The sequence below is a fragment of the Hyla sarda genome, chromosome 6 (genome assembly GCF_029499605.1).
Source record: "Hyla sarda isolate aHylSar1 chromosome 6, aHylSar1.hap1, whole genome shotgun sequence".
In the NCBI taxonomy this organism is placed as follows: Eukaryota; Metazoa; Chordata; class Amphibia; order Anura; family Hylidae; genus Hyla; species Hyla sarda.
This window is the reverse complement of record NC_079194.1, coordinates 99,580,773-99,643,528: the sequence shown is the minus strand read 5'-3', so window position 1 is coordinate 99,643,528 and position 62,756 is coordinate 99,580,773. Positions and strand designations below refer to the sequence as shown.

The window sequence follows — 62,756 nt, the reverse complement described above, 5'->3', positions numbered from 1 at the left end:
TAAAAAAAAAAAAAAAAAAAAAGTAAAATATATATATTTTTTTCTTCTTTTTTTATCGCGCTTGGGGGGCCTCAGATATATTTTTGCTTAAGGCCTCAAAAAGTCTAGAGCCGCCTCTGCTTGACCTGACTATATGCAGGACTAGACTAGTTTCAGTGACAGCAGACATAGCCTTGAGACTTACTGGAATGACTGTAGCTTTTGGGGTCTTCCAGATGCTGATCACTTGCACTGAGATCTCTGGTGGTTGCTGTCTCAGTAAAGACTGATGGTACAAGAGCGAGAATTTTAATGGCTGCCCCTTTATATAGTGGGAGGCTGGACTAAAGCCCATTGGCAAAGCTGCGCTTCACAGGTTAGGCTGTTGCTCTCTGGGAGAACATGTGATTACAAATCATATGACTGCATAACATAACATGTGACAGACTTACATAGGTCCTTGAGACCTCCCACAGGTCCTCTGTACTACCTATACATAAGGATGTTGTCTAGGCATTAAAGGGGTATTCCAGGAAAAAACTTTTTTATATATATCAACTGGCTCCAGAAAGTTAAACAGATTTGTAAATTGCTTCTATTAAAAAATCGTAATCCTTTCAGTACTTATGAGCTTCTGAAGTTAAGGTTGTTCTTTTCTGTCTAATTCCTCTCTGATGACACCTGTCTCGGGAAACGCCCAGTTTAGAAGAGGTTTGCTATGGGGATTTGCTTCTAAACTGGGTGTTTCCTGAGACAGGTGTCATCAGAGAGGATTTAGACAGAAAAGAACAACCTTAACTTCAGAAGCTCATAAGTACTGAAAGGATTAAGATTTTTTAATAGAAGTAATTTACAAATCTGTTTAACTTTCTGGAGCCAGTTGATATATAAAAAAAGTTTTTTTTCCTGGAATACCCCTTTAAAGTGATAAACACAACATTAAGGAACAACAGGGGGAGACCTTGCAGGGGAGCCCCCAGGTTACTGAGGGGCTCAACCTGACAAGGGCCTAAGGGCCTAAGGACCATGTCCTGTACTGGGACATAACAAATATACATGCAGGTGCAGATAGGATGCAGTCCAATTAGTTTGAACTCTATTGTGGAAGGTGTACACCCCAAGTTTGCTTATTGTGGTGCACTAGCTTGTGTTTTTTACTTCCAGATTTTAGGAAACTTTTGTGAAATGTTGAGCCACACAGTACTGACTCCGCTTGTAGGTTACTAAAGAACTAAAACTCTCCGCAACCATTTAGCACCTAGTAGACTGAGCAAATTAAAAGAGATACCTACTATCATCCCTTCCAAAACTTTTCTACATGGTTCTTTCCGATGTGGTATATCCAGATGCCTTTGCAGCAAATGGATATCTGCAGATGGCACTTCCAGAATATCCTCTTACTCCACTGGTGAAATAATAACTTTAAAAGACCTTTTTAATTGCTCCTCCTCTTATGTAATCTACCTCCTCTCTTTCAAATGTGGCATCCAATATATAGGTAGGACCATACAACCCTTGTGGATGAGGATGAATAAACACCAACACAATATTAATATCAATTTTATGCAGCACAGTGTCTCCAGACATATCGCATTAAATCACACTGGCGACACTGACTGCATCACGCTCTCTGTTATAGAATCAATTAACATTGACATACCAAACCACTTTCAGCATCTTATAAACAGGGAATCGTTCTGGATTTTCTGATTCAACACGCTCTGGTCGGAGGGCCTTAATGAATGCTTTGAGAACAGATACTTGAAGTTTCGCAATTACATGGCTTTTGTATTTTTACACTTTTTGTTTTATCATCTGCACACCAATAACCAATATTTATATACATTTACTTTTTATTATACAGGGTGGGCCATTTATATAGATACACCTTAATAAAATGGGAATGGTTGGTGATATTAACTTCCTGTTTGTGGCACATTAGTATATGTGAGGGGGGAAACTTCAAGATGGGTGGTGACCATGGAGGCCATTTTGAAGTCGGCCGTTTTAAATCCAACTTTTGTTTTTTTTCAATAGGAAGAGGGTCATGTGACACATCAAACTTATTGGGAATTTCACAAGAAAAACAATGATGTGCTTGGTTTTAAAGTAACTTTATTCTTTCATGAGTTATTTACAAGTTTCTGACCACTTATAAAATGTGTTCAATGTGCTGCCCATTGTGTTGGATTGTCAATGCAACCCTCTTCTCCCACTCTTCACACACTGATAGCAACACCGCAGGAGAAATGCTAACACAGGCTTCCAGTATTCGTAGTTTCAGGTGCTGCACATCTCGTATCTTCACAGCATAGACAATTGCCTTCAGATGACCCCAAAGAAGAAGTCTAAGGGGGTCAGATCGGGAGACCTTGGGGGCCATTCAACTGGCCCATGATGCTCGGACCTGACACCCATCTTGCTGGAAAAACTCAGGGAATGTGCCAGGTCTGAGCATTGCTAGATGAACAGTTTCCTGGAAAGTGGATTGGTCGTTGTGGGCCAGTTGAATGGCCCCCAAGGTTCTTCCTTCCTCCAGACTGTATGAAATAAGTGCTTTTACAGTTGCCAAATCTAGCATGTGAGGACTAGCCTAGTATAGTAATAATATGCTATTATGTTTTGTAACTATTGATTGTAAGACAGAGTGAAATGTTTGCAGTGCTAGGGTTGATCTACTCTGAATCTGGAAATGTACTGTAATCATATTGTATCTAAATAAACACATTTGATAATACTAAGTGCTTTACCAGTCATTTCTTACGTCTGCATCCAAAACACACCTTGTGAGGTATAATGTTTCTCTGGAGAGGAGTGCTATACTTGGTATGACAAATCATATAATTGCCATGTACCATTGAAAGTGTCAGTAATGTTATTTCCCATCACTGAGGTCCACTCTACGGCATTACCAGGATGAGTGTGCTAACGTTACTGCTGTCGGTCAGCCTTTTTCAAGGTTAGTATGTATAGGTTATACTCACAGTATTTAATTTATTAGCATGTATCTAGATACCCAGCCATGGTTCCCTGTAAGACACACTTTTCCACAGTTTTATTGAATGCATATGGAAGGACTCTACAGTGCAGCTTTTAAACTGGGGATGGCATTCTTGAATTTCCCTTTAAGTCATGTTGGGGGGATGGGGGGGGGGAGGAGTGTATAATTTTTTTTTTTCACTATCTTTCTGTAAAACTGTGTGCCCTGCACTTTGTTGGTCAGGGTGGGCACTAGGCTAATGAATTTCATGGATCCTGCCATCCCTTAGCATGGTTGTCACATAAGCACTTGCAGCAATGAAGAGAGTGGCTCAGGCCCCATAGGGCAATTACGGTTAAAGGGAACCGGTAACCATGAAAATGCTATCTTATCTATCTGAATCATGTTATAGAGCAGGAAGAGATAAGCAGATTAATAGATATCTTCGTGGAAAAAGATTCAATATAACTCATACCTTTTTGTTTGAAATCCCTGCTTTTTCTATTCTTAGGAGTCCAGTGACAGTGTTACTCAATGATAGGATCACCCACTGGACTCTTAAGCATGTAAAAATTTTAGATTCCATTCAATAAATGACAAATTGTACTATATTTCTTTCCACTAAGATATATATATCAATCTGCTTAGCTCTTCTACTTTTACAGGGACAGGTTCTTTTGAAAGTCCATGTTCCAACAACTGAGAGTACTGTGTCTTTAAGGGCCACACTACAATTTTATTTTATTGTAGAATACTAGAAACATGTCAACAGTAACTTGCAGAACACAACTTGGTTCCAAACACTAGAGAATAGAAGGACTGTCTCAAAGAGTTGTTCCTGTGCCCCACCATTCCACCCCCTCTAGAGGGCTCTACAGGAGGATAGATCTTAAGATGCCCATACACCTTAAAGGGGTACTCAGGTTGAAAACTTTTTTTTTTTTATCAACTGGTGCCAGAAAGTTAAACAGATTTGTAAATTACTCTTATTTAAAAATCTTAATCCTTCCAGTACTTATTAGCTGCTGTATGGAGGAGGAAATTCTTTACTTTTTGAATTTCTTCTCTGTCTGACCACAGCGCTCTCTGCTGACACCTCTGTCCATGTGGAGACTCCACAACTATAAACTCTGAATTCACTATTATGGTAAATAAACATAGGTTTTCAAACCCTAACAAACCCCCTTAATATTAAAGGACATCTGTAGTGCAATATAACTTATCCCCTATCCCCACGATCTCCTGTATGGGGCCTCGGCAGTATGCTGGAAAGGGGGCGTTCCGTCTCTGCATGACGTGGCGCACGACACCCCCCCACCATGTATCCTATAGAGATACATGGAGGGGGTGTGCCTGCCGCGGCTTTCTGCTGGGGATGACACTGCACTTCCTTCAGACTGCCGCGGTCCCATACAGGAGATTGCGGGGGGCCCCAGCGCTCGGACCCCCCTCTGATCTATAACTTATCCCCTATCCTTCGGATAGGGTAAAGTTATACTGCATTACAGATGTCCTTTAAGTATCCCATCTCACATCAATGTTTCTTTTTATGTCTAATTCTGCTAAATTGTAGGCACAAGTTGTTGTTTTTAGATTTAAGTATATTTATGAACCATATTCAATATAAGACACTTCTACTCATGCCAAGGAATATCACAAAATTATATTACAACTTTTTTGTCATGTTTTTTCTTCTTTCCAGCAATCTCTTGTGCTCCGATGTTATTTCTGCCGAACAATGTGACTATTCCTGAAAATGCTCCTCGAAGCACACTGGTGGCAAAGATAACTGCGACTGCTGCACAATTTGATTCAATAGTAGGAGCTCCATTTATAGTGAACTCTAATCCAGTTATACACCCATTCACCATTATCCCAAAAGCTGCCAATTACTGGGAGGTAGGTAAACTCTCTGCTTCATGTACTATATCTGTATTAAGGTAAAGGGGTTGTGTCAGGAAGGACATTTACCACTCTACCTGGACCCAATCATTTGCTGTGATTCACTTCTAGCACATTAAGGGTGGCTGGGCTCTACATGTTAATAATCCTTAAAAAATTTGATTTAGATTTTAATGAATCTGGTCTTATAATAGTTTAATTACGTTTTGAGTTTCTGGAGTTTCAGTTTATTCATCACCGCATTTTGTTCAGTGGCATCGGATCATTTTTCTATGTAGATTCAGCTTAACTGGAATTTATTTCCCATTTGGTTTCACTATTCTAACAATTATCATAATTCAGGAAGGATGATGAACAGGTTGCAGGTCCAGGGGATTTGGGGGCAATCTGTTTCTTTGTAAATGACATAATCATTTCATTATTTAGGCTTTGAGAAAACAGTAGATTTATATTTATAACACATTTTTTCAGTGCAGAATTATTCATGCCGTATTTTAGGAAATATTTCATGGTTGTGAGTGAAATTAGAATGAATTTCAAAAGAAATTAGAATGGATTTTTATAAATAAAAGAAAGAAGGAAAAAACAGAGGAAGGCAAAGGGAGATAAAGAAATTAAAGGGAAGAGGAAGTAAGTAAGTAAGGAAGGAGGATGGAAGGAAAGAAGTAAGTAAGTAAGGAGAATGGAAGGAAAGAAGGAAGTAAGTAAGTAAGGAAGGAGAATGGAAGGAAAGAAGGAAGTAAGTAAGTAAGGAAGGAGGATGGAAGGAAAGAAGTAAGTAAGTAAGGAAGGAGGATGGAAGGAAAGAAGTAAGTAAGGAAGGAGGATGGAAGGAAGGATAGGGAAAAGTGGAGGAGAGATAGATCGAACTTTTTGGATTCCACTGTCCTATCCTTTTTTTAGGGGTCATAAGTTGCTGCCAGAAGTGTCTGGAGGTGACCTTCTCCCCTATTCCCACTGAGAACACATAGGGACTCATTTACTAGTGGGAAATGTTTCACACTTGCAGGATTCCGCTCTATTTACTATGAGGATTCAGATTTACAAGTTGGGAAAATTTTCTGACCAGCTATTTCTAGAGGGAAATTTCCAGCCATTTATCCACAGGATTTTCTGTGAATTCAATAGTAAATAGGTCGGGTTGTGAAACCATGTCCCCTTTTGGGCCGGCCATGCCCACTTTGCGTCAGACCACTCCCCTTTTTCGGCTTTTCAAAATGCAATGTCGGGTTTGTCGGATTTTCCTGTCGCACACTGTCGCAGACAACTCTGCACCAAAATAACCATACAAAAACTGGTCGGCTTTAGCTTAGTAAATGAGGCCCATGGTATAATTCTCAGTAGTGCTAATGTGTATGCCCAATTTTAGATTAAAGGGGTACTCCGGTGGAAATCTTTTTTTTTTTTTTTTTATAATAAACTGGTGCCAGAAAGTTAAACAGATTTGTAAATTACTTCTATTTAAAAATCTTAATCATTCCAGTACTTATTAGCAGCTGTATGCTACATAGGATATTCTTTTCATTTTGAATTTCTTTTTTGTCTTGTCTACAGTGCTCTCTGCTGACACTCTGTCCATGTCAGGAACTGTCCAGAGCAGCATAGGTTTGCTATGGGGATTTTCTCCTGCTCTGGACAGTTCCTGACACGGGCATCAGGTGTCAATAGACAGCACTGTGGACAAGACAAAAAAGAAATTCAAAAAGAAAAGAATTTCCTCTGCAGCATACAGCTGCTAATAAGTACTGGCAGGGTAAAGATTTTTTAATAGAAGAAATTTACTAATCTGTTTAACTTACTGACATCAGTTCATTTAAAAATAAAATGTTTTCCACCAGAGTACCCCTTTAATGGTGTCTATGTAGCATCTTGAAATAGTCTATGTATCAATTGTAATCTCTTCTTTTATGTGTCCTAATTCTTTTGTCCAGTTAATAACAACAAATACACCTAAGCTGGACTTTGAAGCTGTCCCTCTATATACCCTGCAAATCCTTGTTGAAGACAGCAAAGGGACAACAGCCACTCAGTCCATTGTTATTGAGATCTCCAAAGTCAACAAACCCCCTGTGTTTATTGGAACTCTGGCTGAAAAAGGTAAATTATGCCTACTACCTGGGATAGCTATAGAAATGGAAATATGAATCATTTGCATGATAAGAACGGTAACTCATAGCCTTTGTGAACGTCCATTGTATCGTCATGTCGGTTTTTAGGATATTTTAGGATATTTGCTTGGTCCCCAGCAGCAGGACCCCAGCGTTCAGACATCTTATCCCCTATCCTTTGTATAGGGGATAAGATGTCTAGGGGCGGAGTACCCCTTTATGCAAGATGACATTTCTCATAGAAGTAAGAGACCCTCTGCGACCATGAGTTATTAGCATTGGCTTCTGCTCCCCAGCCAGATAAGAAAATCTGTACATTTCTCTGCATAGACTTAACAGTAACAATTTAAAGATATAAATAAATTAAGGTTTATGGCCCAGCCTAAGCAGACAATTACAGAAATATTGGATCTGTATTCAGCTATTAAGGTTATTGGCGTATTACTAGCCTTATCTGTAATGAAAACTGTTTTCTGGCTTGTTTTGCAACTAGTTGACAGTTTACCAATAAAAATCCTCTAACAATTGACTTCAGCTCTTATTGTGCAATGTCTAAACTTTCTAGACTATGACTCAGCAGTAGGCTCCATGCAGAAAATTAGCTGAGCGTAAAGAATACAATTAACCTACACTTTATACCTTTTTTACAATAAAGGATGAATATGCTTCTCCTGAGCAGCAGGCATTTGCATTTTTTTTTTAGGCAAGCATACCCATCCTACTATTTGTGTTGGCAGAGCAAGTTTTACTATGTGATAAGGAATAGGCCAATGGCTTTAATACACAGTCCCTCTCTAATGGTGAAGAATAGAGAAACCAGCTCTTCATCTCTTCTATTTAACCTTTAAAATGCCACAACCAATGCTGATCGTGGCATTTGAAGGAAAAAATGGAGGGGACCCTTTTGATCAAATGCTATACCTAGTATGGACAGGTAGACTAGGGTCAACCAGAGGAACCCAGGACTGTCTGCTCATATTCCCTTATTTGAATATACCCTAACACCTGACTGTGTACTGTTAGAGATATGAGAGTACATTATTGATAAAAATTTAAAATCTTAATTTAAAGTAGGATTACAAAAAAATTTATGTAAAAAAAACAAACAAAACAAAAACATCTTTACATAGAAATCAGCATTTTAGGGTTCAGCTGTTTTTTTTCTAGAAATTATGAATAAATGTACAACTGGATGTTAAAGGCATTTGCCATCAGAAAATAACCTTGCAGTGGTTAGTCTGGTCACTAGGCCTAAAACTTTGCTTAGACTTTCTGTTTTGTATGTGATGATAAGGAGGAGGATGCAGATCTGTACAGCATTACAGTGAAAGTAGAAACACTAGAGAAATAGAAACAGATTAGAATAAAAGAACATTCCTCTTGTCAATAACGTGAGTACCTACACAGTGTCAATATAGAGGGAAATATTCTACTGGAGTGTGGTTACATCTAGTTATTCATTTATTCATACATCTCTAGGAGTAGTAAAATCTGGGGGTTGTCTCCCTGTTGGTGTTGAATGGCATCCTGACCTCCATAGTATTTTTCTATCAGCGTTCACTGGCTCTTTTCATGCAGGTTTTTTCACTGGGTGGTTCGTGGATTTTTGTTTTATGGGCTTATTTAGCCCTTTGTTAGTTCAAGTCATATCCTTGCACTGTGGCACTTTGTTTATAGATATTTGTATGTGTACTTTACTTGTCAGCATTAGAGATAGTATATTGACTTTGTTCATGTATTAGGAGACATGTATAGTAGATATATATATACATTTTTATATTGGAGCCAGCTATATATCTGTTCTCAGCAATTTTAGGAACCATTTTAACAGTGAAGCAGGTGTTCATTGCTACCCTCCACTCTAACTTGCGTTAAGTTTTTAGGTGATTTTAATTCTCTGTTCTTTGTGTGAGATTATTAAAATTATTATTTTTCCATTTTTTGGGGGTGTACACAGTTATATAATTGCCAGCTTTCTCTTTACAGTATTTTGTTTTACTTTCCTTTGTTTAAATATGTCTTCTCCAGTATGTATTAACTATTCCTTACTGGCTTTTTAATTAATAATTGCAATTAAAAACCTATAATTAAAAATACAGCCTCAAATAGACAGGTTAGGAGCTCGGATAAGGCCAGTTTAATAAGCGTTAACTATTTATATACACTGGAGATCAAAACTAGAGAACAATTTATGAACACTTGATTTTTTTCAGAAATAATGCAATTTACATTGATCATCATTTGAAGGATTTTTGTAAGGGGGACACCATGCCACTAGAACAGTGTTTTACAATATGACCGAAGTAGATCATCATAAAACCTTTTTTTAAATAGAGAACAACAATGACTGTAGCACAAAGAAAGATTGTAAGTAAATTTTCTGAAGGCTGTAACAGTCACCAATCAGTAGGAAGTGTATAGGCCTTTGCTTTGAATGACCTCAGCTCATCTGCGCCCCCCCCAGGGCATCACTGCTCTCTCACACTGCTCTGGTGGGATTTTGGTCCAGTCTCTTCCACAGTTATGTGATTGTTGTGAGTTTCTTGGTCATAACTTTATCACCAAGGATTTTCCAGAGGTTTTCTAATGGGCTTAGATCAGGACTCTAGGCTGGCCATTTCATTGTTTCAATGTTTTCAGTTTCAAGGAACTGCTTTACCTGTTTGGCTTTGTGACAGGGGGCATTGTCCTGCATGAGAATTTCTGGCTGATTGAGTGATGAACGCTAGGAAGGAACCATGTGTTGTTGAAGAAGGTTCTGATAGACACTTTCATGCCATGTAGCTGTATGAGAGGTCCAACTCCTGCTGCAGAAAACATTCCCCAAACCATGACTCTTCCTTCTCCACCTTTCACTGACTTTTTTACACACTTTGGGTTCAGTCTTTCCCTAGTTTGTCGATGAACATGTTTCCCATCAAACCCAAATAAATGAAACTTGCTTTCATTACTAAAATTAACTCTGGCCCACTTCTCCTCTGCCCACACAACATGCTCCTCAGCAAAGGTGAGTCTAGCCTTTTGATTCTTTCTGCTAATAAGAGGTTTGTACACTACAGAGTGGGCTTTCAGTCCAAATGCTCTTAAACGTTGAGACACTGTGAGATGAGACAGATCCTTACCCTGTTCGGTGCTGAACTAGAAAGAAATTCCAGATGCAGTTTTGAAATGATTATCCATGGAGATTCTCCGCATTATCCTCTCCTCTCTTGCATTTGCCTTTTGATGGCGACCAGCCTTCTTGGGGGACTTGAATGAGTTTGTGATGTTGTAAAGATGCAATATTCTAGAATTCACAGACTTGGAATGACCAACTTTTCTTGCTATGGCTGATAGGGTCACCCTTTGTGGTGGCCCACTATTGGATGGTATATCCCCGTACCTTTCCTGCCCTGTCGGGCAGTGTCCCTCAGTGTCCCCAGGGCCCCCTGTGGTTGTTTCCTCATTTATGCATATGTTTTGTATTACAAGATGTGTTATACCTTTAATAAAATGTACCATGTGATTGTTACCCAGAAGGTATCAGTGACCAGCTGACCACAAGGGTGACCTATGGGCTCCCTGCTAGTCTCCCCCATATGAGCCCTGGGTGGATCTAGCCTCTCTCTCTTGTTGCTGAGGTTCAGTGCAGTCAATCTGTCTCAGTGTGTCCAGAGCATTGGAGGCCTCAAGCCCAGTCTGCAGCCACAAGTCAAGTGCAAGTAAGCTAAACCTTCAATAATTGTTAGTCATCAGTCAAGTCAAGTCGTCTGTCTAGTCAACGTGGCCTGCACTAAAATATCCAGTCCTACTACAAGTCCCAGCAAGCCTGCAAGGTCTCTGAGTCACTGGTTGCCTCTTTGGGCCCTGGCTGCACTGTATAGACTTTACTATCTGTCTACCCTCAGTAAAGCGGGACCCCCGTGATCTTGCCGCTGGGGACCCCCGTGATCTTGCATGCTGCACCCCGTTTATAATCAGTCCCCGGAGCGTGTTCGCTCCAGGTCTGATTACTGTCGATCACGGGGCCGGAGCGTTGTGACGTCAAGGCTCCGCCCCGTGTAATGTCATGCTCCGCCCCCCTCGATGCAAGCCTATGGGAGGGGGCGTGTTGTGATGTCACCCGGGGCGGAGCCTTGATGTCACAACGCGATCAGGCATCTTATCCCCTATCCTTTGGATAGGGGATAAGATGTCTAAGCGCTGGAGTACCCCTTTAAGGAAATAAGCACCAGTTACCAGATTGACACCAATAACTTGCAGGTATCTGAAAGTGTTCTCCAATTTTGATCAGTGTTCCTTTTCAATTATCTCATTTACATTTTTATTCTGTGCTTTAGAATAAGTACAATTTATGAAATATGCTTAAAATACTGCTATTTTACTCATATTAGGATTTATTCACATAGGACTACACTATGACCTTGACATTTAGGAAACTGTGTGTTGTTCTCTAATTTTGATCTCCAGTGTATACAGAGTAATATGCATTTTATGCATGGCAGCCTCTTTTTTTTTTTTTTTTACTACAATTTCCTTTCGATCCTTTCAGCACAGAACATTGGGGGAGATTTATCGAAACCTGTGGAGATGAAAAGTTGACCAGTTGCCCATAGCAACCAATCAGATCCCTTTTATTTTTCATTTTTAGAGGCCTTGTTAAAAATGAAAGAATCAATCTGATTGGTTCTCCACAGGTTTTGATAAATCTCCCACATTGTGTTGTTGTTCTTAGGTACATTATTGTTAATAGATGATTTCCTCAATTGTAATCCAGTAATTTCTCCCCAACAGATGTAGAGATTTATATTCCAGAAAATACTCCTGTTTCCACAGTCATTTACAAAGTGGCAGCAAAGGATCCAGATAAAGATGTTCTGCAGGTGACAGTCTTACAGCTTATAAATCTTGATTTTTTTAAATATATATTTGCACTATTTCTGAATTTTTTTCCCCCCTTGAATAAATAAAATAATTTCATGATATATACTTCTATTATCCGTCCTGAATAAATGTCATAACTGGCTGTCACTTTCCTTAATGATAGGGTTTGTCCCTACACCATCTGATGTCACCACATTATTAGGGTATATATACCCTATTAGGATTGGTAACATCCTGTTGTTAATTTATTCTCGCATTTCCAGGAAAACAAACATTTACAGAGCATTTTTATTGACAACATCCACTTTTAAACCACAAGAGGGGGCTCATTCTATGCACACAATATTTATGTAAGGGAATATACATGTATCTGATGCTTTGCAGAAGGGTGGAGGATCCCTTCTCTGTTGGGTGCCTCACGAATAAGCAAAAAGATTCAGCACAAATATTCAATCCAGCATTATCATATGGTCTCGTCTCTGGCTAAATTCTGTAGGACATGGCCACCTGTGTGTTTTCATACTGGATACTAATCTGTAGGAAGAGCCATTGTACAGGGCAGTCGTTGGCACAGTCCACTTTCCTATTCATTCTCTTTTGTTTTCCTAAGGACATTTAGATTTAGCATTTGTAGCATGTGTTGGTTTGTTACTAAGAGACCTGCAGCTATGTCATCAATCCACAGGTGCTTTGTGACTTAATTGTGCATTATTGCAAAGCCATTAGGTAAATATAATATCTCATTGTGAATTACTTGTGGTTCATACTTGTGAAATATCATAGGTAATAACATGTAATTATTTAAGTCATCCAAAGTAACCCTATACAAGCCATATAAAGAAGTGGGATCATACAATGAAAAGTTGTACACCTTATAGGTCAGACCAGCGGTACTGGCTGGTAGTGCGGGGACGCTGATCAGTTTGATGCTTACCGTTCAGGGATATGCCGCGTCATGTCCCCTTCTATTTTCAGCTTACAATATCTTCATCACAAATCAGTCCCATATGAGGACAGCATATGAGGACAGCATATGAGGATGGGATATGAGGTCGGGATATGAGGATGGGATATGAGGTTGGGATATGAGGACGGGACATGAGAATGGAATATGAGGACAGTTATGAGGTCGGGATATGAGGACGGGATATGAGGTCGAGATAGGAGGATGGGATATGAGGACGGGATATGAGGATCGAATATGAGGTTGAGATATGGGGACAGGCTATGGGGTCGGGATATGAGGACGGGACATGAGAATGGAATATGAGGACAGTTATGAGGTCGGGATAGGAGGTCGGGATATGAGGACGGGATATGAGGTCGAGATAGGAGGACGGGATATGAGGACGGGATATGAGGACGGGATATGAGGACAGGATATGAGGTCGAGATATGCGGACGGGATATGGGGTCGGGCTATGAGGACGGGATATGAGGTCAGGATATGAGGACGGGATATGATGACTGGATATGAGGTCGAGATAGGAGGTCGGGATATGAGGACGGGATATGGGGTGGAGATAAGGTGGAGATGAGGATGGGATAGGAGGTCAGGATAGGAGGTCAAGATATGAGGACAGGATATAAGGACAGGATATGAGGTCGGGAAATGAGGACGGGATATGAGGTTGAAATATGAGGATGGGATATGGGGACGGGATACGGGGATGGGATATGATAATATATGAGGATGGGATATGAAGTCAAAAGCTTCCTCCTTTTGTTGATTTTCCTCCCCAACAAGGATTAGGAAGGAAAAACCGGCCACTCCCTCAAAGCCACATCCCCTTATATTTTCAGCTTACAATATCTTCATTACAAATCAGTCCCACCTGAGGACAGGATATGAGGATGGGATAGGAGGTTGGGATATGAGGATGGGAAATAAGGACAGGATATGAGGACGGGATATGAGGATGGGACATAAGGACGAGATATGAGGACGGGATTTGAGGATGGGACATAGGGATGAGATATGAGGACGGGATATGATGACAGGATATGAGGTCGAGATATGAGGACGGGATATGAGGATGAGATATGATGACAGGATATGAGGTCGGGGTCATGAGGATGAGATATGAGGACGGGATATGAGGTCAGGATATGAGGACGGGTATGAGGTCAGGATATGAGGACAGGATATGAGGTCGGGGTCATGAGGATGAGATATGAGGACGGGATATGAGGTCAGGATATGAGGACGGGCTATGAGGTCAGGATATGAGGACAGGATATGAGGTCAGGATATGAGGTCGGAATATGAGGACGGGATATGAAGTCAAAAGTTTCCTCCTTTGTTGATTTTCCTCCCCAACAAGGATTAGAAAAGAAAAACCGGGCAACGTCGGGTACTCAGCTAGTGTATACATAAAAATACAATTTATAGAATTATCCAGGACTTTTTTTTATATGATGGCCTATCTTCAGTAAATCGGATCTGTAGGGTACTGCCGTCACCTGCCACTGATCAGCTTTGTGCTAAAGTTGCAATGCCTGCATGCCTGCATATACAGAACACAGAGCTCACCAGCAGCAGGTGTCAGCAGCATCCCACCGATATAATATCCTGAAGAAAGGGCATTAATAAAAAAAGTAAGGAGTAACTTGAATATCCTGACCCTAAGTGCAAAATTGGTAATGCCCCCCCCCCCTTTCCCCATAAAATATGATGTATTTCAAAGGTTGATGTCCTCATATGAGACAGAGAGACATTTTGGACACTCTCAGAACCCAAGTGTAACCGCTACCACTGCACCCTCTATAGTTATTATCTCTGTGTAGGAGCCACAGAAGTTTACTAACCCTGCAGAACCTTAATGGGAACATGTGATCAGTTTTATGTTTTTACGATTACTCTGAAACTCTCTAGTGTTTCAGAGTGTCCTGGCATCAGTCTGCCTGCACACGTTTTATGATGCCTGTGGTTTGGGCTGCATAAAATTGATGACAGGTACCCTTTAATTTTGAGGATCCTATTAATATGTTATTATTTCTAATAGTGTGACAACCCCTTTTTAATATGAATGTATAGACCTCTTTTAGTATCACCCTTCTGATGGTATTTACACATTTTTATTCTGTTGTCAGTACTCAGTCACCATCAGTCCCGGAAACTCAGGATTTAAGATTGATAACACAGGGACCATCATTACCACTGAAATGTTTGATTATGAAAGTAACACAAAAAGGTAACTGTAAAAGAAATGTTTTTTGGAGGAATACTTGGGACATTCTGGTCATTTTTTTTTTTTAACCATAGAAGCTCTTTCACTAGGGCTGTGAATGCTGCAGTGCTAAGTGAGTGCTGCAGTGTACATGGCATAGCGTTAGTGACAGAGAGTCTCCCCAAGTGTATTGTATATTCTCACGTTCTAATTGCCAGCTAAAATGCTGGGGAGAGGCCCCCTGGTCCTAGCACTATATGCACTATAGTGCTTAAAGGGGTACTTCGCTGTTTGCCATTCGGAACAAAATGTTCCGAACACTTAGAGCCAGCTCTGGGGCTCGTGGCGTCATGGCCCCTTCGTGACATCATGCCCCACACCCTCAATGCAAGTCTATGGGAGGGGGCGCGGTGACCATAACGCTGCCTCTCATAGACTTGCATTGAGGGGTGGGGCCGTGATGTCACGAGCCCCGGAGCCAGCTCTAAGCATTTGGAACAAAATGTTCCAAACGCTGAGCAGCGGAGTACCCCTTTAAGTAGAGGGAGCAAGCAGGGACCCGGGCATGAAAAGCCCTGCAGTTCCTGACACAGATGTTGGTGGAGAGCCCTGTGTCAGCTCTTATTGTCAACACACAATGTCTAAAAGTATATTACAAAGTAATGATTTATATATTGTTTTCTTCAATAATGTTATGTTCCAAAATTATATACCGTATTTATCGGGGTATACCACGCACCGGCCTATAACACGCACCCTCATTTTACCAAGGATATTTGGGTAAAAAAAGTTTTTTACCCAAATATCCATGGTAAAATGAGGGTGCGTGTGTGCGCGTGTATACCCCGATATACCCCCAGGAAAGGCAGGGGGAGAGAGGCCGTCGCTGCCCGCTTCTCTCCCCCTGCCTTTCCTGGGGTCTAGAGCCCTGCTGCCGGCCCCTCTCTCCCCCTGGCTATCGGCGCCGCTGCCCGTTATGTCCCCCTGACTATCGGTGCCGGCGCCCCATGGCCGGCGCCGATAGCCAGGGGGAGAGAAGCGGCGCCGACAGCCAGGGGGAGAGAAGGGGCAGCGGCGCCCATTGCCGGCGCCGCTACCCCGTTGCCTCCCCCCATCCCCGGTGGCATAATTACCTGGGTCGGGTCTGCGCTGCTGCAGGCCTCCGGCGCGCGTCCCCTGCGTCGTTGCTATGCGCTGCACGGCGCGGCGCATGACGTCAGTGCACCGCGCCGCGCATAGCAACGACGCAGGGGATGCACGCCGGAGGCCTGCAGCAGCGCGGACCCGACCCAGGTAATTATGCCACCGGGGATGGGGGGAGGCAACGGGGCAGCAGCGCCGGCAATGGGTGCCGCTGCCCCTTCTCTCCCCCCAGCACCGATAGTCAGGGGGACAGAACGGGCAGCGGCGCCGATAGCCAGGGGGAGAGAAGGGCCGGCAGCAGGGCTCTAGACCCCAGGGAAGGCAGGGGGAGAGAAGCGGGCAGCGACGGCCTCTCTCCCCCTGCCTTTCCTGGGGGTGTATCGGCGTATAACACGCACATAGACTTTAGGCTAAAAATTTTAGCCTAAAAAGTGCGTGTTATACGCCAATAAATACGGTACCTTTCTTAAACTAATGTTTTTTCCAATTGTTTAGCCCTAAAGAATCAAATCTTTGGTGGTGGATACTACCTTTTTTTTATTTAAAAATCTTACAGTAGCTAAGGCAAAGCATAAAGGGGTCTCAGTAAAATAATGTATTTTACTATGACATATTAGGGAATATGAACTTAGAGGAGGGTGAGACCCATTCTATTGGCCAGACAGGAAGGTTACTAACAAAGAGCACCTTTTGCACAGGGGGACTTGGCTCAGCCACCTTTTACATGGTTGTAAATAATTTATATCACCAACATGTAATGCCACACTTCCTCTGCAGTAGGCGCTGCAGAGGAAGTGTATGGCCAGCAGCACCTTAATCAGCAATAACAGCTGATTGTGGAGTGATTCAGGAGCTGGATCTGTAGCAATAAGATCAAGCTGACTTAATTATACATGTCACGGCGGGCAGGGATAAGGGCAGCCCTGATCTTACCTAAACCTCTATTGCTGTCTTTTGGGGTGCCCACATCCTTAATAAGATGGCCCAACTATGGTTTCCATCATTATGCTTCTAATGTGCAGGGCATAGCGAATTGGTCACTAAGGCCAGAGTCGATTGACCCTGCGCCTGCAGCTCCCAAGGGGCCAGAGCGCAGCATGTGATGCCCGACCAGGTACGATCATTACAATGCAAAGGGATTGCGTGATCAAGTTTTTATTTGGAGCCACATTTCATTTCATTTTATGGCAGTATGGAACAGCTGTATTGTCAATGATCTAACATCATTATCAGATAGCAGATTGTTACAGCACTTGTACACTGCTCAAAAAAATAAAGGGAACACCAAGATAACATATCCTAGATCTGAATGAATCAACTAATCGTACGAAATACTTTCGTCTTTATACTTCATAGTTGAATGTGCTGACAACGAAACAACACAAAAATTATCAATGAAAAATAAATGTATCAACCCATGGATGTCTGGATATGGAGTCACACTCAAAATCAAAGTGAAAAACCACACTACAGACTGATCCAACTTTGATGTAATGTCCTTAAAACAAGTCAAAATGAGGCTCAGTAGTGTGTGGCCTCCACGTACCCGTATGACCTCCCTACAACACCTGGGCATGCTCCTGATGAGATGGTCTCCTGAGGGATGTCCTCCCAGACCTGGACTAAAGCATCCGCCAACTCCTGTACAGTCTGTTGTGCAATGGTGGATGGAGCGAGACATGATGTCCCAGATGTGCTCAATCAGATTCAGGTCTGGAGAATGGGCGGCCAGTCCATAGCATCAATGCCTTCCTCTTGCAGGAACTGCTGACACACTCCAGCCACATGAGGTCTAGCATTGTCTTGTATTAGGAGGAATCCAGGGCCCAACCGCACCAGCATATGGTCTCACAAGGGTTCTGAGGATCTCATTTCGGTACCTAATGTCAGTCAGGCTACTTCTGGCAAGCACATGGAGGGCTGTGCGGCCCCCAAAGAAATGCCACATCATTACTGACCAACCGCCAAACCAGTTATGCCTGGAGGATGTTGCAGGCAGCAGAATGTTCTCCATGGTGTCTCCAGACTCTGTCACGTCTGTCACATGTACTCAGTGTGAACCTGCTTTCATCTGCAAAAAGCACAGGGCGCCAGTGGCGAATTTGCCAATCTTGGTGTTCTCCTGGAAATGCCAAACGTCCTGCATGGTGTTGGGCTTTAAGTACAACCCCCACCTGTGGACGTCGGGCCCTCATACCACCATCATGGAGTCTATTTCTGACCGTTTGAGTGGACACATGCACATTTGGGGCCTGATGGAGGTCATTTTGCAGGGCTCTGGCAGTGCTCCTCCTGCTCCTCCTTGCACAAAGGTGGAGTTAGCGGTCCTGCTGCTGGGTTGTTACCCTCCTATGGCCTCCTCCACATCTCCTGATGTACTGGCCTGTCTCTTGGTAGTGCCTCCATGCTCTGGACACTACTCTGACAGACACAGGAAACCTTCTTGTCACATTGATGTACCATCCTGGAAAAGCTGCACTACCTGAGCTACTTGTGTGGGTTGTAGACTCTGTCTCATGCTACCACTAGAGTGAAAGCACCGCCAGCATTCAAAAGTGACCAAAACATCAGCCAGGAATCATAGGAACTGAGAAGTGGTCTGTGGTCACAACCTGCATAACCATTCCTTTATTGGGGGTGTCTTGCTAATTGTCTATAATTTCTACCTGTTGTCTGTTCCATTTGCACAACAGCATGTGTAATTGATTGTCAATCAGTGTAGCTTCCTGAGTGGACAGTGTGATTTCACAGAAGTGTGGTTGACTTGAAGTTACATTGTGTTGTTTAAGTGTTCCCTTTATTTTTTTTGAGCAGTGTATGTTCCATGTACAAATCTCACACTGCAGTAATTGTTTCTTTGTAGTGGAGAAGTTCCTATAGTACCATTATTCCCCATTCACATTTGTTGGATTTAATGGGGTAATCCAACATATGGTGACTTTAGTAATTAAGCGTCAAAAGTAATGGACATGCTAACCAAGGATCTGTGATTGTGTTGGTGGTAAATAGCCGTGTGCTGTGTCCCCTGTTATATTGCTGGCTTTTTTTTTTTTGAGAACTGGCTACTTCCGGTTTATGTGGCCCCCCCAGGCTACAATCCCCAGGATCCTTTGTTTCAAGGTGGGAGGTGACTTATTTCCCTCCCACACATCGGTCGCCCCACCTATTACAGCACAGCCATGCTCCCTGTAATTACGTCTTGCCTGACATCACCTGACACACAATTTGTGGATCTGTGTGTTGATGAATGCACAAGTGGGGCGGTAATGTCATCAGGGGGCTGGCTTCCAACACAAAAGACTGCAGCCAATCCCCCTTTTAGAGCTTGACTTTTGATGTATTGCCTTGGGCCGCAAAGCAAGTTGGGAAAGGACTGAGACAACACTCTTTGTAGGCTGAAAATATGAACTTCCATGGAAAAGAAAGACAAAGAAATTTGATACCAGCCACCAAACACAGGTAAGCGAAGTGAAATAGTAACTAGACTAACATTTCTGCCCCTGTCTCACATATCGGATGACAGTCTTCATCCCATGAATGCAAAAGGAGTTGGTGGCAGCAATCTAAAGGTTAACTTCGGATTTCTGCTGTAGAAATATATGTTAAGTTTAAATGTGAAAAAGTGGAATTATTATTTTTTTTTTATGGAGTATGCTCGTTTACATTACTGTAATAGCTCAGGTAATATACTGTAAGAACAGCCTTGAAGTCTTACAATGTAATACATTAATGCTCTATATCTCTTTAGTTTATGCTGTACATGTTTAATGCTATGCATTATTATTTTATTTCAATGCAGCTATACTTTAACAGTCGACATAACCGATGGTTCTCTTGCAAAGTCTGCAAAAATAATAGTCCACATCACAAATGTGAATGACAATGACCCTACACTGACGTGTGTGTAAGTATTTTTCCACTAGTGTTTAAATGTGTGTTATTTCATAACTTAAAAATGATATCTTATCCTCTTTATGTCTTTATTATAATTTAAAATAGATTAAAATACAGTGATGTAATTAGCTTTGCATGGGATCCCTATGCATATGCTTAAATAGTAATCATATACTGCATAAATTAATAGGTTAACAGTAAAACTGGAAACACTAGAAACCGCATATCAATATTTAAAACAGGAAAAAATGTGTCTGATAGTCTGTAGGCACTTGCAATGTACTGGTGAGTTCTGCCATCCTCCGACTGCAACAGTGTGACCCACTGCGGAGGAGTGATGGAAAACTGTTTTTTGCAACTCCTCTGCAGCGGCTCGCACTGTTGCAGATGGAGGTTCACTGGGGGTTTGAAATATTGTATTCCAGAGGACTGATGCAGCACAGACAAAGTCTTAAGGTGTTAGTTTTATATAATTTGCAAAGGGGAGAGCACGTGTAGGATGGTAAACAGAGGTGAGGGAGGAGATGTAGGGAGGTGAAGCACTGTGGAGAGCTTTGTGGATGAGAGTTATGATTTTGTACTCTATTCTGCACTGAAGGGGCAACCAAAGTAGTTACTAACACAGGGGGAAACATCGATGTAATGGCTGGGAAGGAAGATGAGCCTGGCTGCAAAATTTAGGATGGATTGGAGAAGGTAGAGTTTAGAGAAAGGAAGGCCTATTAGTGTGGTGTCCCGGTACCGTATTGCATACCGTACCTTGTATGGTGGTCCCCAAAGTCAGAGTAACTACGTTCAGGTAGTGTCCCCCAGGTGGGACAGCCCCTAGTCGCCTCTCTTCTACTCTAATGCTATAGTGTTTCTATATGTACATATTTAATAATAATATATATTTAATGTAATGTATAGTATACTTACCTTATTAGCGTAGCAGGACCTTCGGTCATGTGACCATGTTAATTTCCTCTATGGTATGTTGGAGGACCTTAGGAGGTCCTTGGGTCACATGTTTACCCATAATTCTATGTAAAGGTGATTGATAGAAGTATTGGACCAATTAGCTCTAGTCCAGCCCCTGCCCATATAAGGGAGCTGTAGCCAATTATCGCTTTCTTGGGTTGCTGCTCTCATTGATGCCGGACTAGCAGGACGGATCTGCCCAACTTTCAAAGACAAGCTAGGCCAGAAAACCTACCGGCCTCAGCCTAAACTAAACAGTGAGTTCTAAACTAATCCCCGCTAGCATGACTACTGGACCGCAACTAAATCCCCTAAATCCAGTGGAACAGCGCATATCAGTCTAAGGACTCTAAAACGCTTAAGGTCCCAGCCTTTGTCAATCTCTGAGAGACTTTGCATGTGTAGAGACTGTTCCGATTATGAAGCTTGCATAAAATCTTCAGTAAAGTTCCAACTGTTTTCAGCAAAACTCTCTCCGGTTGTGGACATTCAATTATTCTATACCTCCCTATCGTTCTTGGGAAGGGTGGCGGTAGGACAAGCATTGTGGAGGAGCCCTCACCCTGGCGTCACAAATAGAAAGGGTTAACCAGACACCCTTTAGTCACATCACGGCTACACCCCATATACCCTACTCCCCAGGCTATCACATTAGTAAAGAGTTACAATTGTGAAGGTGAGAATAAATCTGACCAACAACAAGAGTTTCCGTTTAGTCAACAGTAAGAAAAAGGCAAAGGGAGTGAAAGACAAATCTGCCTCTAACATAACGCCAAGAAAGCAGGCGTGTTGCCTTGTTGTTAAAGAAGTACCACATACACTGTGATGGAAATGTCAGGTTTTGATAGATTAGTCTATGAAGGAAACATCAGAAGTTTGATTTGAGAAAAATGTCATTTTAGATATAGGGAGGGCATGATGTTTGAGACAGGAGAGAGACAGGATAGGAGAAAACCCAGGACTGATCTCTTCGAAACCCAAAACAGAAGAAAGGAAGAAATATAGCTGACAATTTATACACTGAAGAATTGATCAGAAAGGTAGGAACGCTCATAGACTTACATAGAAAAAGTGACTTCCACTTCACACACAAACCTTAGAGAGAAATTGCCTTTAGATTTGGCCTCAGAAGATCATTAGTGAGCTTCTATAGCTACTCACCTGAGATCTGTGAAAAATCACCAAATTCTACATATTATTCTTTACAGCTTTTACAATATCACAACAGCTGGTATTACCACACAGACAAAAAGCTCTGGGAACACGGTAACCATTGAACTGAATGAGGAGCTTCCAGCTGGAAGGACAGTGAACACCTGTACAGGCTCTGATGCCGACCAGATGAATGATCTCTCTTTTTTCCTGGACCCTGGAAATCCTTATTTTTCTATTAGCAAAGGTGAATCCAGCTATTATAAAAAATAACAAAATAAAAATACTAAAGAAATACATAAAAAAAAAAATCGTACGTTGGTTCACACAGTGTTTTTACCATATATCCCAGCTATATGTCGGCATCCCATCAACAAGGGATACCAACATATACTGTGGTGCATAGCAACAAGTGCATTCACTTTAATGGCTCAGATGTAGTCAATATCCTAGGGTACACAATTTGCCATACTCAGTAGCATGGTAGACCACACTATTGAGTACAGTTAAATGATTGCATACCAGTGGAAAGTGGCCCAAGCCTAGTCACTATTTACTATGTTCAGGCAACTAAAGTAAATTGACCAGTTGCAGCATGCCACAGTATACATTGGCTTCCTTTTTTGACAGAATGCTCCCATTCTGCTTAATTGTCTTATTTAAAAGGTAGATATTATACGATGCATTTAAATGGGCACTGATATTTGGAAAAATGTTTGACGTGTCCTAGCGACATGTCAACAGTTTTGATCAGCGGGGGTCTGAGCGTTCAGATCTCAACTGATCAGGAGTTAAAGCTGGGAGAAGTCAGCACATTGTCTCCCGACTACGCCATGTGATTGAGACACACTCTCAATGTAAGTCTATTGAGTTACCTTGATCATGATTACAAAAAAATTTGCCTTTGATTAACTCATAAACTTATAATATCTAAAAAAACATAACATTTAATATGTCTCAACAATACAATGGACATGTACAGACCACAAATAATATCTAATGTGTATAAACAGTTTACAAAAACTCAAAACCCAGGCAGCGTAGACAGATTCTGGAACACAGGACAGAGGGTACCATGTATATATGCAGATATTACTGTATATACTCGAGTATATGCCATCCCGAATATAAGCCCAGGCACCGAATTTCACCCCAAAAACCCAGGAAAAGTTATTGACTCGACTATAAGCCTAGGGTGGGAAATACATCATCCCCCCCATGTCATCATCCCCCCTGTCATCATCCAGACCCTCGTCATTAACACCCCCATCATCATTACCCCGTCATCATCCCCCCGTCATTATCACCCTCATCATGATCACTCTGTCATCATCACCCAGTAATATCACCCTGTCATCATCCCCCTCGTCATCATCCCCCCCTTCATCATCACCGCCTGTCCAGTGGTCTTCAACCTGCGGACCTCCAGGTGTTGCAAAACTACAACTCCCAACTTGCTGGGAGTTGTTGTTTTGAAACATCTGGAGGTCCGCAGGTTGAAGACCACTGCGGCCTTCGTCATCATCCAGACCCACTTTTGTTTTCTACTCACCTCCCCTCGGTGGGAAGGAAGGGTGAGCTCGTCCGGGCCGTCCATATTCGACCACCTATGCTGCAGGGACCGTCCGGTGGGGAGGGTTAGTCATTCCGGGCTGACCTTCTTCACCGGGAGGCCCTCTTCTCCGCTCTGGGCCGGCCCCTGACTAGTGACGTTGCCTTGACGATGACGTGCAGAGACGTCCGTGTGCATGAATGTCCCTGTGCGGTGGCGTCAATGCAGCGTCACTAGTTCGGGGCCGGCCTGGAGAGGAGAAGAGGGCCTCCCGGTGAAGATGGACAACCCGGAACGACTAACCCTCCCCACCAGACGGTCCCTGCAGCATAGGTGGTCGAATATAGACAGCCCGGACCAGCTCACCCTTCCTTCCCACTGAGGGGAGGTGAGTAGAAAACAAAAGGGGGTCTGGATGATGACGAAGGCCGCAGTGGTCTTCAACCTGCGTACATCCAGATGTTCCAAAACTACAACTCCCAGCATGCCCGAACATCCGATGGCTGTCCGGGCATACTGGGAGTTGTAGTTTTGCAACATCTGGAGGTCCGCAGGTTGAAGACCACTGAGAAGGGATTGACAGGCGGAGATGGACGGCTGGGACCATCCCCTTACAGCTAAAGCCAGAAACATTTTTTTTTTGCTCACTCGAGTATAAGCCGAGGGGGGCGTTTTCAGCACGAAAAATTGTGCTGAAAAACTCAGCTTATACTCGAGTATATACGGTAGATATAATCAATATAGATCCAGATGAAACAATAAGGCCATTGGGAGGAGATCATATAGTGGCCCTCAAGATGATAGAAGAGGGGCCCATCTCCTTAACAGGGTGGCCTCAACCACTGTATCATTCCCTGACCTCCCATAAGTGAGAGAGAAATGCCTTGATCATGAGACACATAGTAGGGAGAAGACTTCTCTCTGCTCGTTCTCCTGATAAGCGAGGTCTGAACATTTAGTCCCCCGCCGATCAAAGCCTTTAATATTTCGCTAGGAAATGTCAAATATGTTGTAAGTGACAGGTACACTTTAATGTCCCCAGTAGCTGGTAACACAGGGTAATATATAACATACAGAATTTTTTTTTTACTTTACAGAGACAGGAACAGTGGTCATCATTTCCAGGATGGACAGTGAGGCAGCTGGGTTTGTTAGTGTGCAGTCCTACACTGTGAAAGTATGTGACAGAGACCAAAAATGTGCCTCAATCTTAGCGACTGCAAATATTCTTCCTATTAATGACAACCCCCCATTCTGTGATTCCTATATGTACAGGTGAGTGTTCATCTGGTAAATCACGTATTACTATACATCTTATGTACAGTGCATTCAAAAAGTTTGCAAACCTTTCACTTTTGCCACATTTGGCCCTGTGCTTATTTTATTTTATTTTTTTAAACAAGGTTTTTCATTTCATTCTTTGCTATATTATTGAAAAGGAAAAACTTAAAAATTGACATAAGTATTCAGACCCTTTAGTCAGTACTTAATTGAAGCCCCTTTGGCAGCTATTATAGCCTCCAGTCTTCTTGGGTATGAGGTCACAAGGTTTGCACACCTGAATTTGGGTGTTTTCTGCCATTCTTCTATGTACTATCCTCTTAAGCCCTGTTAGGTTTGATAGGGATATTAGTGGAAGCAATTTATTTAAGTCTCTCCAAAGTTGTTCAATTGGGTTTAAGTCAAGGCTTTCTGTGGACCACTCAAGGATAGGGTCATTATATGGTTGGAGGGTGAACTTTCAGCCCAGTCTGAGGTCCAGAACACTCTGGGTCAGTTTTTCCATTAAGAATATCTCTGCACTTTTCTCTGTTCAGTTTTCCTCAACCCTGACCAGTTTCCCTATCCCAGTCACTAAAAAACACCTACACAGCCTGATTTTGCCACCACCAGGCTTTACTGTGGGGATAGCACTTGGCAGGTGATGAGCAGTGTCTGGTTTCCTACAGACATGGCACTTAGAATTGATGCCAGAAAGTTCAGTCTTGGTTTCATCTGACTTGGTTTCATAAATGCTGCAGTAAATGCTGGTTTCATGTAATGCTGCAGTAAGGGTTGACTTTTTGGAAGTTTCTCCCATCTGCACACAGGATCTTTGAAGCTCAGACAGTGAATATTGCGTTCTTGGTCATCTCTCCAATCAAAGCCCTATTCCCCCAATTACCTACATCGGTGGGGTGGCCAGCTCTGGGAAGAGTCCTGGTTGTTTCAAACTTTTCCATTCAAGTGAAATGGTCTAAAAACTTTCCTAATGCATTGCATATTTCCTTTTAGGTTTGTAGAACCGGAGCCTATACTTAAAGACACTATAGTTGCAACTCTGAACTGTCATGACCCAGATGTTCCACCAAAGCCTCTGGAATATAAACCCCATACTGGTCCAATTGGTGCAGATAAATTATTTCAGCAGACGGCAACCAACTCACCTATTATACAAGTGAGTGTGTGTTCTGGTAAATTTCCGGTTTTATTACCTACTAGCTGAGTACCTGGAGTTACCCTGTCTTCCTACCTAAACCTTTATCAGTCCCCACTCACTCTCAGTTTTCGGATACATATCAATGCTAACCTGATGGCATAATTGTGTACAGTTTATTATGTGATTCTCTTCAATTACTTAAATCATTAGCATGTTTGCATAGAAATCCATTGCTGAAATCTTCTTGCTGATTCTTTCACCTGTTAAATTGATACCCATCTTCACCTCGGTGGAATATCACTGGGTACTGTAGAGCATACTGAATTCCACCTAGCTTTCCAAGTCTTCTGAAGCCCCACCAATGATAGCTGCTCGTCCTCCTTGCACTCCTTACTTCAGGAGCGCTATCATGGCCTCTTCCTGCCCCCACACTGATGTCTTCTCTCCTCCATCACTCTTCTCTTAGCCTGCAATAAATCTTCTCTTCCCATCTGACAGCGGGGAACCCCCACGATCTCCAGGATGGGATACGGCAGCATTAATTTGCATGGGAGGGCCGAAAAGACCCGAGAAATGAATAAAGCATGTGCTGTCTACTGGTAGATGACACGTGCTCCCTACTGAGAAAGCTGTAGTCCTACCCCAGAGATTGCGGGGAGTTCTCCTTTAACAGGGAATCCCAGCAAGGGGATGCCTTGTGAACAAATTGGAGCCTGAACACACAGACCCCAAACTGAACTTTTGATATATCTCCATGACATATGATTCTTTTTTTTAACCTCACTGCACACTATCACTTATGATACATACAACCTTATAAGAGATATAGTATTATACCAATATAACAGACTGTGATTCAACACATTATTGCCCAGGATATACTACACAGTCACATGGAGCCAGTCACACTGTTACATGTAGTGAACCATACTGGCTAACAGGTGATGGTCACTCCCATACCATTAGATCAACATCACAAGGCCAGGCCTTTCTTTCATTTTGGTGTATAGACAATGAGAACTTGCAATGTACTTTGAACCTAATGCCTCGTGTTTATCATTTCTGCAGGCTTCAAGCCCCAGAACTGGATCACACTTTTATTGTGTTGTGCATTATTATAAGTGTATATAAGTCATTGAGTTACTTTTTTCCCTTTTTGTTTCAATTACTATATTTGATTACTAGGTAAACAATAATCTGGTATATGATATAGATCCGGTCACCACCTATGAGATGATGTTATCAGTTTCAGACTCGCCAGACACATCACACACTGGTAAATATTATAGAAATACATCCTGGAAATGCTCAGAGAATTTCTTTTCTGCTGTTATTCATTAGAAACTTTTATTGTGCATGGTCTTTGTGAAAACCTAGCCTAAAGGCAGAATTTCCTCACTGAATTTCCTTTACTTCTCTATGAAAAAAACTATAGCACAATAGATTATTTTCTGCTTGAAGAATTCACATGCCAATAATCCTTGTCAGGATCCTCCATTGACATCAATGAGGCTTTGGTTGTACATGGAAATTCTGCTTCAGTCTGTTACAACTTACTTGTGTGCCATGGTTTTTGCAAGGAGAAATTCAGTGAGGAAATTCTGTCGTATTATAGGGCCCTATGAGACCATTCACACATGCTGTGGATACAGTGTGTGTAAATACACCCGATGTACATTTCTGTGGCAGAAGTCAAATTACTGACATAGTACATCATACTAAACATGTTGGACACATTTTTCTACCTCTATACCACCCAGTGGATAGCTTACTTGATGCATATGGATGCAACCCAAGCCACTGCAAAAACTTTTCATGAGAAATCTCCCATAATTCCTCTAAGAGTGTACCTGTCACCAACAAAAACTTTTGATATAATGTAGTCAACACCATTATATGTATATCTGCAATATATATTTTGGTGAAAATTTTTTGTCCCTGCAGGTATTGCTTGTGTGTGTTAATGAGGAGACCAAATACAGGAAGTGAGGGCAGGAGAAGCAGGGATAAGATGTCTGATCGCGCGGGGGGGGGGCGTGCCCGCCGCTGGGACACCCCGTGATCTCCCTGCAGCACCTGCATTTTATGCGGGAGCTGCGTCTCCAGTTTCGGAAACCTCCGGGACTGGGGACGTGACGTCTCGCCATGCCCCCTCCATTCATGTCTATGGAAGGGGGTGTGATGGCCGTCATGCCCCCTCCCACAGTCATGAATGGAGGGGGCGTGGTGTTATGTCACGTCCCCAGTCCCGGAAACCCGGAGTTTTCCGAAACTGGAGACGCAGCTGCGGGTGCTGCAGGGAGATCGCGGGGGTATTAGTGGCGATCTCCCTGTTTTTGCCCAGAATACCCCTTTAATTCGGTGTTCCCCCACTGCTTGATTTTATTCCTGTCTGAGTGCTGTATGTTTTTATGGTTAATTCTTGTTGTTATTATTATATGTGCGATTAAATTTATTTGATACATCTTTTGGAATATTTTGTGTGATATTTTTTGTAGATTTAAGGCTGGGATCTTTGTAGGCTTATTTTGCTGAGGTATCTTTGCCTTTTTTTTCTTCTTTTTCATACATATGGGATTTGTGGCCTTAATCATGTACGTTTTTCCTGGCGTGTCAATCATCCTGCTGTGGGGCATATCATAGAGCCTCAGTGTACAGAGCCCTGCTTGTCCTCGGTGCACAGTGTCCTGCTTGTCCTCGGTGCACAGTGTCCTGCTTGTCCACCCTTACTTCCTGTATTTGGACTCCTCATAGAGACACACAAACAATTGCTGTAGGGACAAAACTATAACCAATGTGTATTACAAATATACATATAATGGTATTATCTACATTATCTAAAAACTTTTTGTTGATGACAGGCACACTTTAAGCTACTTTCCTAGTCAAAACAGGACTAAAACACATAAATATGGTGCAAGAGATGTGTGATGTTTTTGGCACAAATAGGGTGCTGTGATAGTGCATGTCTAGAGTTACAGCTCAGTACTGAACCAGATCATTAGCCACAGCTGATGCCACTACTGATGGCAAAGTGCATTAGTTCTGTATGGTCCGATGTTCAGTTTTTCTGCAGGCCAGATGGGGGAATGCTGCCTGATGCAGTGTCCCAACTGAGGTGCTGGCTAAATCTGAACTGTCTGATTTAAATGAATGGGATCAGTTTTATCATCAGTTTCCCCCCAACACTTTTCTTTAGTGGTGGGGGAAACTGAGCCGAATTGCCGGGTAAATGTGATGGTACCATAAGCTTATCAAATCTTCAGGTCATGATACAATATATATCAAGCCAAGATTCCCGTAAACATGACGTCTTTTATGCAATGTTTTAATACTTTTATCATCACTGGGTATGAACATGCATACAGTAGAATTCCTGCTTTTTGATCAATATTGGTTACTCCGTGGGGATAACACTTGTGGTGATTCTGTACGTATGTTTTCTGTGATACCAACATCTTCAAGGATGAAATCAATATCTGCAACTCTGAGTCATGCCTGATGCTTAGCTAGGGAATATTTTGCATTGCTTTGATACTCACCTGTGATCCTGCTGACCAAAGTAATATCATCCCTCTCATATCTTCAACACCTACTCTCTTTTCTTTCTTTCTTTCTTTCTTTCTTTCTTCTTACTATGAATCTATTTTCCAAGTGTTTCCCAACCAGTGTTCATTCAGTTGTTGCACAATTACAACTCTCAGCATGCTCAGACAGCCAAAAAGCATGTTGGAAGTTGTAGTTATTCAACAGCTGCTGGCCCGCTGGTTGGAAAACACTGATCAATCTTATTGTTTTAGGAAGACAATTCCTGTCTACTTGCCCTATTAGAGTATAGAGATGTCATAGATGTCTGAAGATCCAATCCCCTCTATGTGCCAAAATAAAGAGCTGCTAAATAACACAATTTCCTTTCTTTCTTTTTTTTTAATATTTTTTATTTCTCTTTTATTATTTTTATCACAAAAATTAACAGATGCAGGTGATACAAACATAATCAACATAATCATACAGAGGAAGAAACAAAACACAACTTTTTGACAGACTTGGAACATTACATGGATGGCCAATGATTTAAATGCCTACCATCTATTGCTACAGCGTGTTTTACAATGGGCAGTTGCAGTAGATCATGTTTTTGACTGTGGGTTACACTACAGGCCTAGGCTGAGTTTTTGTTTATGTTTCAATGTTACCTCAATGCTCCCATTAAAGGGGTACTCCTGTGGAAAATCATTTTTTTTTTTAAATCCACTCTGTCCATTTTAAGAACTGTCCAGAGTAGGAGAAAATCCCCATAGCAAACCTATGCTACTTTGGACAGTTCCTAAAATGGACAGAGATGTCAGCAGAGAGCACTGTGCTCGTGATGTCAGCAGAGAGCACTGTGTTCCAAAAAGAAAAGAATTTCCTCTCTAGTATACAGACCCTAAAAAGTACTGGAAAGATTAAGATTTTTGAGAAAGCGTTCTGTGTAACGTGAAACTGTTGGTGTGTTCCTCTCTGCTGTGACCTGCTGAATAGCAATAAAGAAGCGGTTTTATTTGCACAAAGACCTGGAGTGCCGCCTGCTATGTTCTTCCTACCAATAATTTACAAATCTGTTTAACTTTCTGGCACTAGTTGAATTAAAAAAAAAAGTTTTCCACAGGAGTACCCCTTTAAAGGGGTTCTCCGGCGCTAAGACATCTTATCCCCTATCCAAAGGATAGGGGATAAGATGCCTGACTGCGGGGGTCCCGCCGCTGGGACCCCCGTGATCTTCCACGCTGCACCCCGTTAGCATCAGCCCCCAGAGCATGCTCGCTCCAGGTCTGATTACTAGCGATCACAGGGACGGAGCATAGTGACGTCACGGCTCCGCCCCCGTGTGACATCACGGCTCCGTCCCCTCAATGCAAGCCTATGGAGGGGGCTGATGCTAACGGAATGCTTCGTGGAAGATCACGGGGGTCCCCAGCGGCGGGGACCCCCCGCCGGAGTACCCCTTTAAGTTTGCTGCATACTGTGCATTTAGAAAGTCTTCAGACCCTTTTGCTTTTTTCACATTTTATTATGCTGTAGGCCTTGTGCCAAAGTGAAAACACATTCAAGTTGTCCCTCCCATCATTCTGAACTCAAAATGACATAAAGTGAAAACTGAATGTTAGAAATCTTTGCTAAATTATTGAAAAAGATTAAATTAAAATATCCCATTGACATAACTATTCAGACCCGTACTTAGTCGAAGCCCCTATGGCAGTGATTACAGCCTCCAGTGTTCTTGGGGATGATGCCACAAAGTTTGCTCACCTTTTTTTGGAAAATCCAGGCAGTTACCGTGTCTCTTTTACTGAAAAGTGGCTACTTTTTGGCCACTCTGCCATAAAGCCCAGATTGGTGGAATGCTGACGTGATGGTTGACCTTCTCCCATTTGCACACAGGATGTTTGGAGTTCAGGTAGAGTGACCATTGGGTTCTAATGGCCACTGTGCTCTTAAAAACTTTTAGTGCAGTAGACATTTTTTGTATTCTTCTCCACATTGTTGCATATAGGCACTTCTGTACCCTTAGAATTTCACTCAGTTTTCCATAGGCCATAAATAACAAAACATTACCTAATTCTTTCCTTTAGTGACTACAACTATTATTGTGTCTGTGACTCCTGTGAACAATTACGATCCACAATTTGATTCAACATCGTATAACTTCACTGTGCGCGAAACATCTGAAGGTAAACAGTAAATCCTTATTCACTTCGATTATACGTTGAGTGTGATTTCAGCTACATTACTGCGGTAACATTAGATACATGTAGATGTGTTGTGTGTTAAGTCTCATTAAAATCATTGCTATACATATATATTAATTAAGACTCAGGATTTTAGCTGAAACATTTTATTACAGCCCAAAATACTTGGGCAAATGACAAAAATAATGTGTTAATAAACTAAGTCAATGATATTTTGCTATCTACAGGTCGCACCATAGTGGGCCAAGTAAGTGCTACAGACAGAGATCTCCCAAGCTGCATAAAATATAAGATACGACAAGGCAATACTGATATTGTTAGCAGATTCTGGATAAATCCGACATCAGGAATCTTAGAACTTGTGACTCAACTGGATTTTGAATTTAAAGAGTTTTACACATTGGGTATTGAGGCCACGGACTGTGACACTGTCAACCCTCGAACTGCTCTTGCAACTGTAAGTAAAGTGGTTATTACATTAATATAATTCTACTATGAGAATTTTCAGGGATATATCCACTTGCCCAAAAACCTTGCGGGGTGAACAAGGAGAAGGCAGTGGAAATCAAAATAGGTGGAGAGAGCAAGGGCTGTTGTTCTCTGTGAATCCTGGGAGACTTTATAAGAAAATATTAAGATATATTGTTGCTGCAGAATAGCCATTGTTACTTTCTTTTTCCAGCTATAAGAGAAGGAAAAAAAAACAACATGCATTGATAGAACAAGAAGAGGTCTTAAAGTATGTTTACATCTGTTCCAGGTGTAAGTTATCATCTGGCAGAATGTTATGGCAAAGTATATGCATACCTGTGCCAGAGCCATTCATTTCAATGGACAAAGTATAGTCATAAAGTGACTGCAATGGGTTTATTCCTAAACATTTACAATTTATTGTGGGACTCGAAAGCGCAGGTGCTTACACAAAAAACAGTATATACTTAGAAACTGACCAAACATGATAACTTTTAGACTATGGTCCATTGAAATCAATGGATTGGGCACAGGTATTTGTCACCATACTGTTTTGCCGGTTTGCCAACGGAGTGTAAAATTAGATGTGAACATGACCTTAGCATTGCATTAATTCCAGCCTTAGATGTAAAGTTTTTGTGAAATTACAAATTATGCAACATTTTCCCAGCTCAGTAGAAGGTTGAAAACATGATCTAAGGCTATGTGTGGTCAAAATGCACTAGCCAACCAGAGTTTGCTGAAAAACTCATATGGTGATTGGCTGATGCATTTCCCCAAATGCAGTGTGTTTTCACCTGTATTAGACTTAGGCATTAGTGACTCTTCTTTTGAGGGCCTTGATGTCATTTCAATAGGTACCATATAGTTTAGTGACTTTTAGGCTGGGTTAAAACATAGGATTTTGGTCAGTATCTGGTCCTCATTCTGGGGCTTATTTTGATTTAGCAGTTTTAGCTACACAGAAAAAGATGCAGAAAGCAGGATAGGAACATACTTCAGCAGTGACTAGGTCAGTGTTTCCCAACCAGGGTGCCCCCAGCTGTTGCAAATCTACAACTCTTAGCATGCCCGGACAGCCAACGGATGTCTGGGCATGCTGGGAGTTATTGTTTTTCAACAGCTGGAGGCACCCTGGTTGGGAAACACTGGACTAGGTCATTGGTACCTTGCACAGAGGAGATTGTGCACTGATGGGCGGCTAATAATGCATATTGCAGACATAATCGAGTTTTATTCCAAGGAGTTGTCTGGTTCAGAAAACCCATTTTACAAAACAGTATTTTGAAACGCTAAGTTAATAGAGGGATCCCTCATTCAGGACCATTATCTATTAGCCAAAGAGCACATCTTGCTCCAGAGGACCTGACACATCTGTACTTTACACAGACGACCAATTGTTTTAAATGGGAACAGTGTCATTCTCAATCTATGGTAATAGGGCACTGTAGGAAACTTTAACATTTCCTGTCAGGTTCCTCAGCAGACTATAGCTGAATTTTTGTGGGTCACAGCATTAGGACATACCGTGATTACTTTATTTATAGCCGATCCTTCTCATGAGGAGGAATATGGAATGTGGGCAGCTTTAAAAGGAATAAAACATTACTAAACATTTTCATAGAAGTGGGTGAGTATAAGGAGACTGAATGTCCTACAAATTAGGCAGGACAGATTCAAGGCCAGAGATTTTATTATACAGAGGTTCAGAATTTCTCAGTAACCCTTTGTTCCATTACCATCAGCATTTGTTAGCACAAGTTATTCTCACTGCTTATATGGCATTTTGCTGTGGTTGCTATGGTGATGGCTCCGAGGTAGTAATTGCAGTTTGAAATTCGATTTATAGATCTACTGTCTCGGCAGTAAGTTATTTTTCATTTGTTAGTTCAGCACCGAGTGCTGCCTCATGAATCAATAAGCTGAATCAGGTAGAGATGGACCCTGCATAGCCATGTGTAGGAGCAATATTCAATGTGATTACCTGGGATATCCTTTGGAGGAACAAACCACACATAAGGGGAGATTTATCAAAACCTGTCCAGAGGAAAAGTTGCTGAGTTGCCCATAGCAACCAATCAGATCACTTTTTTTTGTTTTTCAGAGGCCTTTTCAAAAATGAAAGAAGGAAGTTGATTGGTTGCTATGGGCAACTCAGCAACGTTTCCTCTGGACAGGTTTTGATAAATCTCCTCCTAATGTGCTTATGTTTTCACACCAACAACACTCATTGTTTATCTACAGGATAGGTGAGAAGTTTCTGATCGCAAGTGATCCATGTTTATAACCCCCCCCCTCCCCACGATCACAAAAATTGGGTCCTGTGTCCCCCTTTTGAATAGAGTGGCAGTTGGTCATAAGCATTGCTAGGTTATTAAGTTATCTCCATTAGGCCCATAGAGTTGAAAAGAGCAGTAGTGTGCATGCCCAACCTCCACTCCATTCAAATGAGGAGTACATGAAACCCCATTCTCGTCATTGGTGGGGGTCCTAGATGTGGGCCCCCAGTGGTCAGACACTTGCCAACTCTCCTGTAGAGTGGTGATGTAGAAGCGATGATGCTGTAAGCACAGCTGAAATGTTGATGTCTTCAGGCTCTCTCCAGTGTAAGGGTTAATATATTTAACCGACCAGTAACCAGTAAAATAATAAAGGTTTATTGGAACAAACAGACAACGCGTTTCAAGGGGTGGGACCCCTCTTCCTCAGGTTCAATAATTGGTTTACAACAACAGTGACTGTTTTTATACTGTCATAGACCTCGAAAATCACCAGTCAATATAGAGCCGGAGTGGTAGCATAATGAAAATATAACAAACAGAGAAAAAAAAGATACATAAAAGTCCATCATACATAAAAGTCCATATAACAAACAGAAAAAAAAATGAGAAAAAAAAAGAGTGGCGATGAGTAGAGATGGGCGAATTGAAGCTGACGAAGTCGAATTCATTCCGAATTTCATGAAAAATTTGATTCTCGACTAATCCGAATTTCCTCGCATTTCGTGGTAACGAATAGCTTCATTCACTACATTTTGTGCAGGCCAGGGGGCTGAAATGGTGGCTACATGTGTGAGGACATGGGGCAAGGAAGTCTGGGAAGGCAGGTAGGCGGGATCACCCTGAATCACATGGCGGTATGCAGACTATCAGCAGCCAGCCAGCCCTATGATATGACAGCCCTATGTATTCGGCAGTTATTGCCGAAGATGGGCATTTCCTTCCCAGATGTTTTGCTGAGAGAGCAGAGACTGCGTGTGCACACTAATCACCGTTACTGACAATACAGATCTTTACAGTGCCAAATCCATTCCCCTCAAGCCTGCGTTCGTTCTGGCTAGAAAGAGAGCAGACACTGTGTGGTCACTAATCAGAATTACTGACAATACAGATCAGCTCAGGGGAAATCCGTTTACTTCAAGCCCACATCCCTGCAGGCAGGGAGAGTTTAGAAGTCGTTTCATAGTCTGCTAATTGAGATCATCACAGGAAGCCTGCTGCTACATCCAGACTCTGTCATTGTGCCGCTCTGCAGCAGTGATTCTAATAGTGATGCCTGTAATCTGCATGGCATACTGAATAACAGTATTATTTCACTACCCCAGCACACTCCCTATGTGTGTTACGGCAAGGCAAAGTGTTCTACATCCCTATTGAGGCTCTCTGTAGCCCAGAAATAGCCATTTTTAATAGCAATTCACCACAAATACCATATTTATCGGCGTATAACACGCACTTTTAAAACTTAAATTTAAGGCAAAAACCCTGCCTGCGTGTTATATGCTGATAAATCTTCTGGTCACTGATTTAAAGCGGCCGCAGCAGCGGCTGCTTGTTAAGTAGTAGCAGCACGGCCGCGGCCACTTTAAATCAGTGATCAGCGGCGGCTCCTCCCTCCTGTGCTTTTAATTTTTCTTACCTCCCCCTCCCTCATCATTCCCCCCCCCCCTGCTTTTCATAGTTTTTTTTTATTTTCCTTACCTGGCTGCGCTTCGGCAGGCGGCGGGTCTTGCGGGCTGCGGTCAGTGAAGCAGATGAGTGACGTCCTCTCCTGGCTTCTCTGCGAGGCATCAGAGACGTCACATTTCATTTCCTGTAGTCACCGCACTCTGAACTCTGACTAGCGGCGGTTACAGGAAATGTAAAGCGACGTCCCTGATGCCGTGCAGAGGAGCCTGGAGAGGACGTCACTCATTTGCTTCACTGACCACAGCCCACAAGACAGCCGAAGTGCAGCCAGGTAATGAAATTAAAAAAAACTATGAAAAGCAGGGGAAAGGGTGAATGATGAGGGAGGGGGGGGGGGAATAGCATAGGTGGAACATGATGGGGGGATGATGAGACAGGGTGGGGGGATGATGAGACAGGGGGAAATGATGAGGGGGGGAATGATGGGGGACATGATGAGACAGGGTCGGGGGATGATGAGACAGGGGGAAATTATGGTGGGGGAGGCACTAAAGGCTTAAAGGGGTACTCCGCCCCTGGCATCTTATCCCCTATCCAAAGGATAGGGGATAAGATGTTAGATCGCCGCGGTCACGCTGCTGGGGACCCCGGGGATCGCCACTGCGGCACCCTGCCATCATTACTGCACAGAGCGAGTTCGCTCTGTGCGTAATCACGGGCGATACAGGGGCCGGAGCAGCGTGATGTCATGGCTCCGCCCCTCATGACATCACGGCCCGTTCCCTTAATGCAAGTCTATGGCAGGGGGCGTGACGACCGCCACGCCCCCTGCCATAGACTTGTATTGACGGGGACGGGCCGTGACGTCACGAGGGGCGGAGCCGTGACGTAACGATGCTCCCACCCCTGTATTGCCCGTCATTACGTGCGATCTCGCTCTGCGCAGTAATGATAACGGGGTGCTGCAGCAGCGATCCCCGGGGTCCCCAGCAGCGGGACCCCGGCGATCTGACATCTTATCCCCTATCCTTTGGATAGGGGATAAGATGTTTAGGGGCGGAGTACCCCTTTAATGTCTGTATGGCTAGTGGAGGTCTATAAAATACACAGCAAAACAGCGTATATGGATCAGTATATCAAAAAAGCTTTATTGAACATGAATACAGACAGACATTTAAAATCCCATAAAAATTACAAACATGATATATATGACCCTTGTAATGGGCATATCCAACCAGGGACAACCAAGGGGAAAGAGAAAAAAAGGAGGTCAAGATAGTGTACAGCAGCAAATTCTGGCCATATATTGAACCAATGTTTTGTAAACATTAGACACTAAGGTGCAATAAGCAGTAGCCACCTTTTAATAGGTTGCCCTCTATTGTAATAAAGTGCCAATAGGGACAAAGGCCGCTGCCTAACAATAAAAATAAGAATGTGTAATAATAACTTGCCTAGTGGAGACAGTAGTTGGACCTCCTGCACCCGACGTTTCGTCACCAGACTTCTTCCGGGGTGAAGTCTGGTGACGAAACGTCGGGTGCAGGAGGTCCAACTACTGTCTCCACTAGGCAAGTTATTATTACACATTCTTATTTTTAGTGTTAGGCAGCGGCCTTTGGCGATTGCTGTTTTGTGTTAGTGGTGGTCTATGACAGGGGGATATAATGAGACATGGGGGTGGCGATGAGAGGGGTAAATGTGGCACAGGGACTGCTAAAAGGGAAGGAATGATGTGGCACTGGAGGGGACAGGACCAAACTGAGGTGCAGAAGAAAACGATGTTGGGGGCATGATGTGGCATTTAGTCCAAGTCATTTATTTTACATTCTATTTTTTTTACTTAAATTCCCCTGTTAAAATGGGGTTGCGTGTTATACGCCAGTGCGTGTTATACGCTGATTAATACGGTATATTTGGATCAAACCAAATTTTGGGGGAATATTCTGCGAATCGGCCAAATCAAATTTTTAAAAAATGTGTCCCTCTTTAGTGATGAGTAGTGTTGGTGGAAAAACCTCTTTTAAATCTTGAAAAGCTTTGTATGTGATAACAGATATGACTGCCTTTACATATCCTTTTCATAGAAATCATGGCTTATAAAAAGACCACTAGGGGTCCCCATACCATCCAGAACATAATCCTGTCTGGCTGCAGCATCATCTTTGTCCCAGCGGAAGCACAGGCTTGGACCAAGTCCAGTAAGTGAGGGTAGGACTAGCATTCCTCTGTGCTCACTCCTGTCCTGTCTATCAGACTCTTGTCTGAAAACTAAGAGGAAAGAGTTACAGAGCAGCCTGTAGGAATTGGATGAAGAGACCCAGCACAGCACAACAGACTCAGGGAGGAAGTAAATGCATGGTGAATGAGGGAGGGCTTAGTACTTGCCTTGGACTAAGGAGCAGAACAGAGGGATTTGTGAGCCAAATATAGAAGCTAGACACATAAAAAAGACATGTAAAGCATCTGCATGACCTAGTGAGTAACAGACATATACACTTTGAAATTCTGCCCCACTGCTTTGGTTTGATGAGGAAACGAATGAGGAACTGACAAGGATTTGAAGTGGATTTTTGATGAGGATTTTTCTCTTCATTTCCTCAGGAGATATTACTTGGCCATTGACTCAGTGTGAATATAATGTTATGTTTGTATTGTTTCTGCAAGGTCACTGTTAATATAATAGAAGAGAATGATGAGGCCCCTGTGTGTAGACCATCTAGGTACACCGCTGTCATCTATGATAACATCACCACAGGGATAAACATCAACAACTTCAGGCTCAACTGCAAAGATCGCGACTCCGAAAATACAGACATGCGATTTGAAATAGCTTCAGGTAAAAATGCAATATGTCCTTCTATGTAAAGTTATAATTTACAATTTACAGACTATAAGTTCTGTTGCTGATGGGGTCACTGATTAGTAAAGGGGTGGTTAGAGCTTATAAAAACAGAGGGACAGTAGTTATGAAAACCCCAAATATATGTAAGGGGTTTATAGACAAGACGCATATCATTAGTGATCATGGCCATAACAATAATCTATGTCTATACCAGTGTTTCCCAACGAGTGTGCTGTGCTTCCAGCTGTTGCAAAACTACAACTCTCAGCATGCCAAGTTTTCAGAGCATGCTGGTAATTGTGGCTTTCATTACTGTACATAAAAAGGAATTAAGGACAGTTTCTGTAAATGACTTTGTTTGTTACTGAGAAGCTTGGACACAATTGGTATTAAATATCTAAGAACCGAGGAATGTGCTCTCGAATCTCCCAAAGTGAAAGAAAAAGTGCATACGTGTTACACTAAAAAAAAGTGCACAAAAGATGCGGTCTATTGCAAGCCCTTCTCCAACAGTAAAGAGGCCCCTCAACAAACCTTACTCTTTGCCTCCGGACCAAAAGATAACTGTGAGGTTCCAGGTTCGATGTCCCTTTTTACGGCGTTAGCCAAGGTATCTGCCCGCAGAGCCGTTAACGGTTGGTACCTTGCCCACGCAGGAGTACCCAGGGTCTTTGCAGGGTGGTGCGGAACCTAATGGCCACACAAACCTCTCCAAGACTGCTAGGAGGGACTCCCAGAAGGGCTACCGCATCATAACAATCCTGTGGACACACAACACGCAAAAAGTGACACAAAAATAAATAAATAAGTGAATATACTGTATATCTATAAAAATGTCTCCGATCCTAGCCTGAAGGCCGGGAATAGAGAGGTGAGGGCCACAAGGTGAAGAGATCATGGTGCCAGTGCTTAAACTCAGTGAGCCTGTACACCCAGTGAGTTTTGGCACCTCGTGGTCAACACTCCCCGAGGCACTAAAGTATCTCGGCTCTAGACTCTTCCAACCTTAATGGGAGACCCGGAGGGAACAGGTCACATCGGGGCAGCCATTCAGCTGATTTCTCAGAAACAGCCCTGAAACACCGTGGTATACCTGCCCCCTCCATGTAGCACCAAAAGTCCGAGAAGCGAACATTTTGTATTAATATCCTAATATTTATTATTCTGTTTTCTTTCCAGGAAACATTAATAATCACTTTGCCTTTAATCCTACGCATGGATCTCATAATCCTAAACTTATTGTGAAAACAACATTTGATTTTGAAAACGGCGCTGACAGGCAGCAGAGATACAACCTCGTGGTCCACATAATTGATGATAATGTGAAGGATGGCCGTGTTCAGCAGCCAAGGACGGGGACAACAATGATAATGATAAATGTTGTCCGAACAAATACACCAGCTCCACCCACTACTGACTTTTATGTAAGTATCATGGGAGAACTTTTACTTATTTGCGCTAGAGCTTAACACAAACATTAGATAAAAGACAATGTAATATATATAATATTATAATATAGGGCAATTCTACTGAAAGAAAACGCTTAAAGGGACATTGACAGATTCAAAAACATTTCATATGTTGTACATCTTGGCAAAACGTTAACCTTTCTAATATACTTAATAAGAAAATTTTATTTCCTTTTTTATAGAAACCATGGCTTATAAAATCATGGCTTTGTCCAAGCTGAAGCACTGGCATGGACAAAGTCCAGTAAGTGAGGGTGTGCTAGCACTCCTCTGTGCTCTCTCCTGTCTGATAGTATTCCTCTGTGCTCTGTCCTGTCTGATAGGACTCCTCTGTGCTCTTTCTCCTGTCTGATAGCACTCCTCTGTACTCTCTCCTGTCTGACAGCACTCCTCTGTGCTCTCTCCTGTCTGATAGCACTCCTCTGTGCTCTCTCTTGTCTGATAGGACTCCTCTGTGCTCTCTCCTGTCTGACAGCACTCCTCTGTGCTCTCTCCTGTCTGATAGCACTCCTCTGTGCTCTCTCCTGTCTGATAGGACTCCTATGTGCTCTCTCCTGTCTGATAGCACTCATCTGTGCTCTCTCCTGTCTGATAGTACTCCTCTGTGCTCTCTCCTGTCTGATAGGACTCCTATGTGCTCTGTCCTGTCTGATAGCACTCCTTTGTGCTCTCTCCTGTCTGATAGCACTCCTTTGTGCTCAATCCTGTCTTAAAGCACTCCTCTGTGCTCCCTCCAGTCTGATAGGACTCCTCTGTGCTCTCTCCTGTCTGATAGCACTCCTCTGTGCTCTCTCCTGTCTGATAGGGCAGAAGAGAGAGAGAAGATGAGTCCTATCAGACAAGAGTGAGTACATAAGAGAGCTAGCCCACCCTCACTTACTGGACTTAGTCCATGCCTGTGCTTCAGCTTGGACAATGCCATGGTTTTATAAGCCATGATTTCTATAAAAAGGAAATAAAATTTTCTTATGAAGTATATTAGTGTTAAATATAACCGGATCACTAAAATATAACCCGGTCTGTCCATGGAGAGAGTGAGCTCTTTGTTTGTATAAAAACACATACATTTATTGTAATCTTCTTGACATCATGGCAGACAGTACAAACAATAAATCTTCATGTAAAGGTTGTCCTTAGTATTAATAACTAAGGTAGGAGGGTTATGTAGGCATGTCCATAAATCTTGTCTCACCAGCTTGGATTTCTTCCTAAGTACTTCATCCAGCGTGGGGGATCTATCTTGAAATGTCCTTTTAAGATGGCCGTCTCTGTTAGCTTCCTCTAGCTGTCATCCTCCTTGTGCTGGAGGGCTGTACTGGACTTCCTGGAGACCCTTGTCCATTCCTCCATCTATCCTGGCTTTCTCTGGAGCAACTTATGCTCAAATGATGGGCGTGTCCATCATGATGGAAGGTGTGTCCATTATAAATGTGGGCGTGTTTATCCTAATTGATCATGTGTCTACTATCCATAAACATACAAATATGGTTTATTAAAAGTATATATCTCCTCCTAGTGGGTTGGCTGAATATATACTTAACTTGTGGGTGTATACATTAAGTCATGGATACACTATTTTCTGATTGGATAATACTAGCTTACAAATATGGTACTTAAGTCTAGTGTTAAGCGCGAATATTCGAAATGCGAATTTTTACAGCAAAAATCAGCATTTAGAATATACAGTATATTCGTAATGATGAATATTCTTTTTTTTAATGCAAATTTATGCAAATATTTATGCAAATATTGGCACTTCCAGACACTGATCCCTCCCCTTCTTTTAGGTGAAAGATATAATTGCGCATGCGCACTATGCAAATTTCATTACGAATTTTGTCATGGAAAAAAAAAAAGAGAGCGAACATAGAGAATATGCGAATTTCACGAACATAGGACGACTATTCGTCCTTATATTCGCGAAATATTGTGAATTCGAATATGGCCCCTGCCGCTCATCACCTAATTCTTGACGAAGCTACGTGACCATTCTAAAATAGCATTATACTGAGATAGGATATAGTGTGTCATGTGATGTTCTATACATTTAGACATGATGTCTTATGACAAATGGTGAGCACGTGCCATGTACTTAATAACCTTGGTTATGATATGAAAAGATTTGTATCTGACAGTGCCCATTTAAAAGAAATTTTGCATTACAATTGTCATGTAGGACAGGGAGAAGTGCAGCCTGAGTTCACCCACAGCCCTTTTACCTGCCTACTTTACGATCAGCCCTAAGCAATGGACCCCTATCTGGGTGATATGCCCTCCTCTGCAGGGCGTAGTGAGATCAAACACCAAAACACCCAAGTATATAGGTCAGGAAGAATGTCAGGACATGCAAAGTTACCAAGGAACAGACTAGGGAGCTAAGACAAGAGAAAAGCAACCAGACAAATAAACTGAAAGAGCTAATTTTTATACCTGTGCCTCTTCCGGGATCTATCACTTCTGTGTTTGCAGCAGGCATCGTTGGTTACTCTGAGAACGCTCTGCAGCTCTGACATTCCAAGACCTATCAGTGGGCTTGGAGTGTGGTCCAATAGCATTCGGTCCTGGTGTCTACGCCTCACTAGGCTGGCTATTTATACTCCACTCACTTAAGTGTTCCATGACTGGAATATTGGATCCTTCTGTTTTATTGGCTTTATGATTGTATCTCCTGGTTTACCTGCATTTATTCTTGGCTTGTTCTCTGACTACTCTTTTTACTTACTGTTTCTGTACTGCGCCGCTATTTCTGTTACCGATCTGGCAAGTTGACATTCTTATACATTTTGTTTTTGCTTCTTGTGTTTGTCCTGCTTGCAGTTTGTCATTTACCCATTGTGTCCTGACCTGATCCCTGACTTTTGTACTGTGTTTGTATTTTATTGTTTTGTCCCCTGCCCAGTTGGGGGGTCTGTTGCTTAAGGCAGATCGTCAAGTAGGCAGGAATAGAGGCTGTGGGTAATTTCAGAGCTGCATACATCCCCACACAATGTGATACAAGGTCAGGCAGGCCAAGTCAAAGCTAGGAAGTCACACAGTACCAAATCACTAAACAAAGGGTCAGTCAAGAAACAAGCCGGAAAGTCAGAATTACTACAAACACTAGTATAAGGAGCTATTGCAAAGACAAACGTCTAACACAGGCAAGGTAATGAAGAAAGTCAGTGAATTAAATAGCCGAATCCAGGAGGGTGGGGACACGGAGGCAGGATACCATTGGCTCATTGTTGATCCCTCATGATTGGCTTGGCATCTGCAACCGCAGCTGAACACAGGGAGGGTTGGAGCTGATGCCAGAGCCAAAAGTTAGACACGCCCATTAAAAATAGCATTTTGCCATGCTTCTACATGGAATAGGAATGCTTTTTCTTGTATACAAACCTCAGTAGAACCACAGAAGTGTGACAATGGGATTGATCTGACAAATTTGGAAAGTGGGAAAAATTTGGAAAGAGCAGCTTTAAAATACTGTGAAGACAAATAAAAAGGAACATTTATGTGCAATTTGAATTATGTGGTAAGATATGGGGCATTGTCTTCTATTTTTTTTTTTTTTTTACAGAAAAGAAAAGGACTAACAATAGTATACAAGGATGTTAATACATATGATCCCTCTGCCTGGTATGTGCCCTTTCTTTTTACCCTTATGGCACTGTTCCTTTCCGTTCTTCTTGCATGGGTATGCCACCTGATATGGAAATATGGCAAAGTGAAGGCCCTGTGCCAAAAGGCAAGAAACAAGGTTTCCAAAAAGAGGTAAGAACCGGCATATGTGCATCTTGTTTGCCGGTAATTGGAGTAATATATATTAAAAGATTTCCATGTTTATCCCTTACAGAGTCAAGACTTACAAGGCAGGTAAGTGTCTATCCCTCTACAATTCAGATACATTGTATCTGTCAGTGGTTTTAAGTCTGTTTTAACCTTTTTTCTCTTTCTCTTACAATGACTAGGAACGCAAAAAGAGAAGGTGGAAGTTATTACAGTGAGTAGTGTTGGATGCCGTTGTGGACTTTATTTTATTCATCTTGTGATGCAATATCAGTTTGCTTCTATTGAGGCACATGCGTTCTTAAGCAGCGCTTGAACTTTTCCAAGTTTCTTAGAGGCCTGTAAATGCTGGGGGACATATTTAAAACTTTTCCACCACTTTTTATTTTGCGCAGAACAATCACAATACATTTTCTTAAGGTTTACATTAAAAAAATCAACATTCTTCACAATCAAAACACGATGCACTATAGTTCTGCAAAAGTGGGCCTGTTGTGGAATTTAGTCTGCATTTTCAAAGGCTCATGCTCATGTGTAAAGGAAAATAATTCTTCCACAAGTGTATACTTCCTTTGTAATGGTGGTAAAAATTGTGATTTAAATTTTTTTTTATTTTTACAATTTTATACAGTATATTACATTTTTATATTTATAAGTATTTATGAACTATATTTATTTATTTTTAAATAGGGTCTGCACTTACCATCTGGTTTGGCTTACTTTGAACTGGAGGCATGTTTGACTTTGTGCCTTTGTGCTACTGTCTCAGTACTGTGTACATTTTTGCTAAGTTTTTACAGCAAAAAAACAAAATCACTGTAAAAATTACGCATCATGCAGCGATTTGCATGACCACTGTAAATTTGCACAATTTTTACTGCGGTTTTATAAAATCACGGCAAAAACACAGCACAACAGTACTGCATATAAAATGCAACATGTGAACAGAAAATAGGCAAATATTTCACTTACCTCCTCAACAAGTACATCTTTTTTTGCAAGAGAAAAACGTTTTTGCAGACACATTTAGTTTATTTTTTGGCTTTTTATTTTTTTATTTTTTTTTGCAGACATGTCCTCATTTACATCATATTGGATTCAGATGTTTTAGATAAATGTATTCTTTGGTGGACTCCTGGACATGTTTTTTTAATTTAATTTTTTTATAGTCTTTTTTTGCAGTTTTTGTAGAAGTTAACACAGTATTATTTTTTTCATTGGTAACAGCTTGAAATTTATTTTACATAATTCCATGATTCCTTGTTTGTAATTGTGAGATCACTTTTTTCCCACACATCAGTCACCCAACCCACTGAAACACACCTGTGATCCTTTCCATGCAACAGACCAGTGTTGTTTAACCAGGGTGTCTCCAGCTGTTGCAAAACTACAATTCTTGCAGAATGCTCTCCCTCCCACTCGGCGGTCGCTCCACTCATTGAAGCAAAGATAGGCTCCATGTGAACACTTGACTAGTGATGTAATGTCTTGGGCCGCACTGCAACCTGGGAAAACCTGAGACGACAGTAATTTTGTATGCTGTTAAAAATAGACTTTGGGGCAAAAATCGCAGAATTGCGAGACCACTATGAATCACAGGTACAGATACTATATTGTGACCTACATTAACTTTACAGCCCTTGTAACATAGTCAAATAAAAAATAAAATTAAAAAATCCCAGAATACTTTCTATAAGCCATGTTTGAACCATAAACTTGTATGAAGTCACTGAATAATAATATTTATAATAATAATATTTATAATAATAATAATAATATCTCACAATCACAATACCTGTAATTTGCATTTTCTTGCCTGACATTTTCGGGATTTTAAATCGCCACATAAAAGGTAAATTGAGATGCGAAATGAAAAAAATATGTGAAACTTGACATATTTCAAAGCAACACAAGTGAGCTATAAAAATGTGGTGAGAAAAAAAGACATAATTAATATTACTAAGCCATAAATTAAACAGGTTTTTGAATTTGTCCCCCACTATAGTAGATCTCATTTGTTTTTTTTTATGACTGGGGGGTTGGCCTAAAGGATCATCACATTTGTTTTGCAGACACGGCCAGACACATTTTATCCCATATTGGCCATTGCAGATCTTCAAACTGACAATTCATGATCAGTGACACTTGGCAAATAATTAAAGATGTTTAGGCAAATGTTCTGAGAATAATCTGAGAACTGTTAGTCGACCAGAGGTCTTTTCTCCGATTTTTGTACAAAAATTTCAAACATGGCCAACTTCTTTAAAAACAAGATCAGTCCGACATAATTTGACTAAAATTATCATTTGCTGTACCATTATACCTAACAAATGATAATTCTGGTTAAAATAATCCATTTTCAATTACTTCAATCTAATATGGATGGGTGCTTTTAGCACAGAAATTCATCTGCTTTTGATGAGTGACATCTTTTAAGAAGCTTTTGGCCTATACAATGCACCACATGTATAGAACAGTAAATTATATTGATCTGCTTGTGACATCTTTTCATTTTGTTACTTGCAGGAAACAACAACCTTTGAAACTGTCTTTGATGGAGAGGCGGTGGATCCTGGTGAATTTTTAGTTTCTTTTTATACATTGAATGATTAGAAAAACATGGCTGCTTTCTTCCAAAAACAACACCACATCTGCCCACAGGTTGTTTATAAAATTGTAGGACAACAACATACACGCCAGTGAAGTTGAGCTGCAATACCAGATATAACCTGTGGACAGTTCTGGCAGTGTTTCTGCAAGGAAGCAGCAATGTTAATCTGATCCTTTACAACTCCTTCCATATGACAGATTGACCATTTTTACTGTGTTGATCTACCAGAAAGATATGTTAGTAGATAACTGTCTGTAGGAAGATACAGGATGGCACCACTAGATATGCACTCTATACAGATACCCAGATGGGAATAGCATGTAAAAAAACGGCAGGTACGCAACACAAACAATGAATCTTCGGAGGCGCTAGGACGTAATATAAGGTTAGACCTTAGCACAAACTGTATATTGTAAAACAGTGATGGCAAACCTATGGCACACGTGCCACAGCTGGCACGCCGAGCCCCCTCTGTGGGCACGCGGCCATAGTTCGCCAGGCGGGGCAAACCGGGATATCCCTGTGTTCCGAAAGATCTTTTTGGGACACAAGGATGTCGGTTACCTTTCTGTGGCCCCGTGTTAACTTTAAAAACGAAGGGGCCGCCGGGAGGTAGCGCTTGCAGGGATGCCACTGACGTCCCGTGCGTGTGCCCATAGGAATGGAGGAGCGGAGTATCGAGGTGGAGGATGCGCAGGCATGGTGAGTTACCTGCATGTCATCTTCAGTGCTCCGACCACCGCTCCTCCGGTCCTGGGACCTACTGCTACAGTAGATTGTGAACCCTGACCAGGAGAGCGGTGGACGGATCACTGTGAGGCAGTACACAGATATACAGCCTCCATACTGCCAACTGGAACATACTGCCAACCTAATGTGGGGGAACATACTGCCAACCTAATGTGGGAGAACTGCAACCTAATGTGGGTGAACTGCAATCTATTGTGGGGGAACTGCAACCTATTGTGGGGGAACTGCAACCTAATGTGGGGGAACTAACCTAATGTGGTGAACTACAACCTAATGTGGAGGAACATACTGCCAACCTAATGTGGGGGAACTATACTGCCTCCCTAAAGTGGGGGAACTACAACCTAATGTGGGGAACTATACTGCCTACCTAAAGTGGGGAAACTACAAGCTAATGTGGGGGAACTATACTGCCTACCTTATGTGGGGGAACTGCAACCTAATATCGGGGAACTTCAACCTAATGTGGGGGAACTGCAACCTAATGTGGGGGAACATTCTGCCAACCTAATGTGGGGGAACTGCAACCTAATATGTGGGAACTGCAACCTAATGTGGGGGAACTATACTGCCTACCTAATGTGGGGGAACTACAACCTAATGTGGGGGAACTATACTGCCTACCTAATGTGGGGGAACTACAACCTAATTTGGGGGAACTATACTGCCTACCTATTGTGGGGGAACTGCAACCTAATGTGGGGGAACTGCAACCTAATGTGAGGGAACTGCAACCTAATGTGGGGGAACTACAACCTAATGTGGGGGAACTGTACTGCCAACCTAATGTGGGGAAATTATCCTGCCTACCCAATGTGGGGGAACATACTGCCTACCTAATGTAGGTGTGGGGGAACTACAACCTAATGCAGGGGAACATACTGCCTACCTAAGTTGTTTTTTTCTAAACTTAAACATCAGTATTCTGATTTAATTGCTGTGCGTGCATTACGGTTTGGGCACTCGGGCTCAAAAACGTTCGCCATCACTGTTGCAGAACAACAGAATATCCTGCACTCACCGCTCAGTCTGCTGTCCTGGTCTCCAGCTGGTCCAAATGGGAGCTTTGAGTCCCATATTGAGCGGTGAGTGCAAGATATCCTATTGTTCTACAGTATACAGTTTATGTTAGTAGATAACACCATTGGTGATCTATGAGCCATTTTCAGTCATGTCATTGGAAGCACATTTATTTTTGCTGTCAGAAGGTCAATCTTTGAGGTGGGATTTTCAATGCTTGTATTGCTTCATGGACCACCAAACTGACCTGACGCTGGGTCTGTAGATACAAAATTTAAAGTGTTATGATTTTTAGGTGGAAAAAACGGAAGTGCAAAAACGAAAATTGGCTTGTTCCTAAATAAAAATAAAAACACTATACATAGACCAATATTTTCACATACAGTGATCATATAGTGCAGCGGTACCCAACTGGCGGACCGCTGTCTAGATCAGGACAGCTGTCCTGACATTCATATGTTTCAGTGTCTTTGAGACACCTATACAAATAAATAGCTGCTCGCCTGCCCGGCCAGCGCTTTTCCTATGATGCAGCCGGCGCGATTAACATCTGCTCTGGCCAGGCCTGATTAGAAGAGGCCAGAGCAGCGGAGCAGCGCGGGGCCTGGCACAGAGAAGCAGGGTTGGGAAAAGTAAGTATGCTTGGCGGGTGTCACGATGCCGGCTGGCAGGTAGTGGATCCTCTGTGTCAGAGAGGGATTGGCGAGGACCGCGCTAGTGGACCGGTTCTAAGTCACTACTGGTTTTCACCAGAGCCCGCCGCAAAGCGGGATGGTCTTGCTGCGGCGGTAGTGACCAGGTCGTATCCACTAGCAACGGCTCACCTCTCTGACTGCTGATGACAGGCGCGGTACAAGGGAGTAGGCAGAAGCAAGGTCGGACGTAGCAGAAGGTCGGGGGCAGGCGGCAAGGATCGTAGTCAGGGGCAACGGCAGGAGGTCAGGAACACGGACTAGGAACAGACAAGGGAACGCTTTCACTAGGCACAAGTGCAACAAGATCCGGCAAGGGAGTGCAGGGGAAGTGAGGTGATATAGGGAAGTGCACAGGTGGGAGCCAATTAAGCTAATTGGGAAGATTGGGCCAGGCACCATCATTGGTGCACTGGCCCTTTAAATCGCAGAGACCCGGCGCGCGCGCGCCCTAGGGAGCGGGGCCGCGCGCGCCGGGACAGGACCGAGGGAGAGCGAATCAGGTACGGGGGCCGGGGTGCGCATCGCGAGCGGGCGCTATCCGCATCGCGAATCGCATCCCGGCTGAAGGCGGGACCGCAGCGCACCCGGTCAGTGGATCTGACCGGGGCGCTGCAACAACGAAGATGAGGCGAGCGCTCCGGGGAGGAACGGGGACCCGGAGCGCTCGGCGTAACAGTACCCCCCCCCTTGGGTCTCCCCCTCTTCTTGGGGCCAAAGAACCTGAGGAAAAAAAACTCAATTTTTCCGTGATGAGGTCCGATGCAAATTAGGAGGGGTTCTGTGTGGAAACGTACGAGACAGTCCAATCTTTTATTGTAAAAACAATAGATGTAGAGGGGTCTGGCGAGACTGGTCACAGGAACGTAGAACCTGTTGATGAGAGAGGCCAAAAAAAATTTTCCTGCAGATCCGGAATCCAAGAAGAGCATAGTAGAGAAGGAGAAGGTAGAGGCAGATATCCGCACAGGCACAGTAAGGCGTGGAGAAGCAGAGTTGACATCAAGAACTGTGTCACCTTTGTGCGGAGTCAGCGTACGTCTTTCCAGGCGGGGAGGACGGATAGGACAATCCTTCAGGAAGTGTTCGGTACCGGCATAGTACAGGCAAAGATTCTCCATGCGGCGTCGTGTCCTCTCTTGAGGTGTCAAGCAAGACCGGTCAACTTGCATAGCCTCAGCGGCGGGAAGCACAGGAACAGATTGCAGAGGACCAGAGGAGAGAGGAGCCGGAGAGAAAAAACGCTTCGTGCGAACAAAGTCCATATCCAGGCGGAGCTCCAGACGCCATCCGGAAGAACGCATGTCAATGCGAGTGGCTAGATGAATGAGTTCATGTAGGTCAGCAGGAGTCTCTCGTGCGGCCAGAACATCTTTAATGTTGCTGGATAGGCCTTTTTTAAAGGTCGCGCAGAGAACCTCACTATTCCAGGACAACTCGTAAGCAAGAGCACGGAACTGAATGGCGTACTCGCCAACGGAAGAAACACCCTGGGCCAGGTTCAGCAGGGCAATCTCGGCTGAAGAAGCTCGGGCAGGTTCCTCAAAGACACTTCGAATTTCCGAGAAGAAGGAGTGTACAGAGGCAGTGACGGGGTCATTGCGGTCCCAGAGCGGTGCGGCCCATGACAGGGCTTTTCCAGACAGAAGGCAGAACACGAAAGCCACCTTAGACCTTTCAGTAGGAAACTGGTCCGACATCATCTCCAAGTGCTGGGAACATTGCGAAAGAAAGCCACGGCAATACTTAGAGTCCCCATTAAATTTGTCCGGCAAGGACAGGCGGAGGCTAGGAGTGGCCACTCGCTGCGGAGGAGGTGCAGGAGCTGGCGGAGGAGAAGATTGCTGGAGAAGTTGCGACTGAAGTTGGTGCGAAATGGTGGACATTTCCGACAGCTGACGGGTTAGAAGGGCGATCTGTCGGGCTTGCTGGGCGGCCACCGTGGTGAGGTCAGCGACAACTGGCAGAGGAACTTCAGCGGGATCCATGGCCGGATCTACTGTCACGATGCCGGCTGGCAGGTAGTGGATCCTCTGTGTCAGAGAGGGATTGGCGAGGACCGCGCTAGTGGACCGGTTCTAAGTCACTACTGGTTTTCACCAGAGCCCGCCGCAAAGCGGGATGGTCTTGCTGCGGCGGTAGTGACCAGGTCGTATCCACTAGCAACGGCTCACCTCTCTGACTGCTGATGACAGGCGCGGTACAAGGGAGTAGGCAGAAGCAAGGTCGGACGTAGCAGAAGGTCGGGGGCAGGCGGCAAGGATCGTAGTCAGGGGCAACGGCAGGAGGTCAGGAACACGGACTAGGAACAGACAAGGGAACGCTTTCACTAGGCACAAGTGCAACAAGATCCGGCAAGGGAGTGCAGGGGAAGTGAGGTGATATAGGGAAGTGCACAGGTGGGAGCCAATTAAGCTAATTGGGAAGATTGGGCCAGGCACCATCATTGGTGCACTGGCCCTTTAAATCGCAGAGACCCGGCGCGCGCGCGCCCTAGGGAGCGGGGCCGCGCGCGCCGGGACAGGACCGAGGGAGAGCGAATCAGGTACGGGGGCCGGGGTGCGCATCGCGAGCGGGCGCTATCCGCATCGCGAATCGCATCCCGGCTGAAGGCGGGACCGCAGCGCACCCGGTCAGTGGATCTGACCGGGGCGCTGCAACAACGAAGATGAGGCGAGCGCTCCGGGGAGGAACGGGGACCCGGAGCGCTCGGCGTAACAGCGGGGCTGGGCCATCCTGAGTGGGGGTGGGGGAGATGAATACTGCAGGGGTCATGGGGTGGGGGAAATTAATTCTGCAGGGGTCTTGGGGGGGATGAATTCTGCAGGGGTCTTGGGGTGGGGGTTAAGATGAATGCTGCAGGGTTCTGGTCTTGGAGGGGGGAGATGAATGCTGCAGGGGTCTGGTCTTGGGGAGGGGGAGATGAATGCTGCAGGGGTCTGGTCTTAGGGGGGAGATGAATGATGCAAGGGTCTGGTCCTAGAGGGGAAATTAATGATACCGGGGTCTTGTGGGGGAGAAGATGAATGATGCAGGGGTCTTGTCTTGGGGGAGTGTTAAGATGAATGATTCAGGGGTCTTGTCTTGGGGGGAGTGTAAAGATGAATGACGCAGGGGTCTTGGGGGGGGAGATGAATGATGCGGGTGGGAGTGTTAAGGCAGAAGGGGACAGAGGGGTCTGGGGGACAGAAAAGTGTAAAGATAAATGATGCAGGGGTCTTGGGGGGCAGAGGGGTCTGCAGGAGGACTAAGGGGGCCCATCAACATTGAGGACATTCCTCCGGTGGAAATCTGCTTGCAGCAGAGTTCAAATGTTTTCAATGATTTTCTGCTGCACTGTGCATACTACAGAATCGCCACAGTGGAATTCCCCCAGCAGAATGGATGTAAACCCCAAGAACGAACATGTTCGTTCTTTAGGTGGACATCCATTTAGCAGGTGGAATTCAGTCGGACTGCTTTGTCATCTATAGAGATGGCACACATCCATGCAGTCCTACCGCTAATGCCTTCGGTGGCGTCTGCAGCAAACGGACATTCCGCTGACTAAATGTCCACAGTGTGAATAAGCCCTTAGGGGTCTGCAGGAGGAGGGGAAAATGGGTCTGGGGGGAGTACAGGGGTGGGATTCTGACAGCCAGAGGAAACAGTGTCTGGCAGTATTATTTTTAGGGGTCATGAATCTGGTAGGGTTATAATGATTATTGTCTTTATACAGAGGATGAGGATCTACTAACAAAGTAACCAATGATGTCCGGGCATCAGACTCTGCAGAGAAGATGGAGATGAAACAAGACAAGGACCAGATGAAAAAGAGCTGGAGTCACTTGTCATTTCTGCAGGGATGATGGGTGACACTGTACCCCAATCGGCCATGGGTGTGACATCTGATGGAGAAGCCTTGCTGGGAAGTACTTCCTCTGCTATGCTGCTCTGAACACACAGCCTAGAGTAGTTCAGTGTGAGATCGCACACAAGCCCCTCAGCTATATGCACTGAACTCTACAGTGTGTCTGGACTGCCCAGCAACTGCAAAATATCCAGCATAATGTTTAGCACACTATTTAGCACTATGCAATGAACGTATTATGACTCAAAAGCACTGTTTCCTAATCAGAGTGTTTCCTTTGGCTGTCCAGGCATGCTGGGAGCTGTAGGTTTGCAACAGCCAGAGGCACCCAGGTTGGGAATGCCTGCTCTACAGTCTAGCTTAGCACAAAGGGAAAGGGAGCTGAAATATTTAGCTCCATACACTCTATACACTGTGTTGAGTTGAGGTCCCACCTGTGTTTCCTGCCTTTTGTTTCTACCAGGCTGCTGCAGGAGACAATCTGCTAGCAGGACTGCAGGCAGGACCAGAAGGAGGACCCCTGGTGGCCAAACTTTTAGGGGTCAATTTAACACAAAATTACTAACACATAAAATTTTATTAAGAAGTATATTAGAGAAGTATTTCAAATAGGCTAATCTATAATATATTCATTTTTATTGATGGTGTAGAGTTATATAAAATAAGAGAAAATTACATTTTAATGTTGCCTTAGGGCCACCTTGCTTCTACATAAGTAATTCCACTATTAACTAAGTTTTATATGTTCAGTTACAGGGAACACATATGAATATAACAGCAAATCAGGAGCTAGAAGGTGGAAGTTCATTCAAGCCAATGAGGAGAACATAAAACTCACTGATATTTCCACAGTATCTGAAACCCTGGCTCCTAATCCCCCACTAGCTCCAGCTATTAAGAATGCTTAAGGGAATCTGTGCTTACTTTACAGATCTGTTCTCTGTAATAATTCATAAATACTTGTCCCACTTTGTTACGGTCATCAGAACTATTCCCTTCTTTATAATTTTTCATATAAAGTAATTGTGAAATTAAATAGACAGAAAATAATAAGATGGACATATATCAAAAATTGTTGTAGCTGATACTTAAAGAATATTTATATATATATATGTAGTCTACCCATTTACTATCAGTGTAAGTCTTATTTTCAGAGGCATTATAGAGGGGGTAGGGGGGAGAACTTGCAGAGAACCAAGTGTGGCAACAAGATTCTCTGCCTTAGCCAGGGTATCTCCAAGACTAGGGTAACATCCTGAATAATTACCCTACTGCTATAATAACTCACTGCTATGTCTGAATTGTAATAGTCTAAAATAAAGATTTATGAGCATTCTCCTGGTGATGGACAGTTTTTGCACAAAGTTGGAAACAAGCAATTGACACTTTTAACTGAGCATATCTGTTTTTTTTTTTTTTTAGCACATTGCTGGTGCTAATGGTTAAAACAAAAATGTTAAACCATGTAAAGGGATATTGTTTATCTACTTATTGATTTGCCCCCTATCTACACTGTTACTTTACTTAACAAATATTAACTTGATCCTTTGTAGAAATCCGGCCCAACGTCATTTTGGTCTTGGCCATTTATAACATTCCTTTGTGGAGAAATATGATTTTGACCTCTTTTAGTAGCATACCTGATCATTTGAACAAATTTTGTATTATGCACATCCATCACAATGTCTTAGATTATCTAGACTGCAGTCCATTTATACTGGTCATATAGGTTTAGTACTAGGAATAAATCAAAGTTGAACTATGTACTTGTACTTGTATAAAAGTATTTAGTCAGCCACCAATTGTGCAAGTTCTCCCACTTAATAAGATGAGAGAGACCTGTCATTTTCATCATAGGTATACCTCAACTATGAGAGACATAATGAGAAAAAAATCCATAAAATCACATTGTCTGATTTTTAAAGAATTTATTTGCAAATTGTGGTGGAAAATAAGTATTTGGTCGCCTACAAACAAGCAAGATATCTGGCTCTCACAGACCTGTCTGTAACTTCTTCTTTAAGAGTCTCCTCTGTCCTCCCCTCGTTACCTGTATTAATGGCACCTGTTTGAACTTGTTATCAGTATAAAAGACACCTGTCCACATCCACAACCTCAAACAGTCACACTACAAACTCCACTATGGCCAAGACCAAAGAGCTGTCGAAGGACAGCAGAAACAAAATTGTAGACCTGCACCAGGCTGGGAAGACTGAATCTGCAATGGGCAAGCAGCTTGGTGTGAAGAAATCAACTGTCGGAGCAATTCTTAGAAAATGGAAGACATAAAAGATCACTGATAATCTCCCTTGATCTTGGGCTCACCCCGTGGTGTCAAAATGACAACAAGAACATTGAGGAAAAATCCCAGAACGACATGGGGGGACCTAGTGAATGACCTGCAGAGAGCTGGGACCAAAGTAACAAAGGCTACACTCAGTAACACACTACGCTGCTAGGGACTCAAATCATGCAGTGCCAGACGTATCCCCCTGCTTAAGCCAGTACATGTCCGGGCCCGTCTGAAGTTTGCTAGAGAGCATTTAAACTCAACTCGTTGTGTTTGGAGGAAAAAGAATGCTGAGTTGCATCCAAAGATCACCATACCTACTGTGAAGCATGGGGGGTTAAAACATCAAGCTTTAGGGCGGTTTTTCAGCAAAGAGACCAGGATAATTGATCCATGTAAAGGAAAGAATGAATGGGGCCATGTATCATGAGGTTTTGAGTGAAAATCTCCTTCCATCAGCAAGGGTATTGAAGATGAAACATGGCTGGGTCTTTCAGCATGACAATGATCCCAAATACACCCCCAGGCAATGAAGGAGTGGCTTCGTAAGAAGCATTTCAGGGTCCTGGAGTGGCCTAGCCAGTCTCCAGATCTCAACACCATAGAAAAGCTTTGGAGGGAGTTGAAAGTCCGTGTTGCCCAGTGACAGCACCAAAACATCACTGTTCTAGAGGAGATTTGCATGGCGGAATGGGCCAAAATATTAGCAACAGTGTGTGAAAACCTTTTGAAGACTTACAGAAAATTTTTGACATCTGTCATTGCCAACAAATGGTATATAACAAAGTATTGAGATGGAATTTTGTTATTGACCAAATACGTATTTTCCACAATAATTTGCAAATACACTCTTTAAAAATCAGATTTTATGGATTTTTTTTTTCATTATGTCTCTCATAGTTGAGGTATACCTATGATGAAAATTACAGGCCTCTCTCATCTTTTTAAGTGGGAGAACTTTCACAATTGGTGGCTGACTAAATACTTTTTTTTCCCCTACTGTATGTCCTGGGTATGGATGGTAGTGCCCTAGTATAAATAATAATGCTGATGTATAGTGTTGCTCGCGAATATTCGCAAAGCGAATTTTATTTGCGAATATCGCATATTCGCGAATTCGCGAATATTCGCGAATATAGTACTAGATATTGGTAATTACGAATATATATATATTTTTTTCACAGTACACATCACAGTGATCATCCCTCTCTGCTTCCAGCTTGTGTGGTGTAAAGAAGGCTCTAATGCTACTGTGTGAGACTGGCGTGCAAATTTTCATATGCTAATTTTTGCAAATGTTAATTTTCGCATATGCTAATTTCCGCATACGCTAATTTTCAGAAATGCAAATTTTCGCATATGCAAAAATAAAATGCAAATATTACGAATATGCGAATTTTGCGAATATATGACGAATATTCGTCCATATATTCGCGAATTATCTTGAATTCGAATATGGCATATGCCGCACAACTCTACTGATGTATACTATCTTGGCAGTAGATCTAGGCCAGATTTGCATGATCATAAGACAGACCCATTTTTGCAACCATATTAGGACTGCAAGTCCTGACCTGATCCCATTTCTAGTGACCCAAACTGACAGCATCTTAGTGATCTATGATGCTGTCAGTTCAGGTTATTGAAACTATGGTTGGGAAAGGACTTGTGGCCATACTACAGGTGCAAAAAATGCACCATTATTATGCATGTGTGAATCCTTCCTTTCTTTGCATAATACAGAATGGAGTCTCCTTGTGCCAGGGCTAATGAACGGGCTACCAAACCACAAATCCATGTATAAGCATCAGCTACCAGCATGCAGGTGTTTGTATGCATTACTTTATAGAGTTTTAAGTAAAAGAAAGTCTAGCTTTGTTGCTGATCTCTACAACTGGATGATCCCAATAAACCTTAAAGGAGTAGTCCAGTGGTGATTCAGTGGTGAGCAACTTATCCCCTATCCTAAGGATAGGGGATAAGTTGCAGATCGCGGGGGTCCGACCCCTGGGGCCCCCCGCGATCTCCTGTACGGAGCCCCGACAGCCCGCTGGAAGGGGGCGTGTCGACCTCCGCACGAGGCGGCGGCCGACACGCCCCCTCAATACAACGCTATGGCAGAGCCGAAGCGCTGCCTTCGGCAATCTCCGGCTCTGCCATAGAGATGTATTGAGGGGGCGTGTCGGCCGCCGCCTCGTGCGGGGGTCGACACCCGCTATCTCGGCGGAGAGTCGGGGCCCCGTACAGAGAGATCGCAGGGGGCCCCAGCGGTCGGACCCCCCGCGATCTCAAACTTATCCCCTATCCTTAGGATAGGGGATAAGTTTTTCACCACTGGACTACCCCTTTAACTGGAAGCTTGATGAAAACTTCATAGATTTACCTTGACTTCAGTACAAGCACATAGGACACATGGGACTGCATGGTACGACAGTATACTGCCACTTTGTCACATTCCTTGATTTTACACCTAAACACTTATTTGTCACCCTGTGTTTTTAGGTTTCGATATGCTTCACACTCCCTGTCTGTCTCTTAATTCATTTTCTTTGTCATATTAAAGATATATTTGTATTTGAGAACGGATCCTTCCACTCACCTTACACCAGGGAAATGAATGTACTGATGTAAATAATTCACAGATCTCTAAAAGAAGTCAATACTATATTCACATTCCTTCCAGTATTTTTCTTTGATACAATGCATTTTGGAAAGTATTCAGACCCTTTTTGCTGATTTCAACTTTTTTCCCCTCCTCAGAATGTATTGTATATACCGTATTTTTCGTCCTATAGGACGCACCGGCATATAAGACGCACCCAATTTTAACCCCTTAAGGACGCAGGACGTAAATGTACGTCCTGGTGAGGTGGTACTTAACGCACCAGGACGTACATTTACGTCCTAAGCATAACCGCGGGCATCGGAGGGATGCCCGTGTCATGCGCGGCTGATCCCGGCTGCTGATCGCAGCCAGGGACCCGCCGGCAATGGCCGACGCCCGCGATCTCGCGGGCGTCCGCCATTAACCCCTCAGGTGCCGGGATCAATACAGATCCCGGCATCTGCGGCAGTTCGCGATTAAAATGAACGATCGGATCGCCCGCAGCGCTGCTGCGGGGATCCGATCATTCATAACGCCGCACGGAGGTCCCCTCTCCTTCCTCCGTGCGGCTCCCGGCGTCTCCTGCTCTGGTCTGTGATCGAGCAGACCAGAGCAGGAGATGACCGATAATACTGATCTGTTCTATGTCCTATACATAGAACAGATCAGTATTAGCAATCATGGTATTGCTATGAATAGTCCCCTATGGGGACTATTCAAGTGTAAAAAAAAATGTAAAAAAATGTAAAAGTAAAAGTAAAAAAAAAGTGAAAAATCCCCCCCCAATAAAAAAGTAAAACGTCCGTTTTTTCCTATTTTACCCCCAAAAAGCGTAAAAAACATTTTTTATAGACATATTTGGTATCGCCGCGTGCGTAAATGTCCGAACTATTAAAATAAAATGTTAATGATCCCGTACGGTGAACGGCGTGAACGAAAAAAAATTAAAAAAGTCCAAAATTCCTACTTTTTTAATACATTTTATTAAAAAAAAATTATAAAAAATGTATTAAAAGTTTTTTATATACAAATGTGGTATCAAAAAAAAGTACAGATCATGGCACAAAAAATGAGCCCCCATACCGCCGCTTATACGGAAAAATAAAAAAGTTATAGGTCATCAAAATAAAGGGATTATAAACGTACTAATTTGGTTAAAAAGTTTGTGATTTTTTTTAAGCGCAACAATAATATAAAAGTATATAATAATGGGTATCATTTTAATCATATTGACCCTCAGAATAAAGAACACATGTCATTTTTACCAGAAATTGTACGGCGTGAAAACAAAACCTTCCAAAATTAGCAAAATTGCGTTTTTCGTTTTAATTTCCCCACAAAAATAGTGTTTTTTGGTTGCGCCATACATTTTATGATATAATGAGTGATGTCATTACAAAGGACAACTGGTCGCGCAAAAAACAAGCCCTCATACTAGTCTATGGATGAAAATATAAAAGAGTTATGATTTTTAGAAGGCGAGGAGGAAAAAATGAAAACGTAAAAATTAAATTGTCTGAGTCCTTAAGGCCAAAATGGGCTGAGTCCTTAAGGGGTTAAAGGTGAAAAATCTAGAAAAAAAGATTCTGAACCCAACAGTGATCTTCAACCTGTGGACCTCCAGATGTTGCAAAACTACAACTCCCAGCATGCCCGGACAGCCGTTGGCTGTCCGGGCATGCTGGGAGTTGTAGTTTTGCAACATCTGGAGGTCCGCAGGTTGAAGACCACTGGTAGGAGGTAATACTCACATGTCCCCGCCACTCCGGACGCGTCACCGCTCGTCACCGCTGCCCTGGATGTCACTCCATCGCTGTCGCCGCGTCCCCGACGCTCCGGACGTGGGATCCACGCTCTCCATGGGTGTCATCACGTTGCCGTCATCACGTCACTACGCACGACGCTCCTATTGGATGACGGGACGGCATGCGCGACGACGTGATGACGTCGAAGGCAGGTAAGGTCCCTCCCGGTGCAGCCGGGTTAGTGTCACTTTCGCTTCAGACGTGGCGGTCAGCTTTGATCGCCGCGTCTGAAGGGTTAATACAGGGCATCGGTGATGTCCTGTACTAGCTGCGGTTCCCGGCCTTTGATGGCCGCAGGGACCGCCGCGATAGGTGTGTATTTGCCGTATAAGACGCACCAACTTTTCCTTCCCAGTTTTGGGGAAGAAAAAGTGCGTCTTATACGGCGAAAAATATGGTAACTGACTTTCTGAATGCATTGTGTACAACTGCTGTCCATCTTTTGAAATCCAATCTGTCTTAATGAGGAAGAAGGTTAGATTTAATCACTCTATTAAACATCCTGCTGTAAGATTTAGAAAAAAGTATATTTTTAATTCTAGAAACAGCTCCACTTTTTACCATGGTCGATGACTGGTATTGCAGCTCATTCTCAAATACTTCAATGAATCTGCATGGAGTTTCGTATTGTTTTCATGTAGGTTTCCTCTGGGTACTCTGGCTTCCTCCCAAATAAAAAAAAATAAAAAAAAAACATATTGATGGGTTAATTCTTTTCCCATAAAATTGTCTCATGTGTGTCCGAAATAGGGAAATGAGATTCTGAACCCCAGTGAGGACAAGGATGGATGTGAGTGCAATCTGTATAGAGTGCTGCGGAACATGTTGGTGCTATAAAAACGACAGGAAATAAATCTCCTCTGTTGCTGATATGCAGAATTATTGTCAGTAATGTGAGCGAGTCACATCTTGCTTCTGACACACAAAATTGTTTTACATCAAATACATTATCCCTAAGGGCCATTATATTGGAAATGCAATGAATATTTCCGACGTTGCTGGTGCTATCTAAGCTTCATTAATTTTAAACTATTGAAGTCTTCAAATGTTTTCAAGTCTTTCAAATGTCTTAGTATTACAAAGTAATGGTTTGTTTTCAGATGCTTCTTCGGTGCGCTGTAAACCGCCCCAGACGGCCTGTATAGACATAAAATATTAGTGTCTCGATTATACCAAGAAGAGTCGTAGCGCTCATCTTCAGAGTACTGTCTATAAATATTGTACCATTTTATAACCATTTCTTCTTGAGTCTTCTCCGTTAAACTTTTCTTAATCAGTTGACATTCTGTGTCTAGTATACATACTGGATATACTCACATCTTATACAAAATATACATTTATTTCCTAACTTTCTAAACTAGTTTTACGTTTTTAAACAAATCTAATCCAAACAAATCTAGACTAAAGGCCCCATGGCTCATCGCTTCCTTCATCCACCAGCAGTTCATTGACAGCTGACATTAGGAGGGTGGTGGCTGAGGGGGGGGGGGGGGGTGGGGAGGCTGGATGGCTGATCTATCTGCTGTCCTAAATTTCAAAGTGCCCACTGGGTTGTTTCCCTACATTTGTACCAAAAACCAACAAATGCCCTACTGTACTATAGTCAACACCACAATTCTGTGCTACCCATGACAACTAGCCTGGGCTAAAGGGATACTTTTTGATAAAAACAAAAATTTACTTTAACAGACATGACAGATGCTCATTAAATCTAATGGCTCACAGGTGAGGTTTTTGCTGATTGAGAAGATTCTGTTCCATATTCTTTTCCATCAAGCGCAGCTGCCATAATGATTTTTTGGCCCCTCACTTTTTTTTTTTTTTTAGCAATAACTGACCCCATAAATAAATACACGCCACAGATGTGAACTTTTTGAATAAACACAGATCCTTGACTAAACCCCTAAATACAGATTCTTAAGTGAACACCTAAATACAGATCCTAGATTAAACACCTAATATGAATTCAAACCCCAGACCTGACGACTAAATAAATACAGACCTCAAATCTGACACCTAACTAAACACAGGCCTTAAACCTCCCCCTCAAAATAGAGACCCAAGAAAAGAAACTCTTAAAGAATACTTCATCAAACTATATTTTCTAAACTTACTCAGATTGTATTCTCTAACTACTCATTACACCCCTCCTGCCCTTAATTTTTTTTCCCCAGCTTTAAAAAGATCTGTATCATACCTTTCCCCTTGCTCACATTGTGTGAGGTCCGAGCAGGAAAAAGTGGGCGTTACCCAGCAAGCGTGATGTCAATGAAGCCTGCAAGAGCTGTGCCTTCGCCTGCACGCACTTCCTGAGTTTGATCTCCTGCCAGGCAGGGAGGAGACCAAACTAACTGTTTGACTTGCAGCAGGGAACAGAACAGAGCCACCTAGTGGCCATTTTTTCAATCACATTAAAAACATTGAAAGGTTGAGAATTTTAAATGCAAGTAAATAGCAAAGTGTCTTATAATTACATAAGGAACAACATATTAAAAGTTTAGTTTGGTGACAGGTACTCTTTAAATATAAACCATATATACTTATCCTGCAGTTGTTGGACTTCTTTGTGCAGGTCTTGCAATGTTAGCAGGACCTGCACACAGATGGTCAGGTGTCATTCTATGTTAAGGTCCTTTTGCATGTCTAAAGTATATCTGTTGTAAAGATACACAGCATCATTATCGGGGTTGTTTGCAGCAGTTCTTACTAAAATCTGAGACAAAACTAAAATATACATCAAACTTTGGGCGGCCATGGGTCCTTCTGGAACATTCCCTGGTTGCCCACAGGCCACAATGTCCAGGAACTTTATCCCCTT

General features: G+C 42.9%; 1 protein-coding gene across 1 annotated transcript; it reads left to right on the top strand.

Annotated features, from left to right (window-relative positions):
- Positions 1 to 2,895: 2,895 nt before the first annotated feature.
- On the top strand, positions 2,896 to 54,565 carry LOC130277447 (cadherin-related family member 3-like). Its single transcript, XM_056528119.1, has 19 exons — positions 2,896 to 2,938; positions 4,662 to 4,858; positions 6,793 to 6,958; positions 11,743 to 11,831; positions 14,926 to 15,026; positions 19,945 to 20,049; positions 22,208 to 22,398; positions 24,801 to 24,978; positions 25,978 to 26,140; positions 27,308 to 27,398; positions 31,738 to 31,836; positions 32,082 to 32,311; positions 38,901 to 39,072; positions 40,258 to 40,502; positions 44,107 to 44,300; positions 44,383 to 44,402; positions 44,498 to 44,529; positions 46,842 to 46,890; positions 53,989 to 54,565. The coding sequence occupies exons 1-19, from the start codon at positions 2,896 to 2,898 to the stop codon at positions 54,144 to 54,146; spliced, it is 2,523 nt and encodes an 840-aa protein (XP_056384094.1). The 3' UTR covers positions 54,147 to 54,565.
- Positions 54,566 to 62,756: the final 8,191 nt, after the last annotated feature.

Bases quoted from the DNA above. Each gene is read 5' to 3' on its own strand.
- LOC130277447 (XM_056528119.1), top strand. From the start codon at position 2,896: ATGAGTGTGCTAACGTTACTGCTGTCGGTCAGCCTTTTTCAAG. The intron at 26,141-27,307 runs GTGAGTGTGTGT...TTTGATTACTAG, and splicing joins CCAACTCACCTATTATACAA to GTAAACAATAATCTGGTATA. The intron at 31,837-32,081 runs GTAAACAGTAAA...TGCTATCTACAG, and splicing joins TGTGCGCGAAACATCTGAAG to GTCGCACCATAGTGGGCCAA.